The sequence below is a fragment of the Chamaea fasciata genome, unplaced genomic scaffold, assembly GCF_029207755.1.
Source record: "Chamaea fasciata isolate MVZ Bird 193981 ecotype frontalis unplaced genomic scaffold, bChaFas1.0.hap1 SCAF_3, whole genome shotgun sequence".
Taxonomy (NCBI): domain Eukaryota; kingdom Metazoa; phylum Chordata; class Aves; order Passeriformes; family Sylviidae; genus Chamaea; species Chamaea fasciata.
The window spans coordinates 2,924,414-2,996,502 of NW_027094088.1; the positions used below are offsets into that span (position 1 = coordinate 2,924,414).

The 72,089-nt window shown below is 41.7% G+C and overlaps 1 long non-coding RNA gene across 1 annotated transcript; it reads left to right on the plus strand.

The window, feature by feature from the left end:
- Positions 1-3,617: 3,617 nt before the first annotated feature.
- LOC136286311 (uncharacterized) lies at positions 3,618-59,880 on the plus strand. Its single transcript, XR_010719833.1, has 3 exons — positions 3,618-3,719; positions 3,955-4,141; positions 59,078-59,880. It is a non-coding gene; the product is annotated as an uncharacterized lncRNA (long non-coding RNA).
- Positions 59,881-72,089: the final 12,209 nt, after the last annotated feature.

Below are 72,089 nucleotides of genomic sequence, written 5' to 3' on the forward strand. Positions count from 1 at the left end.
CACTTTTTTTTTTTTTTTTGCTGCAATTGGAAAACAAAAGCAGAAGGGGCTGGGAGAGACGGCAGCAGAGAGCGCTGAGGAAACTTCGCTGGCTGCAAACAGCGTTAACAATCAGTGCCAGAACTGAGGGAGGAGTAATAAGGTCATATATTCTGTGATGACAAGTGGGAGAGCTTCTACTTGAACTACCAGGACTCAGCTCAAGCAACTCCTGCCACTAGTCCAGCCCTGGCTATGACAAACCATCCTCAAAGGTAGCTTTTCAGGACAGCCTAATTTCTGAAGAAACACAGGAAAAAAAAAAAAAAAAAGAAAATTAGGTGGCACAAAATTAAGCTCTTTCTAAATTCCACAGAAGTGATTAACTGCTCTCCAAAGCCTCCACAAATTTCTGTGTTACTACAGTCTTGCAATTTACTCTGCTTTGGCTCATCCTCAGACAATTCTTTATCAGACTTTTCTGATATTTAAGTGCTGGATTAAATTTAAATTAGAAATGCATCTTAAAATGAAGACTTGAGCTTGGTTTATGGTGGCGTGAGGTGGTAGTATTGAGGTTATTTCTCTCTGGAAAAATCTCTATTGGCCCTTGTCAGTCCATAATGAAGATACTCATTTTATTACTCATTTGAGTCACTGATTGTGTCCAGTGGATACTGTCCTGCACTGATGTCTTTTGCTATCTCAGAGTTAAAAAAAAAAATAATCCAACTGTGGAGTTGAAACCACTTAAATATTTTATTACAGAAAATGTAGGCTCAGCTTGTAAGTTTAGCAGTCAAACTATATCTGTATCTGTGCACATATACATGCTCTTACAGACCCCAGGGTTTTATTTTATTCTAACTAATATAAGAGTAAATGGTTGGATTGCAGTGGAATCGTTAAGGGTGTATTTGAGCATCATTTTATATCAGGACCTAAACAAGTCTCCAGTAAAGCAGTTATTGTGGTTTCTTGCAGTTGGAAAGATCAGAGACTGCAGTAAAAAGAAATCCATAGAAATGGATGACCCTACCAGCAAAGAAATCCATAAGAACATCTTGAGTGCATTCGTTGCTGCACATTGACATCCAGAGGAGAAATGGGCTCAGAAATCCTCCTTTCATCGTCTCTACAGCAACCTTAGGCAGAGGCCCCTGAAAGTGATGTTGCTTAACCTGAAGTTTTGTCTTTCAGACGGATTTAAAGAATTTAAGTCACTGTCAACAGTTACTGCAGGGTAAGGCAGTAGAGATCCAAGATATTGGTAAAGCACCACCTTTCATCTGGAGCCTTCTCCACTCATGGCTGAGCTGGTGTAATTGAGTTTATGAGGAACCATCATCTGTTTCAGCCTAAAGTCAGCTGGGTTAATTTAAGGCAGGGCTGAGTAGCTGGCAGGGGAGAGAGCTCTTTAAACCTACCCCAGCCATCGCTGCCGCAGCCTGGCCTCCTGCCAGCACACAGTCTACAAGGAGTTGGAGTATATTTAGCTTCAGCTTATTCTCTGCCCCCTGGACTTAGATGCTGACCTGTGCCAGCTGTGACTCAAGTCTTCCTGGCCCCTTTTGCTGACATCCTCCAACCTGTCTGCTTGTTTAGATTCACTCTGTTTTGCTGCCCTGGTGCTCATCTTCGACCGTGAAAATTTGAGCGGGCAGCTGCCTTGCTCAGAGACCTTGGGCAAGTCTTCTAATCCCTCATTCTTACTCTGCAGACCTGCAAAATAAACGATTACTCCAAGAGTCCTGACTTTTTGGACTCTGATTTGGATGCTGTAAGATGCGATGCTGGATACTTGTGCACCACTCCGCTTTCTCTGTAGAAAAACTGAATGTATTTGATGCAGCATATATCACATTTTTGCAACATTCGCAGAGCAAATCAGTCAAGGACCACGTGTTTGTTTCTCCAAGAAGGGATACAGCCCTGCTGTCACTACAAAAAATTTTAGCTCTTACTGTATTCATGGAAAATTGCACCAGGTTATAGTTTTCTCCACCAAACAAGCACTCTTCTAATCTTGGGAGCTTCTTTTTCATCCAATCCAACTTTGACTTCAATTTTTCGTGGGCAAAAAAAATGTCAGGCAGCTTTATAGGATTTCCAGTTACAAATGATACAAGTCTTAGCACATCTCATAGGCAAGGGAATATGATGTACTTTATGATCTGATAAAAGTAAACCTGAGGGAGCTATTCCTAAAAACTGCCACTCAGGGTCAAGGATGAGATCACATCTGAGAAGGCAGCAGTGGCATCAAATACCTTTTGTAAAACAATGACATAAAGGGTTTTAGAAAGCTGGCCTGAACTCAGGGGTCTGGATTGGCTCCTAGTGATGTCAACTCTGTGCCTATAATGCCCAGAAAATGTCTCATTCTTCTTCTTTTCTAGGAATAATTACCCCTTAATGACAGCAACAAGTGAATTTAGGTCCCTTGGTGTCCCCTGTGAGCTGGTTCATGTGTGCTCCCCATAGTCACAATCAGTGGAACTGAGGACCAAAGCGTTTTTGTCAGGCAGGTTTTGCACCTTTGGACATCTCTCTCACCCCACCATAGCAGCATCAACACCTTTTTGGGTTCAGGTTCTTTACCTGCCTTTCTTGGGGCCACCAGAAGGTTCATTTTCAGTCTGGTCTCATATATTGATCCCATTCCCTAGAGCAGGATGCTCAGAGCTCCAAACAACCTGGCCTTGAACAGCTCCAGAGTTGGGGCATCCACAATTTCTCCTGGACATCTTTCTTAGAAGCCCACTAAAGGTGACAGGGAATTGTGTTAATGGCAGGTGGGAAACCTTTTTCATTCCTGGGGGTGTAATTAGGTATAACATTCACAAATAAAATGAGCAAACTCCCTGCCCCTTGTGCAGTGATGTATCACACTTGTGTCTTCTAAAAGTCCAGCCCAGTATCCCTTTACTGAAAAATCTTTGTGAAATAGAAGATTACAGCTACTGGGGATTTGGTCCTCTGTCTAAGAAAAGAATGAAATTGTTGGCACAAAATCACAAAGAGAGAACTAAATGGTTCAGAGAAGAGCTAAGGGGTGTTTAACAACGTAGGCAAAAAGTAGTCTAGAGCTCAGGAGCAGTGTATTTTCAGTTTGATCTGCATGTGACACAATCTGACCCTTTTGCTGATACACGCGTATTAAACAAATTCTCATACAAGCTGAAAACAGAGGAGGAGCATTTCTTAGAGCAGAGGGAAGGATATGAATGTGTAGGGGAAAAGTGGGGGGGAAGGGGAGTGTAGCCAAAAGGTTGGTTATCAACTTCGGTTTTACTTTCACATGTATTACCAAGGTCTCCTCATGCTCCCCAGCTGGTATTTTTGCAGGTGAAGCAAAATGACAGTAATTTACACCAGTTTGGACACTAATCTGGTCACAACCTTAATTTAAGAGAGCCATTTAGAGCTCTGCCCACTTGTTGCAATTGGAGAGTGTTAAACTTGTACCCAGGTGCAGTTTCCACCTGGCAGTGATCTCAGATCCTAGCAGGAGCACCCCACCCACAGTTCTCCCACCAATCTGAGCAGCCTCAGAGTAAATGCTGTTCACCTGGTAGGGTTGGGAAAGGAGGCAAACTAACAAAGAGCTGCTCCAGAGGAGCTGCTGAGAGGTGAGCTCCTGGTTGTCCTGTCTTTTTCTTCTGCTTGGCCTGGAAATTGTGCCTGAGTGGTTGCTGCCTCCTGTTGCTGGGAATGCCTCTCACTGACCCTGGGTTCAGGTTTGTTTGATATACTGGGATCTGTAAAACTGCAGTCTAACAATTTCCACCACTTGTTCTAATTTAGTGAGGGGTGAGAATTAACAGATGGTGTCATTATCAAAAGCTGTTCGAGTGTTGAAACAACACAAATTCTACAAATGCAGAAAAACAAATATAAACTGCTGTAATTTTTTCCAATATTGGTTGAATTATGATCACACTTTGCATTTATACAGGGCTTTTTAATCCACAGCTTTTGAAGGCCTTCCAGATTGTACCTAAAGCTCATCTCAGATCTGTGAGAGAGGAGAGCATAACATTACCTGCTCTGCTGAAGTTGGAGGTGTGGTGCCAAGTGTTAAAGGCTCACATTGGAAATCTGCACAGGGGCTCTGGCTTCTTCACCTGACTCTGCTGCTGCTCCAGCTGAATGCTCCTGGGTAAGTGGTTCAATTTCTCCACAGCTGAATTTCTGTTTCTAAGCAAGGAATGATAATGCTTTGCCTCCTTTGGGAAGGGTTTTGTTTCCAGCAGATGAAAAGTGCTGTGCTGCGAGGTGTGGGTGTTCTTGGTATCATCGTCGTCGCAACTATTCAAAAGCAGATGCTGGGAAAGCTTAATGTGAAATACATGCTGTAGGTTTCCAGAGGGACTGAGAATATCAGGGTTCTAACTGAAGCTCTTCTCAAAGCTTGATTTTTAAGAGCCCCATGGTGAACACTGTAAAACAAAAGTAAGAGTTTGCTGATTTGGTTGGGTTTTTTTTGTTGGTTTTTTTTTTTTTTTTTTCTCCTGCTCCTTTTTGTTATCCTTGGTAGTTATTACAACTTCCCAGGACCTTTCTGTTTCAGCTTTCTGCATATCCCATCTTCACAGTATACCAGTGTGTTGCCTTTGTCCTGACTGTTGTTCCTGCAGGTGTAAGTGAGGGATTCTGCAATTAAATTGGGCAAGCGATTGTAGTGAGGAAAAAAGTTTGAGGATTTGAGCTCACCCTCTTGAAGACTCTATTTTTGGACTTTGTGATGAGGCCATGATCCAGGAATAAAAAAAAAAAAACCCAGACGAAGTGAAGATGATCTCTTGTTGATGAGTTGGGTGTTAAGAGTGCGTAACAAGAGCAATGGATTTTATTTAAAAAAAAGATCAGCTGAATTTCAGGGTTGTGTGTTATGGAAGATATTTGTGCTGTTGACTGTATTTATATTTTGGTTGGCCCAAAGGATTCAGTGGTGCTTTGTGATAGATGCTTTGAGGATCTGAATTTCCTAATAAATGCGAGTGGGAAGGGAGGAAAGAAAGAAGGAAAAAAAAGAGGATGGGAAAAACCCCCAGAATTTTGGGAAAGGAAGGCCTCAGATTAATCAAGGGAAGTTCTAGCCCTTTTCCCAAAGGAATGGAGAACAAATCCACAACATAAATCTAGCAAAAGATGTAAAGAGTCCCTCCCAGTTCAATCCTCATGTGAATCCACTCATGTGAGGAAGGGAATCTTTAATTCCTCAACTTTGCTAATAATTCCTCTGCAGCATGAGGGAACGGAACAGAGGCACGTTTGTAAAATTGACCTTGGCAGGAGTAGGGCTGTGGGGTGGGAGGTGGTACCTTGGCATTAGACAGCTCTACGTCTTCAAAAACTCCTGCACATTACCTGCAGCTGTTCTAGCTGTGTGCAGGATGGGTTTTGAACGTACGCTTATTTTAAGGAGGCCCATTTCACACATTTCTTATAAACTGTTGCGCTCGAGTTGCTTTTGTGCTGAAAGGTGATTTCTCCTTCCAGAAGGTCCTGCTGGTGGCCTGAGGATGGGGTAGGAGTGGCAATGAGGTGACGGAACATTTCTAAATAAGGAACTGTCCTATCCTCGTTGAGTTCTTACATGAAAAAACCTGGTGGGGACTTAGTCCTGAGACCCAAAATTCTGTTGTCTCCCTTTACACGCCAGAATGTTATGAATGGTGCTTATTTATTTATTTATTTTGGTCTTGGTCAGACGAAAAGAAAGAAAGGACTGCTTGAGACTTATCTAGCTTTGACAGCATTTGAGGCTTTAATAAATGTGGGTTTCAGCTGCAGTTGATGGAGGTTACTGCAAACTGGCAAACCAGCCTGGAAAGCCAGCACAAGACAACCACAAATCTGGCAACCAATTACCGCTGCCAGATGCCTTTGCTGCTCCTTTAGCTTTCTATGCATTTGAGGCACTTAGGTTTTCTTTATTTCTTTTTTTCCCCTTTTTTAATTATTGTTTTTTTTTGAATTTTGAAAATTCTTTCAAAGTAGAATGCAAGGCAGAGTTTTGGGCTGTCTGGCCAAAGTTTAGCTGTCCTTTTGCATCGCTGCCAAACTTCCTGTTTTCAGCAAAAACAATTTATTATCTTGCTGGTTCTTTAGACCTGAAAGGATTTGCGAGTACAAATAAACTTGTAGTAGATTTTTTTTTCATGGCCTTTCAAAGAATAAACTCACTTGCTTCCTCTCAATTATGTGGTCTATGCTAGCAAAGAAAAGTATTTAACCTTTAGGCCGCTAGCAAGATTCAGAAAATGTTTTAATTATGCAGAACTTCTGCACTCTGAACTTTTAAAGTACACATAATTATTTTTTCATATGCTAGAAATCTTTGTTTTCATGTGGTTGGGCAACAGCATCACTTGGCCACATGCGTGTTAAGGGAGTTTGGAGTGAGTTAAAATTGCAAATCTTTGTTCTAAAAATTTCCTAAGCCTTTCCTAAAGGTTTATCCTTGGCAATCCATGGACATGTGGTAACAAAATGGAAAAAATCTATGAGAGGTAGGCAGTAATCCTCCCTCTTACTGACCAAATGAGATCTGGAGTAAGAAATTAGGCAGCAAAGCTATCCCTTGTCTTCATGGAGGGAAAGCAAGAAGTCACAAACCCAAGCTCTGCTGCAAAGGAATTGGAGAAGAATTTCCTCTCTAAAAATAAAATACATGTAAGTTATCCAGAAAGAAAAAAAAAATAAAACCAAAACAACAAACCAGCAATCTGCGTCATTCATCCCCAATGCCTCTGTAGTGTGAGGGAGTGGAACAAAAGCATGTTTATAAAATTGACGTGTAAAATTGTAAAACAACTCCTGCACATTACCTGCAACTGTTGGGAAGACGTTGGAGTCTATTTTTTGCGTTGTACTTCAAAGGTTTTGCAAATTCTTTGAAGGTGACTTAACAGCCATTAAATGATACTAAAGGCGGGGGAAAAAAATCGAAATCTTTCCAAAGAAGAAGTTTAAAGGATGTGTTTAATATTAGTGTTGGAAATGTGCTATAAATCCTCGTAGTTTATGTGTGTCACCATCTCTGTGATGGCATTTATCACAGCAGAGGGAGAAGGAGCAATTCGCAGAGGAAAGGATCTTTTAAGAGTTTTATGTGTTCCTCCCTATGTCACCAAAAGAAGGCAAAAAAAAAAAAGCCATTTGAGCGGAAGCCCTCTCAGCTGCACAGAAATCCTTGAACAGTTGTAATGTCCAGGCTGTATGACAGCAGGACACTCCTACTGTTTTCCTTAAGGAAAACTGTGCTTTTTGCCATTTTTTTTTGGCAATTTGCTGTCTTTCATAAGGTTGTTATAAAATAGCAAGAACCTCCCCATGCCAAGTAATAGGAGGAAGTGAAAAATATCATTTAATATGTGGAAAACACCCCCCCAAGTTCAAATAATGAAAGTAAAAATTCAAATGCTCTGAATGGGATGCTTCTGTTGATATTTTCTGTTCTAGTTCTATCAATTAATTCATGTAGGAAATTCTAAAAAGTGTCAGGAAGAGAAATGCACCTGTAATTTATTAGTTGGAAAGATGTTCCCCTAGAGTCAGTTTTAGGTTCTTGCCCCCTTAAAAACCCAAGAGAGGAATTTTGTCAAGAGCTCTGTATTCATCCTTTCAAAAGTGAAAGCGTTTAAAGGGGTGTTGCAAATAATTTCTGATTCCACTAGCTTCAAAGAGGTTAACTGCATTTGGTGTCCTTAGCTCTTAGCTTCATCTGTTAAATCAAGCTGCTTCTGAAATTTACAGCAGAATTGTTTTTCTCTGGGGAAATAATTACTATTCCTCTTACTGGTGTGTGTGTGTGTGCGCGCTGATGTTTGTCAGCAGAAATTTTGAGTCGATGAATTTAAAGGAAATTTTTCTCTCAGTAGCACTGAGCTGGTATCCTAACAAGAAGGGGAAGCTGATCTATCAATTCTTGACTATCAGGGTTGTGCCCTATTGATGGGAAATTCTGCTTTTGGTAGTTTTCCTGCAAGTGAAACCTGACTGACACTGACCTGTAAGGGGTTGTAAATGAGGTAGGGCTGGTTCATTCTGGTCTTCCTGTTCAGCTTGCCACAAGGTAGAGATGGGATTTTGGCTTTCAGGGCAGTCACTTGCTGGTCATTAAGCAAGGAGGAGGTGTTCAGTATATGCCAAGCCTGAAATAAAAATCTTCATTTTGGGTGTTCTGGATGAAACCGTTACTCAAGAGAAGGGATTAAATTAACGTGTGCACTTTGAAGAGGCTTTGACAGAGGGAAGTTCTGCCTGGCCTGAACCTGCACTGACCCTCAAGGGGAAGGATTTTGGTGAGATGCTGGAATTGATGCACATCCCATCACCTGCGGATTCTCATCTAATTGAGCCCCTGTCTTGGTACAGAGGTTGGGGATCAGAGAATTTCTCCAGGTTTGTAGGAATATAAGAGGTTTTTGTTTTATTTTGTTTTTTTCCAAAGTGGGAAAGGCACTTACTGGGGAATTTGGGGCATCGCCCAGAACCTCCAAAAGTAGAGCCGAGTGTTTCAGTGGATTCCATTTCTTTTTTTTGTGTTGTCATTAATGGATGCAAAGCTTCATGCCTGGCCATGTACAATACCTGCGGGCAGAGCTTTCTGCAACATACTCTGAAGGAAATGGTTTGCATGGTTTTCCATCATTTTTGATAATGCCACGTTCCTCTCCTCCTGAACCATGCAGCCTATTATGATTTTGGATGAGAAGAAACTTTATCCTGAATAGTTTGAAGTCTCTCAGTTCATATGTAGAAAGCCCTTTGGGAGACTTTGTTAGATCTTCACTAGGTAAGTTTATCAGTGAAATGAGAACCAGATGGATTTGAGTGATTTTTTTTCTGCTGCAATACTGCATCTTGCATTGCATGGAGCATGGGGAAAGGGTGGTGGTGGCTCATCAGCTCCTGGCTTCCCCGTCTGCTGCAAGAAGCAGAAGAATTAAGTTTTGTCAAATCCACTAGTGGCTACAACTGACAGAAGCTGGAGCTTCCAGGGCTTATAATAAATTGATGAGGAGCACAGATGGTGCCTTGCTGCCTTTTGGGATGCAGCACAGCCCTTGGACAGGTGCTGCCTGGTTAGTTTTCCCCTGGAGAAAGTGAGGACCAGGATGGTATCTCCGATAGCTTGGAGGCTGGCTTGGCTCTTTGCTCAAGTCAGTTTTAGATGCAGTAAAAGACTGTTTATGTTGAGCTCTTTCTCTTTTAACTCTGAACCAGTGTTTCCCAGTGAATCCAAGGAATTGCCTATAAAAGTTTCTACATCTGTTTCCTTCCCCAGGCTTGTCAGTTGTTACTTATATCCCAGTCGTGGCAGAGAGGAAATACTGCTTTTCTTTATTCAGTGTGTCTGGAACCCACCCTGAATTTAAAGCACCTCGCAAATTTTTAAAACAAGCCATTAACAAATACTAGATGCACATCTTCTGTACTTTGGTTCATCTTTTTTTTTAAATTTTTTTTTTTCCTCCCCTGGAACTGATTTTTAGTGAAAAGTCTTTTTTTCCTACAAAAAGCCAAACACCTTGGCACATCAGCAGAAACCTGCAGCTCCCTGAGAGTGCTCCATCCCAAGGTTACTGGAAGATACCTTGCAGTGGCCTGTGGATCTGTGAAAGAAGGTGGAGTACACTGTGTGATCTAAATTTTGGGAAACTAGAACTGGGAGAGCGTTTCAAAATCAATGGACCTTTAGGAGATCCTGGGTTTGTGTGTCTTTGCTATTTTAATATTTTGCGTGACGTGCTTTCCAGTCCAGCTATCTGCTTTAGACCACTCCATTTCAGCTGAAGCAATCCCAAAAAAATAGGGTCGGTAGGGTGGAGCAGTGCAGGGAGAAGGCTGGAACAGCGTATTGCTGTACTGGATGAAAAAAACGAGCCAAACACCCAATTCTGGTGATATTTTCCTTAAAACTGTATGGCACACCCATGTTTTGGAGCAGAGGCATGAAAGCTGGCAACAAACCGACTTTTGTTTCAAGGATCTGCCTTTTTGCAGTTTTTGTCAGAATCCACACAAATTTGGCAAAGCCGTCAAGCTTTTAACGATCTTGGCTCATGCACATTCAGCAGCCTCTGCCCAAAGAGAGCCGGGGAGCACTGCAGGCTGGAAGGTGAAGAGACACATTCCAGTTTCCTCAGGGCTTTTAGAGGATGGCAAGCCCTTGTGCTAGGAAGCCTACACACCTCCGTAGGCTTTATGTGGTTTATTTTGTTGGTTCGTTTTCGCCAGAGCAGCCTCGAAGGCTTTCCAGACCTGAATGCAGATGTGAGGAGTGGCGGGGAAAGGCGACCTGAGAGCAGAAGCCTGGAGTTTGTGTGGAAAGGTGGAGGGTTAGGAAGGTGGGAGAGGAGGGACAAAGAGTCAATGAGGACTAGGCAAAGGGCCAGGGGCTTGGGCTGTGGCCAGAAAGATGAGGGATGAGGTCAGGAGATGAGGCAGGGCTGTGAATTAAGGCATAAGGGTTTGAAGGGGTGAGAGCTGGCTGGGGAGGAGAACAGAGACCGGAGCTGGGTTGAACTAGGTGAGAATTCTCTTATTCTCTCACTATAAACTTCATCCGTGCTCATTCCAGGCTAAATGTGCTAAATAAAAATGACAAGGGCCAGGATAAAAGTCTGCCCCCCAAATTGAAACATCCCTGCCTTTGATCGTGTTCCTTTTCCTGTGTCAGCACCTAGTCTTCAGGAGCTAGAATTTAAGTTATTTGACCAGGTTTTCAGCTGGTGACACCTGGTTTGACTTTACCAATGGCTTCCTACAGATTTATATAGACAGCCTGGTCCCATAAGCATCTTCCCACCTCTGTTATTTCCTGACGTGGCTTATGCCTTTAAAGAAAATAAAGATGTGGTCTGGTACTCTCAGACCTGTCAGGAGGCTGAGTTTTCTTATTAGGAGCCAAGAGCAGACTCTGTCTCTTCCTCTGTAAATTATCTTCATCTTACTGGGTTTTAAAATGCATCACTTGAAAGTCTAAAATATTTGACAGTCTGCAAATGTATTCAAAATACTGCAGCGTTTAGCAATGGTCAAATATCTAGCTATACTTTATGTACTGTCACATATATTTAATATACGTGCAAAAATGTCACCAGACAGAATAGTTATGGGGAAAATATTGTAATAAATGTAAAAATTGTCATCCACTGATGAAAATGACCCTAATTTATTTGGACCGCCGACGTGCGTATATATCTTTACTCTGACATTTTCTTCTATAGTTTTAATAAATAACTTAGTTTTAGTACTTGTTTTCATCGTGTGTAATGTCCTGGGATGAGGTGGAAGTCGGAATGCAGAGGGAATCAAGTGGAAATTACTAGGTGGTGCCTTTTGTTTTCCAAGAGTAGTGAAGCAAAGTTTGAATGTGTTTTAATATTCTTGAATATTTAAATGCCCTGGGGCATCTTGTGTTTAGGAGGAAAAATTTTTTTATTAGTTTCTTTGTGTATTTTCTGGGTTATTTTCTTCCCTGTTTTGTATAAACTTCAAAGGTAATTTTTTTGCTTGTGACTTTCTATGAAATCCTGGAAAATGTCCATAAGGTCAAATGGGTTGTTTTCATGTGGTGTTAGGATGTTCATTCTCTCATTGTTTTTGAAGTAAATGAGGCTATGTTAACATAAAACCATGTAACAAGTTGGTTGTATTAACTAGCTGGTAGACTGGAGGAGGGGAGAGATTTTAATTTTTTTTTTTTTTCTTATTGATTTCTCTAGTCCCCATTTGACTGCAGATTGCTGCGATGTTATCTGGGGACAAAAATCCATCAAACTTCCAAATATTCTCACAGCTGCTGTGGAGCTCACATGGGAATTCAGTGAACTTCTTTTCAGGCTCTGGGTATTAAAATCCAAGATACCAGTGAATCTTTCTGAATGGGAGTGAGACTTGTAATATTAGCAGCAAAGTAACAGCCTTATTTTCTTCCGGTAATTTCTGATCATTTCTCAGCCCACCAGATTTAACCACTGTACTAATGTGCTCTACAATGTTCTGCACCAAATATTAATATCAGCGTTATTACAGTGTCAGCACTTCTCTGGTGTTAGCAGATATATTGTTTTCATTATATAAATCTGGTCCCCACACTCCCTGCCTTCCAGTTTAATTAATCCTCTGTCACACCAACGCTGCCAAGAAACCTGTGGCTATTTATAGAAAGGCATCATATTTTAATATGCAAAAGATAAATATGACTTGGAATGTTACAAACTGTGCTACAAGTGGGATTTGAAAGTAAAAAATTAATTTTACTCAAGAATGGAAGCTATAGACTTTCACCTTGTGAAAAATGTTAACTCTGATTAAGCAGATAGCAGGTCAGCTTTAATTTTGAGTTTTTTGACCTTGAGATCTCTTAGACTAGTCTCCATGTGTGCTGATGGGCCACACTCAAACAGGGAAAAATAACTTCCAGTTATTATTTTTTTGGTGCTCTGTACAACAAGAGCACAAACCATAGGGATCAGGTGATAAAACTTCTCTGTAGGGAAATTTTTTTGGGGGGGAAAGAGTTTTTGTTTGCTATGTAGAAAACTGGATGGATAAGTCTTCACTGGTGAGTCACCAGCATTTTCCAAGACCTGCCATATGGCAGGGAGGGATATACTCCCACACCTCTCCTCAAAAGTGCCCAAAGATTCATGATTCTGGCTGTTTGCATCAACCCCCTGCATATAAATGTCTCAATAGGGAAAGAGAGGCTTCAAAGAAAACGCAGAGATTAACCTCAAAATATTGGGCAGAAATGTTACGAGTTTGGAAACTTGCATTCGTGCCAAAACAGTAACTTTCTGGTGGTATTGCTTCAGGCCATAACTTTGCTGGCTAAAGGCACCTGGGCTTGTATTGGATGTATCTTTGTTCCTTCTTCACATCCCCAAATCCAAGCCGTGACATTCTCCTAAAAAAAAAAGCTGTTTTGGCTCTTCCCCAGCTTATTGTGTTTAGCTTTATCTTGAGTGATTCTATTCTTTACAGTTTCTGCGGCTTGAGTGCAGAAATTACTTACTGCCCCTTATTTCCTGCAAACTTTTTTTTTTTTTTTTTTTTTTTCTGGGATTGATTGTATGTTTGCCAACTGCAATGTCTCTGGCACCAGGTGGATATAAATGGTAGAGTTAACAGTACCAGGAAGCAGTGTTTTCGTAGTCTGGAGTTTGAATTCCTTTAGAGTTCTTTGGGGAAGCAGATTCGAGAACTGATGTGGTCACTTGGCTACTGTGCCTTTAAGAACTGAGAAATTTGGATGCTTCGTGCAGATGATACAGTCTTGGACTTAGCTTGTCCTGTAGTCTTACTCTACAGAGGCCACAGGGGCTCTTAAAACAAGCTGAATTTTCCCTACTTACATTTACATTCTGAAAACTTTCACAAACTTTGGGTTTAAAACCAACGTTTGTGTATTACATATGCAAAATAACAATCAGCTATTTTCTTAATCACAAATATATGCCAGTAATTCTGTTGAAAAAAAGTGCTTGTGGCACACGCTCCGTTTTTCTATTTAATATCCCAGCTGTTTTACTAGTCCACATTTTTCTTCAAAATACTGAAAGTGAGAAAACCATGTTTCTACATAAAAGTGCTTGAAACTATTTTTGATTTAACTCAAAGGCATTCAGGAGCAAGCAAATGCTGTCAAGTGTCTTCAGCCAGTAGATTTCAATTTGTGTTTAATACTTGCATAACTTAAACATTGGCCAAGAGAATTTTAAGCATTTTTTTCCCTTTAATTTGACTCTAAAAAAAAAAAAGTAAAAAAGACTCCTCCTGGACTGAGATCTTGTATCTCAAGTTTCAGACCGAAGTAAACTTTTACAGCCGAGTTGTAAAATAGCAGTTTATGAGACAAACCCTGCCAAAACTTTAACTATAACTGTGCCAATGTGCCATTATAATAATCCAACAATAATCATGGTCCATTATATTAAATCACTCGCACAGACAAAGACTGCTAACCTTTCCAAGTGGGGGAAAAAAAAAAATGTTCCTTTCAGATCGGGGATAAATTCCAACTGAGAAGACCAAATGCTGCAGCCTTTAAGTAGTGAATACATTTACTTCTCCCCAGGGCTCAAATAACCCAACATTTGGTAAATGTTTAACAAGGACGAATTCTCCCTCCCATTTGCCCTTTTCTCATATACACTAGATTAACAAATTTAGTTTAACAAGACGATCTGTGTTACCCCCTGGTCTCCCCCAATTAGATCCTTCCTCCTGTTGTTGGCTCATCATCCCAGCCCATTTGTTTGATAAGAGGACCCAAGGTAATTAGCTGCGTGGCAGAAAGTGTCTTACACAAGTCTCCCCCCAACATAAGAAGGTGCTTTTGCTGTTCCTCTTTCACTTTTTTTTATGTTTGGTTGGGTTTTTTTTGGTTTTTTTTGTGGTGTTTTTTTTTTTTTTTTTTTTTTGTTTAAATGGGGATCTCCTATTTGCCGCATTTTGCAGAGGAGATTAAGGCAGCATGGCATGTAACTCTTGACTCTGGTTATGCCCCCCCTGCAGCATGTCAGGAGCTAAATCAAAGCCTCTGCAGGAATTCGCAAATCCAGCTTAGAAATCTCATATTTAGTCCCGGATAAATGGACCTTGTTGAGGACACAATAACTGTAGGTGCTCTGACAGGTTCAGGGGGCAGCGATAGGCTGTGCCTGCCGTGTCTTTGTGCAATTCCTCCGTTAGCCTTCTCTGTTTTCAGCTGGGTTTTGTCACATTCAGATGCACTGTTGTTTCATGTTGTATCTGTCAAGCTGGATGGATGGCAAAACTGTGTGAGTGGGCTCAGACTGACAAGCAGGTTTCAGATTTGGTGAAAGCTTTCCTGATTTTTTTTTTTGTTGTTTGTTTTTGTTTGGTTTTTCTTTCCCTTCGATTTGAAAAGTGTTTGTGAAAGGAATTTGGGGCTCTCCTGTTTTCTTGGGAATGTAGTAGCAACTTCAAAGCTACCACCTTTATCATTCTCAAACTTAATGCCTGCAAGGGCTGGGAGGAGAGCAGAGTTAGGCTGGGAAGGACCTGAAGCCCACGTCGGGGACCTAAAGCACACTGAGCAGCTGCATTTAATTCCAGAACTAGAGCTTCTACCTATGCAGGGGTGGTGACAGCTGGGAAAAATCTCTAATGCTTTTAACAGCCATCAGTGTCGCTGATGAATAAAGCACCTTCCCATGCCTTAATCGAAGGAAGGGCTTTGCTTCTGTCACTGAAACCCGCGCAGAGGGTTCTCCTGTGTGCCATTATTGCCACTGCGGTGTTTTGAGGTCTTCCCTCCCATCCAGAAGGGAAGGCCTGGCTGAAAGCTGGGCAGTGTTGTTGGTGTGTGCTGGAGGAGGAGACCCAAGGCAGGAGCAGCGTGACCCTGCATTCCTCTGTGACCCCCTGAGTTTTGTCACCTGGCTGGCACTGAGGGCTCCGCTGGGCCTGGTAGTGCTCAGTGGCTTAAATATCCCTGTCAAAAGGATGAGCTCAGGATTGTGGTGATAACAAGGACTACGGTGGTCTGCTTTAGGGTGGGGGTGAGCCTGTTTTTGGGTTGGTGGGCTCCCAGCTAAGCACAAAGCTATCACAATTCCAGGTGGCTTTTTCCTGGTTTCTGACAGACTGACCTTCAGGAAACATTCATTTTGGGGCTTGCTCTTGTCATTCCTGTCTCTGCCACCTCAAATTAGATGATGGCAATGTCAGGCTTTAGTCAGCCTGGCCATGGAACCTGACAGTGAATATAATTTTATTTTTGTGTGATATCCATCACCAGGGACTCAATGATGAGTTGCTTGCTATAGCAGGTGGGAATTGCACCATCTTCTTCGTGGGAGAGGTCTCATATCCTAGGAAAGCACAGCCATGTGTTTCCTTCAGCTTCGCATAGAGAATGGTTTGGGACTTACCCTCAGATAAAGCAAGAACTTTGTCTGTGTCCGTTTATCATTTTGGTTGTGATTGCCAAGGTGAAAGGTTTGGGGAAACTCCTCTGTGGGAAGGAATTTACCCACAGGCTCTGGAGATACATTTGCTTCAGAGGAGTTTTTTTGCACGAAAGGGTCTCCAAGGGAAGGTGTGTTTTATTTGCAACTGCATCCTTTAATTGCTGGCAGTGGAAAAAATTCTCACTTGTTTGTGTTTTTATTAATCAAGCTAAATAGAATAACACAACCTAGGTGCAAGAAGGCACCAGAGGACTCATTTGGATAAATAGGACACCTAATTTTCATGTTATTCACACAGTCATTCTGCTGTTCTGAGGCACAAGGAGGAAAGAAAGAAAAAAAAAAACCTCACTCAAGTGCTTCAGTAACACCAAGAAAAATTGTCAGTGGGAGGACTATGTATTAAAACTGTGTCACGAGATAATCGCTCCTTGCTGATATACAAACTCTACAGCAGAAGCCTGTCCTTGTCACAAAGATGCAATTACCGATGTCTCAGTGGTTTGAACAAAAGGTAAATACCCATATGATGGAGAGAAGAGCCAAAAGTTCCATCCACTCCTTAACCCTCTCCTAATGTATGTGTGTGTAATACTTCCCATTTTTCTCCACTGTCTTTCCCAAGAAGGGGAAAAAAAAAAAGTATTTTAAGTGCCTGCGAAAAGAATAACCTCTATATAGAAGACATTCATTCATTTAAGGAATTACTGAAATAAAAAAAAAAAAAATTATGTTTTCTGGGTTTGACAGATCCTTTTCACTTTGGGGGCTCATACATAGCAATGAAGTCAGATCCCCAAATTACTAACTGTACAAGCTCAGGCATTTCAAGGCACTGATGTGATCTCTTTACTGAAATCAGCTTTACCAATACCTGTCCGCTCAACAGCTTTGCTGTCTGGTTGAGATGCTCTTTTAATACAGGTTCAGCCAGTATTTGGTTCTGCAAAATGCCAAGAACAAGTCTGAAAATTCTCAAATTCCACTAAGGTTTGCAAGCAACACAAGAGGTACTCTAGACCTCGTAAAATATTCTTATGGATGTTTAGATGGACTTTAATCTTAACAAGGTCGGGGGGTTATTTTCTAGGCCTGAGAGTTTGCTGCAGCTCAGGAACATGGGGAAGGTTGAAAGCAGCCTTGCAGCAAAGGACCTACTTGGTTAGGATGGGACGATTAGTTGACAAAGCCCTTCTTTATTCCCTGTTTGGCCCACTGTTTTTTAGCTCTTTTGAAAGTCAATTACCCCAGTTTCTGTTCTGATAACATCTAGTGATAGAGCTAATGAGTGTCTTTGGAGCAGCTGATGTGTTACTGGCTGTTTGAACAGCAGGTTGAGTTCTGGCTGAGCTGGGACCCCTTCAGATGTGCTTGAAGTCACAATGTGTTCAAACAAGCTGTCTGGAGCTGTCTGCTTCTCCTGAAACTCCCTGAGCCGAGCCCTAACCCCAGACTAAGTGGTGATCTGGTTTAGTGGTGTAAGATTGAGGAGACACTAAAGGAGTCTGTCATTGATCCTTGCATCTGGAGCTACAGTCCCTGTGGAGGTAGGGAAGGGTCAAAGAGATGTGAAGCCCTCACAGTTTCTCCAGAGCACATAATTTCGTTGTTTCCCCTAAAAATGAGCTGTGCTCTGGTGATGATGTTCCATGGTTCTGGGAGCAACCGTGTGTTTTGCGCCACCAGGTCACAGGAAAACTTGTGCCATAAGGTTGATCTTGTGCCCAGGGAAGGTGCTAGAACCTGTGATCCTCCAGGAAGACTGACAGGAAGTTTTCTGAGTCTATTCAGAGGTTGTTTAAATGCTCTCCCATAAAACTGCGTTTTGTCTGAGAAAATGGTGTGAAAGATCTGGAGGGAAATGCAGAATTTCCACTCTCTCTCCGTGTCCTATATGAAATGGCAGCTTTCCAGTGTCACTTGTAAACGACCTTTTCCTTGATGTGCAACTAGATGCCAGAGAATTTGGAAGAAGCTTTTGCATTGCACTGTAGGCCATAAAAAAAAATCTCCTTAAAATCTCCTTTTTTGGTTGCAAGAGAGCAGCTGTCTAGTTCAGTGGGTAAGGCTGGCCCATCTTTGCCTGTTTTTATGAGTCTCTTTTTAGGTAGAAATTCAAAAATACCTTCCCCTTAACTACCAAAAGGTCAGTGGAAAGTGCTGCTTTACCAGTTACACAAAACACTTTTGGGGGTGGGGAAGAATCAGAAATGAGTTGTCCTCTGCTTTTTTCATGGCAAACTTATGTTCCAGACCAACAACTTTCTCTCTGCTCTGCTGTGAAAATGCCATTAAACTAGTTTTAGTCTCTCCTTTTTTGCTATGTGATTTTGAAGCAAACCCATATTTTAGGCAGGCTTTACTGCTAGCACCACATCCTGCTGAAGCCTTGTAGACCTCATCAGCTAGTCCCCAGCCATCCAAAGGCTTGGGAAGCCTGGGAACAGGGATGGAGCTCCCTGTTCCTCAGAGCGCTTTTGCACAACTCTATTTTTGGCTCTTCTCTTGCTCAAATGAAACTGTCTGATTAAGTAACACATAGGAAATAGATTTCAGTCCAAGTCTGAATCATCAAGCTATTAATTTTTTAAAAAGTGGTGGGGCTTTTTTCTTTCCTCAAAATCCATGCTCGCTCCTTTCCGTGTTAGTTTTCCCCCAAGAGGGACACTGAGGAAGTTTGTTTGGATTAGGTGTGAACTTGCAGTGTTTGAGCTGTGTAGACACCCTTGTGCAAAATGAAAGCTGCCTGAAGTTGGCTTGGCTTTGAAAATGGGTTTAGTCCACCCTAGGTCTCAGTAAGAATTTTCTTGCTGAGATATAATTAGCTAATTAGCTGATTTGACTAATCCTTCTTTAAAATTAATTTGGATTGCTTTTCTTGGCTGTCCCCAGAGAGACAGAAGTGCTTAGCTCTCCTAGTAACTAATGCCATCACATTCTGGGATGGACACAGCGCTTCTGCAGCATCCCAAGTTTTGAGCCCACTGGGATGGGGAGCAAAGAATTTGTATAATCTAATCTAAACTTGCCACCCATTCAGCCTGTGCAGTTCACTTCCAAAGTTATTACGGGAGCTGGGACTTGTATTTCAGGTACATCTGACCTTTTTCTTGAGCAATCAAGGCTCTAATTTCAAGAGAAGCCGTGAGGTGGAAGGTCTTTGAGTCCTTCTCAAATTGCCAGGCTTAGTTGCTGGGTGCAAATTTAGATTCTCTGACCATGCAGTCCAAATCAGAATATTTCAATTAATAAATAAATTTGCTGTAGCATCAGTGAGGACATTAGATGTCAATCTAGACCAGTGGAGTAAGAAACATCTAGACAGAATGGACCTTGCCTGCTTGTGTAAGGTCTGATGAATTGGTAGCTTTTGATTCCATTCCTGAACCATTATATTTTTTGAGTTTTGGTTGGTCCTTTTTGGTTGGGTTTTTTTCTGGAATGCACTGAAAACGAGCTGGAAAAGGGTAGATGAAATACATGTACCTGAATGGAGAAAGGAAAAGAGACTAAACCAGATGAGGTTCCTCTGAGTTAATTGTATCCCGAGTATTGTTATCAGCATTCCCCTATCCAATTGGAAGAATGTGATGTGTAATATTCCACAGCTATCCGTCCTGCTTCCAGCTCTGTTCAGTGTTCTCATTAATGACTTGCACAGTGCAGTACAGAATATGCTTATGAAATTTGCAGACAACACCAACTTATAAAGGCCTGCAAATGTGCTAGGGGACAGGATTAGGAATTTAGAAAGGCATATAGAAATTAAGGAACTGTTAAAAAAAAAAAAAAGCAAACAACAGCAAGAAAGAAGGTCTAAAATTCAACTGGGGATGAAGCTCACGAGTAATTGCATGAGCATGGGATGGATAATGTGCAGGTGACAACGTTTTAGAAAAGTTTTGGTGAATTATAGTTAGATCACAAGATGAATGCAAATTTAACCCCAAACCCAGGCACATCGCAGTATTCCAGAGAAAGGCAGACCTTGTAATTGGAACTTAGTAGGCATTTACCTCTCAAGACACTGTTATGTCACTTGGCACTGATGAGGTGTCGCCTGGGTTTGCTACTATTCTTCAAAGTCGGAAAGATTTTCAATAAACACTGGGAATATTTATTGGCCTGGGGGAAATGGCTCAGGAGGAGAAATTGGAAAAACTGCAGTTTTCTTGTCTTCTAAGGGACACTGAAGTTAGGCATAAATACTCTCTAAGTACATTAAAGACTTGAAAAAAAAATTCAGGTTGTTACCTCTTTTACAAGTTTGCGTTGGGGCCAAAATCACAGCAGGAGAGTTCCAGATTAGATGCTAGGAAAATTCCCCCAGAAATAATGGTAGCATTGGGTTAGGGCAGATTGCCTGGTGGGGCCATGTAGTTTCTTTTATTGGTGGTCAGTAGAAACAGCTAAGAAAAGAGCAGTGGAATTAACACAGTGACCCCTGTCTTGTGGGATGACTGAGGATTTCTTGGGGTCTGTTTTGGTCTGGGCATTTGAGAGCAATCAGTACAATACTACTGGATTAGTATCCAGGAGCAGCGGTTACTCAACTGGATATTTATACTATGATTTTAATCTTTGCAGGTAATTAGTTTAATTATTTCTAGACTCTCTATGAGTAGCTCGGTCAGGATCAGGACCTTCTGAGAGCAGCTCGGTTGTGTACACAGGGATAACTGCTTTTCAAACGCATGGCTTTTTTTTTTATGAAGCTTTATTCCCAAGCACACTGCAACATCCAAAGAGGATCCTGGACTAGAATTTGGCAATATTTTCACTGTTAAATATAGGAAATAAAATATATTAATTAAATTATGATTTTTTTTTTCTGTATTAAACACATCTAGAGCAATATGACTAGCTCCTTGTTCTCTTATCACATCCCTTCTACAGCTGTTACCTGTGCATAAAACTACAAGGGAAGGGTAGGCAGGTAGGATGGAGGGACCCCAAAATCATCTTTTTCCCCTGTGATGTGAAGATAGAATCCTGAAGATAGAATCCTCTCCATCAGGACACATCTGGAAAAGGCATTGCAGTGTTTTGAGAGAGAAGGCTGGGAGAGGGGTCACAGTTATAAGGCAAATGCCAAATTACATCCTTTAATTTATTACATTAAAGCATTTGAAAACTTGTAAGTTTCCCCAATTTTAATCATCTTTGGAAATACTGTTTTCTCTACATACTCAAGCATTTTCTTGGCTTTTATGCCTTCAGAGTGGACAGGCAGTTTACTGCTTGGGACAGCAGTTACGAAGAGGAGACAATTTTTCCTCATTTTGGAATAGTGAGTGAGTTTGGAGCAGTCATTTGAATGGTTCATGATGTGTGCATGCACCTCTGTGTCTAAATAATCACAGTAATTTCCTTTATTCAATTCTTCAAAGTCCCAGATGAAATCTGGATTTCACTACAGTTAAATGCATGTAATTCAAGATACAAAAAAGGGAAAGAAGCATTTACTGTACAGATGGGGAACTGAATCACACAGAACTAAGAGACTGTCCAAAAATAATACAGAAAAATCCGAGGCAGAGCATGGATCCAAGCCTGAACTTTGTGATATCTCACTCAAATCCCTAATTACAAGGCTGTTTTTAAATTTCCAAGTTGTTCTCTTCTGCATAACAAGTGTCATCACTTAGGCCTTTAACCATTTTGCTTTTAAATTAAACCTCTCTTCGCTCTGCTGGAACACAGAGCTGGAACCACTGGTGTGACTAACTGGAAAATGATGATTTCACACCAGAGCTGGGGAGATGTGGCCAAATGGATGGGAACCAGTCTTGCATCAGGCTCGACCCGTGAGGTGTCACGTCAAGAAGTGCCACATTGCTGCCTCCCTGCACCTTTGTGATGTATCTGACACTTGTCACCTCAGCCCTTGGTGTGACTCTGGCCAGGATCCTTGGCTTGGGACACGGCGGCCAGCTGTGCTCTTTGGGAAGTGCCATCGTGGGAAGCTGGAGCTGCAGCCAGTGTGGGATATCGGCACTGCTGCTGACATTCTTGGGTCCCTCCTCTTTGCTGCTCTCCCCCTTTTTTTTTTTTTTTTCCCAGCTCTCACTTCCCCCAGATAATTTAAACTCCGGAGATCTGATGAAAATTTCTACTCAGCAATTTTTTTTTCTCCCCTTCCCCCACCATGCTTTTAATTATAGGAGCTTGTTCAGGGAGAAAAATGTGCTATCTCAGAGACACATGTGGGTGTGAAAGAGTGAGCTTAGTGAGGCCTTTCTTCAGGTTAAGAAAACAGCAAACTCGTTCTGTGACATTCTCTCATCCTCCGGTGACCTGTGCGAGGCACAGGGAGTGTTGTACATACACCTGAAGCTAAAACAAAGCTGGAAAACATCTAAAACGCTGCAGTTGTTGGGTGGGGTTGGAGTGAATTGAGCAGGTGCATACCAAAGCAAAATTATCTTGGGTTGTGTTCCTGTCCTGTTTCATAATCGTTCAGCGGGTTCGGGGGATAGAAAACTTCCTAGAAAAAGGGAAAGAAGGGTGGGGAATGGCAGTTCAGAAGTCAGAGGCTTTCCTGGAATCAGCCCAGTAGTTGCTCCTGGCTGCCTGATTGCCAGGTTTTGGCAGAGATTTAGAAGCTGGGTATCTGTTGACTGTCAGGCCAGCGCTGTCAGTCACCTACGTTCAGGTTAATGCTTCAGGGAGCTGGCCAAACTCCAGGGGATAACTCGCCTAAATAAAGATATCATTGCTCTTTTCTTGGAACTGGATGTTCTTCCCTCCTCCCTCGGTCTTTTGCTCCTTCTTTGTGCTGCTGTTGGAAAAATGAGATGGCTTTGCACAACTTGGGGGATGTTCAGTTACAGATGGAAATTTCACATCCCTGCAGGGAAGAAAAAAAAAAAAAAAAGGGCCTAAATCTAGAAACTTTAAAATTAAGACTGACCCAGATTAATATGTGTGTGTTTTTTTCAGAACAGGATGAACTGAACAGATAGGCTGAAAAATGCAGTGAGTAATATGTGCAAACTCAAGCCTTTGGTATGCAGCTTAATCTGGCACAGCACCCAACTTGCCTGACTAATCTGCTTTATGTCAGCATGACAAGGTTTGTTGGAAGTGATGATATCTTTTAGTAGACAAAGTAATTTAGTTGCCTATCTATTAGTAGCATTAGACAAGGTTTCAGGCGCGTAAGCCCTTCTGCAGACCACCTGAAAGCTTAAAAGGAGGCGTCACCTTTGCTTTTAGCTGACCTGTGGAAACAGTTGGGAGCTTAAAGCTTGCCTGCTCTCTCAATCTTTTCTGCTTAGTCTTATGAAGGATTTATTCTAACTTGTCTACATGACGCCTAGGGACTACCTTACCCACCCAAGAGTATAATAATTTCTTTCTTTCAAATGTTACTCTGTGTTAACAGGAAAAAACTCAGAGCAGCTGTGCTTGGGGTGGGGGTTAGGTTTTGGGGTACTCAGATTTTCTTTGCTGGTCATCTGCTCTGTGCTGTGCTTATTCTGTGTTGTCTTGAAATCAGAGCCTCTTGTGATGTCTGAATTTGTGTATCCGAAGGAGATGTTTAAAGCCAGTGACCACTATTGAAAAGCACAGATTTTGAGGTTAATTGTGATAAGATAAAGGACAATAAATTAGTCAAGTCGCTCTTCCTCTATGCTGTTTGCCTTCAGCAAAGAAGAGGAAGAAGAAATGAAGTTACTTAGACACTTGCCTGTGTTGTAGATTAGAAGTGATAAAGTCAAATGGCTACCAAATGCTTTGCAAAAATATCAAAATCTAGCAGGCGAGTAAAGGAATCCGAATACTCAAACTGAAGCCGAAAAAGAAAATAATGAAAACCATCCTCTCCCGTGAATAGTTTTGGTCCTCATTATAGATTAGTAGTTTTGTGAGATGATGTAGAAATGTTCCGTATTATCACAGCTTTATTGCCTACCTCTGTACATCTGTTCCAAAATTCATTTCAAAATGGCCAGACATTTCAATAATCCGGCGTGGCTTGGAATTTTCATATTGTTTCTGCTGCGTTAAAATCTGGATGGAAAGCTGGTACTTTTAAATTTACAATTGCACAGACCGTACAACATCTGGGTAGCTTTGCTCTATTGCTTTCCCTGTTCCTTTAAATTTAGACTGAAGTTATGATGTGCATGAAAGGCTAAAGACCTTGTGTGTGGCAGGTGTTATTTCAAGCTGACAAAAATTCAGTAATATGTTCATTTTGCTTTGATACGGCCTTTTCAACAAAAATGCATGAAACTCTGATTCAAAGCTTGGCAATGTAGTTTTATTTTGAAAACAGGCAAATGGGGAATCTTCTGGACTAGGAGAAATGAACAATCAACTTATATGCGTGCATGTGTTTGTGTTTATTTAAAAATATAGTAATGATATTTTTCCCTAAGAAGTTACTTATTATTATTCCCTACAATTAAAGCTTCTCTATTCTGTTGAGATGCACTTTCTGTAGGATCAGTAAAATGATTCAGGCTCTTGTTTTCCAAGAATGATAACAGTGAGGCAAATTGCAAACTTCTTATATGTATTATATATAATGCATCACGCACATATTGTACATATAGATTCCTTTGAAATGTCTGGATTAATTACTCATCATTGGCAGTCCAACAGCCATAATTAAAGTGATCTGTACAGAGGAATCTTTGGCAGAGTGAAACCTCCTGGTTCTAGTGGTCCATGCTGAGCTTTGCTGCTTTACATGAATGAAGACATAACTGATAAGTGTCTGTTCTGCCCCAATACACCCGTGGCATCCTAAATATAGTCTGTGCAAGAAGACCTCTCTAGCCTTCAGGGCTGGTGCTTGTATTTCTATTTAGAGACAAACAAACAAACAAATTCCAAACCAACAATGACCCCACGCCCTCCCAACCTTCCCAAAATCGTAATTCATAAATATGGGAAAGGATGCGAACTCTATGTGCATCATCCCCATGTCTGATTGAACCAAAATCTTTGGGGAGGTTTTTAAATGCTGCACACCTGAATCTTCTGGATGAGTCCACGGGGTTTTCTCTATTGTTGCTTGTGTTTAGCAAGAGGAAAAAAGAATTTTAGGGAAAACTGTGCATGTAACTAAATCCCAGCTTAATGGTTTCACTCCTTAATCCTTTGGAGTCCCTGTAACCCCCTCTGAGAGACATATGGGAGGGTGCCTGTGGCTGGAACGTTGGTTAAAAGCCCCATCCCAGTTGTGTTTGGCGTTACTCTTGAGGTGGGTAGAGTGCTATTTTGCCAGAACAGGTCTGATCAAACTGCATTTTCAACCTGACCTTCTCCTCACCTCTAATAACTTCTTGGTTGCTTGGTCAGAGAGAGATTTATGAGCAAGGACAAAGTGTGATGTGTGTCTGTCCCAGCAGCCAGGGAAACCAGAAAACTTATTAAGAGGGGAGGGAGGGGGAAAGAAGAGAGAGAATGAGAAGGGAGAAGAGGCTGAATGTGAGTCTGGGTTTCAGACAGAAGCACCTCAGCTTCTGGTCTACTGTAATTACCCAGCCACTGAAGAAATAAAACGTTGAAAAATCAATTTTATAAAAAAATCAATGTTTTAAGCAATCTGAAAAGCTCTCGTAATTTTAAATCCCTCTACAATGTACACGTCCAGAGTCCTGATCACCTTCAAAGTATAAGTGCTCCAGAAACTTTAAATTGTTCTGCACAGAAAAGGCTCTGAACCCCCATTTCACTCCCAAATGGAAGCAGTCCTGAAAATGTGAGGCATACCAATAATTTTTGAATAAACCTCTCTGCCAACCCTGCCCGTGCTTCCATGAAGTTCATACCTCTCAGAGTTTGTGTTTTATTTATATTGAAAAAAATCCTGCTTATAATCTGTAAAAATGATTTTGGTCTACTATAACAAAAGATTCTTTTTTAAAGTTTAAAATATGAAGGGTTTTCTCCGGTTTTTAGTTACTGAAATTGTGAATATTTTCCCATCAAGAGTTTTTCTATTTGTTCCTGTATTTAGTCCAGGCAAAAAGTACAAATTGATGAGTATAGCTGTTATCATTTCCTAACTTACAGCTCTGTGCAGAAAGTGATTTTACATTGAATTGCAATTTCATTCACAAAGGGCTTTAGACCTTATATAATTAAAATACCTCAATCCTCTTCAAATTAGAAAAGCAAATTGTTACATATCATAAGTAGGTGCTTTTCACTCTAATGACAGTCACTTAGATGATTTATGACATACATTATTTTATATCAAAGTACAATGAAATAGGCATTACCAAAGGTAATCTCAGTAATGTCTGAAAAGGGATCTCAAACCTCAGTGCAACAATGAATGCAGTATTTAAAATGCAAAACCCAAAGACGTTATTATGGCTTTGATTTCTTATGCCACAGCTTCTCCTGATCTGTTATATTAGTACAGCAATACAAAGGGTGTTTTGGATGTATTTTGCTAAGATAACAGACGGGGAAAAATGAAATATAAAGTCAGGTTTTATGCAGGAATTGTTATCAAAGGGATGATAAAGTAAAACTGCATAATCGCAAGGAAAAACAATTGATGATGTACAAACTGAAATATATTGAGCTCGTGGAATATGCTCATTTTCAGCTTTTAAGCCCTTGCATTATTAAAACACATAATAAAATAAAATGCTCGGATAATGTATAAACAAATCAGAATAAAGTAGCTCCTTGGATATGATTATTTTCATATTTCCGTATTCTGCAGGAAGATTATCCTCTCTCTCCTCCCCCACTCGTGCTGCAATGACCCATTCCAGAGTCAATGGTGAGAATCCCAGTGTCCTCAGTGTCCTTTGTGGCAGGCAAATGCTGCCCTGCAACGCTGCATCAGAGCGGGGACAAATGGCTGTAAACGAGAACAAATGGCTGTAGGTTTGCCACGAATACCTTCATGCTGGAGATGAGGAAAAAAGTGCCTAACCATCTGAAGTGTGAGACTAGAGAGAACTTCCTTCAGGAATAACTGGATTTTTATTTTTTTTTTGAATTAACAGATTAGGAAGCTGCATTGATTTTAAGTGGGAAATTGAGACCTGAGGTGGTTGCCTGTGGTGTTTTAGGGCTGCTTGTGGGATCCAGGCTGCAGCAGCAGCCTTGCAAAGATTTTCCTGTGCTGGTTGCTGAACGGGTGGACTTGTCTGAAGAAAGGAGGTCCGGGTGTGTGAGGGTCCAAAAGTCATAAAGGCTGATGGAAAGGGTGTCTGAGTAAGCAAATAAATGCCAGAGCTGCTTGGTTTGGGGTGAGTAATTGCCAGGGTTTCAACAGTTCTGGTGTATGGGCATCACGAGGACAGAGGAGTGAGCACCAGGGAACCCACAAGAATGACTAAAGGGTTGGGAAACCTGATTTGCTGTGAAAAGTAAGGAATGCCCAGCCTTGCCAGCTTGAGGATTATGGGAGACTCCATCACCTGCTGGGACAGCACTCAGGGGGAGCACAAAGCCCTTGTTAAATCTGCCAGATCCCAGGGCAGCCCTCAGAAGGGATTCTGAGAGACTTCCCAGCCTGTCATCCCATTGTCCCCCTCTCTGTCCCCCAAACAAATTCTGCTGGAGCTGGACCCACTCAGCCTCAAAACATAGCGGGATGGAGATCATGAACTTCCCAGGGGCTGAGAGGGAAAGGCGATGTGTTGTTCCTCATGAAAGACGTTCGAAAGGGGATGTCAAGTTTTCTGAGAGAGATCTTTCCCAGGAACCAGCCCTCAGAAAGGCTGTGGCTGTGCCAGCTGAGCATGTTTGTCCCTGATGGCTGCATAATCGATGGTGCTGTGGTCTGGTGCTCACCGACTGAGCCCCAGCCTGAACGTGCTCAGCAGTTTGCCTCTCATTTGCGTCAGCATCTAAATAAAGATGAATGCCATTTTTTTTTTCTCCCCTCTCTCTTCTCAAGATGGGCTGTTAATTTTATAACAGAAGAGCAATCTAATGACTTATATAATTAGGAGCATGTTTTTAAAAATTTCAGAGGACTTTTTTTTTTCCCTTTTCACTGTTCAGCAGCCATAATTAGGGAGAAAACTGTAAAGGTTCTTAACACCGAGGTAAATTCAGGGTTAGAGCATGGTACTAATTACGCCAGGGCTGTGGGTTTGATCCCTGTACAGACCATTCACTTAAGAGGTGGACTTGATGATCCTTGTGGGTCCCTCCCGAGTCAGAATAATCTGTAAAATGGCAGCAGCCAGATTTCAAAAGCACCCTGAACAGCAAGAGTTCCCCTTATTCAGAAAATCTGGTCACAGTTTTACATGCCAAAATGGAACCTTGGGTGTTCAAAAACATAATAAATTCACATTTCATTTTTGAATAGAATTCCTTTCCAGTGCCTGTGCATAAAGTGCTACTTGGAATAAACACTATTGGCAGGAAAAAAAACCAAAACCAACATCTATCTTGAGGATAATTTCATATTTAGCCCTGACAAGCTGTGGTCAGTCTGTCCTGGCTCATTGTGCCACCACAGTCACAGCTGAGAAAGTGGAGATAGTCATCTACAGGGTTTCAGTCTGGCTCATGTTCCCTGCTGCTTCACAGCTGGAGTATCCAAAGCTCTTCCCATTCCCCTGATTTTCCCACCCAGATGAAGGGCTTGAGCATACCAGGCTTGCAAAATCTCTTCTGGTCAGTGCTGGAAGAGGGTGAAGGGTGTGAAGGCAGAAGCTACAGTGCTGCTTCTTGGTGGGTGCAGAAATATTTCCATGTGTCTCAGAAGCATTTTCCTACTTTCAGTGGTTGATATTTTGATCTGCCCGACTTGATCATTATTTTCTGCTTAGTGAATGAGATAATAATAGGAAGGAATTCTTCCCTGTGAGGGTGGTGAGGCCCTGGCACAGGTTGCCCAGAAAAGCTGTGGATGCCACATCCCTGGAAGTGTTCAAGGAAAGGCTGGATGAGGCTCTGAGCAGCCTGGTCTAGCAGAAAGTGTCCTTGCCCATGGCAGGGGGTTGAAACAAGATGATTTCTAAGGTCACTTTCAACTCAAGACCCTATGATTTTGTGAAAAATTCAGCTTGATAGACATTTGTGCTTCTAGATGAAGTGTTTTACTCTGGGGACAGTTAGGAAGAAAAGTGGAAGGGATCTTTCCTGGATAACGGCAAATGGGCACGATGGGCATGGTTAAGGATTCAAGCTTGACCAGTCTCCATGTGCATTCTTTGGTGGATCCAAAGCTGGATTCCTCCCTGTAACTCTTTTTGTCCTGCTATGAGCTCCCCTGGTGTGGCAGGTGGGATTTTGAATGGTCAATGGTTACATGAGCAAACCAATAAATATAATCATGGCCTTGTGCTTCAAAAGAGATTTTTTTCCCTACCCTGCCATTGCCTGAAAAGCTTCAGTGACTGAAATATGTGCAAAGCTCAGAGCTCCTGAGTAGACATGCTCCTCTGGGATCTCCTGATGATGATGGTGTAGAAAAGAGCCAGGAAAAGAAACTCTTGGGATGGGGCAGGGAGGAGGATGCGATGTGAAGGTGGGTAACCATTTAGCTTGTAGAACTGATGAGAACACCTTGGAGGGCAAGAAGATGGACTTTTTAATAATAATGGTGAAGCAGTTTGACATGGACAAACTGGATTTTGGGATGAGGGGGCTGCTATCATTTAAAAAAAAAATTAAAAAGATTCTGTTAAGTGTGATTTTCCTTTTGCTTTCTGTGGAGCCATTACCTGTCGGTTGCTGGTTTCCATGTTTAAAATTATTTTCTCACTTGAGACTTGGAGATTCAGTTCCATTGCTATTAGTTCTGTAGAAATTCCTGCTGGAGAAACTGTGGAAAGGTCATGGTGGTGTTTTTAAGGTATGATGGAGGATAGCAGGTGTGGGAAATGCATAGAGCAACAAGCTCCATAATGAGGGTTTCTCTTCTGTTTTACCAAAGAGGAGAAAATATAGCAATGAGCTCTTGGGGTTGGGATAACATTGTGGGATTGAGGTTGAAGGAGGTGCTTTTCTTGGTTTTGTGGGGAAGCTGAAGTCAACACTTACCTAATTCATCTATTTCTGTGGGGAGGAGGATGCTCATGTGCCAGATGGTGTGTCCAGAGGTTCAGAACTGCCTGTCCTCACACAGGCACTTTGTTAGGTGTATGCTCTGCCTGGATGCTTCTGGGGAATTTCCTGTTATTCCAGCATGGACTTACATGACTTTTTGTCAAGGTGTGTTTGGTGAGAACTCTTTGCCATTGGATTGATCCAGGAGCAGGACATTCCTCTATGCTTGGTGGAAGTCACCTATTTAGGACTTTTAATTCATCAGTACTGCCTTTCTTGGGTCTTATTTTTTGTTGTTTTTCATGAACTCTTCTGCCCTATTTTTAATATCCTCATCCTCCAAAAAGGTAGAGTACAATAAGCCCGGCAAATTGCTTCGAGCAGTGAAGTTTTGTGTTTGTAACGTGAGACATCCTAAATGCCCACGTGGATTTGCGGGGCGCTGCCCTTCATTGCATCCAGCTTTTGTGCAAAAAAAAAAAAAGAAAGCCTGCTGTTATTCCAAAGCCTGCTGCTTCTGGGCTGCCCCATATGCCGTAGAGGGGAGAGGTGGGTCATGGGGGATCTTTCCTGGTCTCTCTGCTCCAGGATTTCTGGACAGTCATGGAATCTCAGTCACTGTTCAGTGGCCTGCATTGTCCCTGAAATTTGGGGAGCGGTTTTTTACCTGCTCCAAGGGCACTGGGCTACACCCCCCTGGCCTGTCACACCCACAGGACCAAGGAGGCAGAGTGGGTCTCCATGGAGTGGGATCCCTTCATGGATTGGGGAGGGTTCCACTGATTTCTGTCTTAGTACAGCACTATTCCTCTCACTTTGCTTGGGTGCCATGCTGCGAGTGATTTTGAGAAGAAATAAGACATGTCCTTGCTCCAACAGGATATAAAAATGACTTTATATTAGGCAGTCTATATTTTATTGAAGTTTGCTTCGTATTAGTGTCATAGAAGGCCTTGATTTCAATATAACAATATGGAAGTGCACGTGTAATTTGTCCTCTGATCACATTAATGCTAAGCCTCTGTACACGGTAGTAATGTTAAACTAATGTGACAGAATAATACAAGTATAAAGTGATGTAAAACCATTAATATTATAGAAAGTTATTCATTTTATACAAAGGATTCTGAGGAGTAATTTGAATAAAAATTCCTTGTCTCTCCCTCTGATCTAGTTGAGCTACTTTGATCAAAAGATAAGCCTGATCAACAAACCTACTATTAGCTAATTTCCATACAATGACTTCTTGTTCTTACTCCTGCTCGTGCACGGCTCAAACCCAGCTCTCTGCTCTCGGGAGCAATGCTCTCCACAGCATCTGATCTCGAGGAGCTGAGAGAGGAGATGTGAGATCAGAGGTGAAGCAATTTATTGGTAACCTGGTCCACTTGGGCACGCACGTTTCCCCAGCCAAGTTTAAAGGGCACGTAAGGCTTTAGTGAATTGAGCCGTAAATGTTTAATTGTGTGAGTTGCTCCTTGAATACAATAGCGGGGCAAGTTGCAACCACTAGCAAAAAAATTGACTGTGTGCTGAGTGTAAAAGCAACCTTCTTTCACAGCAGATTTCAGTTTTGCTCAGAGAGCTGTGCAGCGTTTATTTTAACTCCCTGCAAACTTTAGGTCTCTGATTGAACAAAGTAGGGGCTGGATGATATCAAGACGTGCTTTTCCCCTCGTTTAATCAGATCATTGAGGACAGCCGACAAGAATAAATAGTATGTGAAAAGCCAGATTTCCAGTGAAATTAAATGAAAAGTTATAAGGCTGTGGTTTTAGGGACGGCCTGTCTTTTGTGGTTTTTGGTTGAGCGTGTTTGTCAGATTTTTGTAAGAACATTATTGCTTTAAGAAAAAAATTTAAAGCCTGAGAAATTACTCTCAGTCTAACGAGTTCTTTTCCACTGACTACAGACATCATTAGGGGATGGCTATAGCCCGAGGCTGTGCATGAACTTTTTCTTCTAACTGTACACTTTATGTATAATTTAGCTTTCTTGCCTAAATTATTCAAGCAAATAGTGAGTGAAAATAATGGAGTTCACTGAAACCTTCCACAGTATTAAAATAAAACAGTTTTTTACGTTGATTTGAATTTTTAAGCTTTTTAATCACGGATTTCAAATGGAATACGCATTGTCTTCAGCTCTTCTCTACTTGTCCCTCTGTGCCTTTTTTCACTAAAAGGAAAGAAGAAAGGAAAGGAACTTCAGCAAATACCCCATTAATTAATAAATGTTACTTATGACTACTAGAAGTAGAAGTAATAGTAATTAAGAAAAACCTATAGATACGGAAAATATATTCAGCAAGTGTTGAACTACAGACTGTTATCTCTTTCACCCCTGATAAGGTCAGTGTTTAAATACTGTTGAGTTGCTTTAAGCTGCAGAATACTGTTAGGGAGCTCTGTGTAATAAGGCTAAACTCTAAAAGCCAACACAAAGGCTATGATTATTTCAGATAGTATTCTTCTAGCTCGATATCAGTCTTCAAAAATATTTTCCTTTGGAACAAAAGGGGTTGATCCTATACAAGGAGATTGGTACAATTTCAGAAAACCCTGCAGATTTCTTCCAGGTGAAGAATCAACACTTTAAATATTTACTATTGTAGCCAGTCTTCTGCGGTCTTGTGCCTCAAATTCCTTTTATAGGGTACTGCTGATGCTGTTACTAATGTGGTAAGAATTACATCTGAATCTGAATGGATTCACTGACTGTATGCCATCATGAAAACATATCCCGTGAAAGTTAAGGGATCTTAGTAATATCTGCAAGCAGACTCTACCATTCCCTAGCTTTGGGTACTTTGTGCTTTCAGTGGGTGTCAGAAGTAGCATGATGATGATTTTCCATATCTGATGGGAAAGGAGCCATGTCTAGGCACCTGCTCTGGTTCAATCCCATTGCAGACCAGCCACTAGTGAGGAATCTCTGTGGGATTCAGACCATGCTCTCAACGAGAAGCATGACGTGAGGCAGAGATGTGAATATAGCTTTAACTGATTTCCCCCACACATACACAATAAGTAATGTCTGTGGTTTGTCAGTGGGCTTTGGGTTAATCCCAAGCAGTCAAATGTCTGACATCTCTGAGTTCCTGATGCAGCTGCTGTCACCCAGCTCTGCTCTTGTGCAGTGTGGCAGCTCCTGGATCCAAAGTACTTTGTTATTCAGACTGCAGAAATACCAGGCCCCTTGCTTCAGGAGCTTTCCCCCCAGTCTGAGGTTGTATTTCCACACGGGGAAACAAGGTCAGATTGTTTGAAAACGAAATAAAACCAACAGTGTGTCTCTGGTGGCATTTTTAAATTTATGATTCTATGACAAAGAAATACCCCAGGAGTGACCATCTTCCGTGCTCAGTCACAACCCTTCTCAAAAATCACAAAGGAAACCAACAGACAAGAGTAAAGACGAGTTTGATGAACCTTTTTGTGGATTTTGCAATTCTGCAAAATTTTTTTGGAAATCACTGGCATAGCACAGGTAGCAGCAGGCAAAGATATCTGGAAACCAATAATAATAATCACAGAATCAATCAGGTTGGGAAAGACCTTTGAGGTCATGGAGTCCAACCAGTGACAGGACACTGTGCTGTCAGTCAGACCATGGCACTGAGTGCCACATCCAGTCTTTCCTTAAATACCTCCAGGGATAGTGACTCCTCCACCTTCCTGGGCAGCCCATCCCCATGTCAAACCACCCTTCCTGTGAAGAAATTCCTCACAATGACCAACCTAAACCTCTCCTGGTCCGTGTCCTCTTCTCCTAAATGGGATTTGTTCTGTGTAAACCACTTTGAAAAGATATGCGCTCTAGATTAATTATTGCTGTGTTTTTTTTTTTCCCTTTTATGACTTTCTTTATAGGAGACAATTGTTTTCTGATCAGAGCAGACATTTTTTACATTTTCTGTTTATTAAAACCTGCTGCCCTGATTATAAGGGTGTTTTGTGTCACTGTTGGCCTCATTGGTTGCCTCAATTGCTTGCAGTAACTTCTGTGTGTATATGCATCAGGGGGCGGTTGCATAAATTAATTAAGCCAAATAGTTAAAATTTAATTCTATACAATTCATAGGATGTACAATCCGTGCTTTTGCTAAGGAACTTTCTGAAGTGAAGACTGGTGATTTTCTGTAGTGATGGCTATTGACTGTAAACTTAGGAAAGGAGCAGGTAGAGACACATAACGTGGAGGATCTTCGCATGTTTGCATTTTGGTCTGATTCTGTGAGGTGTTTGGTGTTGCACAAGAAATTTATATTCACGTTTTATGCACAGTGCATCAGTCTTTACCCCTCTTGTTAATACTAGTGATATGTGATCCTGATGTAATTATTCCATGGGAAATACATTTTTACTCGTCTACTTTTTTTTTTTTTTTTGGCTGCTCTTGAGTCTTCAGTACTTGGGGAATAAATATCAGGTAGAGAAAAGAAGAATTACAGAACTGGGAAGCACTTGAAGCAGAGCTGCTCAGTTAATTGCCCTGTAAGGTCTAGACTGTGAAATCCTTTGACAGTACAACATCCTTTTCCCAGTGAATTCATGTTCACCAAAGCCCAGCTAAGCATCACATGAGAAAATTCTTATTTTAGGGTTGTTGGACATTTCCTACAACCACAAGACCAGCACAGAACTGCTCAATTCCCTGTTTGTGTCAGGAGATTAAAACACTTGGTGAAACCGAAATGATTTCTCATTACATCTTGCAGAATAGCTGCTTCCTTTCCTTTTTTCTCCTTATGCACTTCAATTTTCCTCTTTTTTTTTTTTTTTTTTAATTTTTTTTTAATCTGTTTGGCAAGAGGCTTTGGGCTGGTATTTCATGGCAATCTATCATTTGACCGCCCAGTGCACTGAACATTCCTGATTCATGCTTGTTCTCACCCTGTAGTGGAATCTGTGACTCCTTCATCTGTATGTTTTTTTTTTTTTTTTGAACAAAATTTCCATCCTTTTAAGTTGTGTGGTTGATTTTAAGAAGTTTGTGTCCCTGGAAAGGATCTCTGGCCCTTTATAGGCTGTGGTTTTTCTCTGTGCTCTCTATGTTACTAGCCAGCTTGCCTAAAATTTAATCTACCACCCATCACAATTTCCCCATGGATATTTTGTGTCTGTGTGTGCATTGAAGGGAATTTCCAGACTTCAGGCAGAACCTAGGAGAGGGAAAAGCAGCTCTGCCGAAGTGTCCCACGGACATGATGAAATACACTCACTGTTTCATCCAGCAAATGGGATTTTTATGTCAGACTCAGCCCTTGACACTTCTGCCCAGGGGGTGGATTAATGGCTGAGCTGATGGGGGCCACGGCCCCGTTCCCCCAAACCCTGTGGAACCCTGGCTTCTCCTGTCACCGCAGAAACCTCCAGGGTGGCTGGCAGCCAGAGGGTGTGCCATGAAGATGCATTGCTGGGGAAGAGCTCAAGGAGCTCCCTGGGAGTCTCAGAGGGGGCTCAATAAATGCAGCATCCTCAGAGATGGTGCAGTTGCTCCCACACCTGCCCCCTGCCCCATTTCCCAACCCACATCTTGGGAAAGCCTTTCCCCTTCTCATATACCTTTGGGAGACTTTGCTGCTTTATGGAGCAAGGTACAGAATAGGAGAAAAAAAAAAAATCTCAGTTTTACTCCTGACTTTCTGCATTAAACCAAAGGAAACATTGGTTTCCCGTTGGAAACATTGACTGGTTCATCAGTTTCCCTCATCCTGAGTGGTTTTGCTGGAAGTTCCCTGGTTTCTCCACCTAATTCAATCTTATTGCAGAGGTCCCCACTTCTTCTTGCATCTCTATCTTGTATTCATCCAAAATTTACCTATTCCACCTTTTTTTTTTATTCTTCAGTTTGAATATCTGGGCCAGTAAGAATACCTTGGCTTGCCTCACTTAATGGTCCAATTTTTTTTTCTTTATTAACAATCAGACTTAACTGAACTGCTTTCAAACACTGAGGGCTAATTAGTTACATTTCTGTTTCTCTGAAAAGACTTAAAAATTTCATTCCCAACTTGCCAGAAGAGAAACAAAATTTAGACTAGATTATTTTAAATAAAAAAGGGAAAAAGAAAGTTTGGCTGCAGCTTACAGCACTTGTCTCAGACTTGTTGAAGGGAACTGAATACACATGAATGACCTCCTCCATAAACACATCTCTCCCTTACTCCATGAATGTTTCATTAGGGGTGAAAATGGGACAGCCCCAGCAACAGAAATTTATGGCAACCCTGCCTAAAGCTCGATGGGTTGAGATATTTTCACAAGAATGTGGGAGACACTGGGATCAAAACTCTGTTCTAGCAGAGTAATGGCAGGGTTTAAATGTGTGGTTTGGTCCTGGGTGAGTAGCTTAAATCCCCGGGCTGTTTCATTTAGAGAGAGAAGCCAACATTGATCCTTTCTGTGGAGATGTCCCGCTTGGGGGCTGGAGACTGTAGGGAACATGCTATGCTCCATGAAACTGTTGTAATTGTGCTTTTAAATCCATTTGTGCAAATCTGCAAAGAAGTAGCAAATAAAAATGGAATTCATGGGGAGAAAAATCTGTCTTTACTTGGTTTCATATGAAATGTTACTTGGACCTTGGATTATGGAAAGGTTAAGCATCGTCACTCTACTCATTGAACTATAGAATAAACCAGCAGCAGTGGTGTGAAAAATCCAACCCTCTAGGTTGTTTGATTTTTCTTACGAGTGTCTGCAGCAAAATAGGTTTTTTTTTCAGGTCTAACGGCATTTTCAAGCTAAATAAATTTATGTGTATTTGGTTTTGCAAGAAACAAACACTTAAATCTAGGTCAGGTTGGTAGAGAATTTTTCCCTTCTTTTCCCCTCCAAATTCTCATTTTTCAGGAGTATACTGATGAGTCTCTCATTCTCTTAAAACGTTGCCCTCAAAACTGTACTTTCTTTTCTTTGTAAAGACCTTCATGATAATTACTTGTGAGAGCTGCAATATCAAAATATGTTTTATTGTGGTGCACTTACTTCAGGATAGTGTGTTCCATGTTCTGCCAGTCCTTATGTTCTTCTGCAGGTGCCTGTAAGTACTCAGGAAATGTAGAAACTCAAACCAGTCTTTTCAATTTAGTGTTGTAAAAAAAAGAGAAAGTTTTAGCTTTGCTACATTTCATTTTTATAATTCATTTTATTGAGTAGAATTCTGAGGGGGGTGAAACGATGGGTGGGTAAAGGAGACAGTAAAAAAGAGAGGAAGAGTGGCCTTGTTTGGACCCACTGCTCCATGATGAAATCAGAAATGAAGGTTCATAGCCCATAATATTTTCAGGTGCTTTTATAAAGGGCTCTTTTATTTTCTTCCCCTACCCTTTTAATTTTTAAAACACCAGCTCTGTTTATATGGTGGAGTTAGAGGCTACATCTTCTCATGCAGCCCCTGCACGGTGTCAGTAGGCACTGCGCAAATGACAAAACCCTGTTTTTTTCTAAGTTTGTTTTTTTTTTTTTGTTTTGTTTTGGTTTGGTTTGGTTTTTTTAGGTTGGAATTTAAGGGTTCTTTAAGGACTGTGAATTTAAGGGATTTAAGGGTTGTTTTGGGACAGTGAAAGCAGCTCCTTTGGGAAGCCCACATGGTCATTGCCCTGTTGCCAGGACTGCCCAGAGCTACTGATCAGGACAGTGGGAGAAGAGAAAAATCCTACAGACACCTCTTCCACACTGGCTGGAGACTCTTGTCTTCAACCTGATGTTCTCTGAGACCGTTTTTCCCCCTTTCAGAGCAGTGACAGTCCTTATTAGCCATCATTTTTTTTTTTTCCAAGTGAGATACACAACAGATGGTTACACTGGTGAGATATGTGTTTTTCTCACAAGAAAAAAAAAAAAAGGCCAACTTTGCAGCTCTGTTTTGCATTAACCACAGAGGTGTAAAATGCTGCCAAATTTGAGAGCATTTTTATTTATCTCTGGCTCGGCTTCATATGATTGCAAATGACTAGGCAAGGTGTGGAGAGTGAAAAGTCAGGCCCAGACTCACAAGGGAAAGGGGAACTGGCTGAAAGATCTCTTGGATTGAAATTCACTCCTGAAGGGGGAAAAAATAAGAGGAGGAAAAATGTTTCTTCTCTTTTCCTCTTGCTGCCCTCTCTCTCCTCGTCCATTTTTCATTCTGTTAGCGCGCAATTTATAAATACATTTACAGTCTGGCTACTGAACCCCTTCTTCATCTAGACATTATTTCTCCATGCCATCCAGGGAGAACTACCTGCTTCTTTTTTGCCCAACAGAGATTATTTGGCAGGGGTTCTGCTATTCTTCCTTGCCCTGTCAGAGATCTCATATCTGGTGCTGTTTGCTGTTTTTACGACTCCCGCGTATTTTGCTGCAAACATTCCTATCGTGGGCATCACGACCCCAATACAGTGGGCACAGCCTGGAAAAACAACAAAAGATGATTCCTGCCCTGAATATCTTTCATTCAGCCGGGCCTGTTTCCCAACCTGTATCAGCAGAGGGAAAATGGGACAAAAGAAAACTCCGCTGCGGGGGCCTTGAGGTTTTCACGAGTTGACGTTTTTCGGGTTGGCAGCCTGCCTGGCTTCACCATGAGGCTCTTCAAGAGGTGGCATTTCAATGCCATGCATCCAAGAGGGATGGGGAAGGCGGGCAGCAGAGCTGATGGCCCACCCTGGGTCAAATCCTGAGCCAGGAGAACCTCTGGAGACACAGGCGCAGCTACCGCCAGTTATTCCTTTTATTCTTTCCCTCCCGCTTGGTCATTATGCTTCAGCTTTGAAACTGAGCTTTGTTTCAGCCTGGTAGCCCGTGGCAGTGGACTGGAGAGAGGAGACTTTTACTGAGCTACCAAAGGCATTGTGTGCACGGGAAGAAAATGTGTGAAGAATTGAAATTATATGGTTGTACTGGGAGTTTGTTGTGGTGGTAACACTGGCTCGCGTCTTCTGGTAGCTGACGGAGCATGGTGGGACGATCTGAAGATGAAATGAGTTTGATATGCCGGCACATGACATTTAAAGAGAATGGTGGAATTATATTTTCTTATTTTTCCTTTGTGCAGGGAGAATATGAGGCTTGGCTCTCTGTACAAAGTGTGTGATTGTGGGGTACATCCTGTCTGGTCCTTGCCTTCAAAATAGAAGCCCCACTGTCCACTCCTGCCTCTTTCCCTTTTGTCTTGCTGCTGCAGACAGGACCCAAAGCACATGGTGGAATCCCAGGTCTGGATCCTGAGTTTCCCTTGGCCAGAGCTCACGGGCAGCACTTCCAGGGGCCTCCACAGCAGGGCATCCCCCTGTGATGTTCTTGGAGACAAATGGCAGCGAGGTGTAGAAAGGCAGAAAAGGAATATTTCGGAGATGTAACTCCCAGCAAGAGGTGGGATGGTTTAACTAAGCTTTGGCGATATTGGTGATAGTCAAGAAAAATGGTTTTATTGGCAAAGTGGGAAAGGATAAGGGAAAGCTGAAGTCTGAGGGCAGAAATATCTATTTTCAACATATCTGGAATCCTAGGGAGGGCAAAGTAGGTCATTTGTCCCATGGAAATGATTGTGAGCAGATTGATATCTGGGTTTTTGCTAGCTAAAAATTGTTTAAATGTCATCAGCCCACATAAGCTACACATTATATATTTTTTTTACCTGCCCCCTAATCAGCTGTCCAGGAAGTGCTTTCCATGTGCACTGTGTGAGCTGAAATGGCACATGACTAATGCCACAGGTGACACCTCCAATCTCTCTGTTCAGGAAGGTGCATGACAGTGAAACCACATCACAGGTGCCTGCACACTGGCAGGAAGCACAAAAGGAGTGTTACCATTGTCGGGACAAAGTGATTAAAAGAAAAACAACGTGAGAGGAATTATTCCTGCAAGTGTCTTTTTCAGTAGTCGTCCATTCCTAATAATTCCTGTGATTTTTGAGAGAGTCATCCTGAGCCCTAACTCCTTCCATTGAACATGGAAATAATTAGGGGTGTAGATATCCTTAATTTGCTTTAGTGTAAATTAAAGCTGGATGCCAGCTTAATTTATGTGCTTTCTCTAAATGCCTCTACAGATTTTTTTTTTTTTTTAATTTTTTTTAAAGATCAAAAACAAAGCATCCACCACATATGATAAGAATGTTGCTGGTTTGAGCTGATTGCACTTTTTCTGTGTATGATGAAGAGCTTACTACTTGTGAGCAGGGAGAGGATTTAATGAATCACAAAAGTACATAATTTATTGTAGAATATATTCCACACATATTTCAGAGCAAATTCCATGGAAAATGTATGTGAGTCGTATTTCTATGAATCAGACTCTCAGAATCCTTCCTTAGAAACAGCTTGTCCTACATTTTTATAAAGGAGCTGCAGCATTTATAGTGCACCACTGAATTAACATTTTGTGGTTAAAAAACGCGGCCCAAGAAATTAAAATGATATTTGAAACATAAATCCTGCGTGCTAACAACGATCGTTATAAAAGCCAGCCAGGATCAACAGACAGAGCTTGTTTTCTGCAAGGCTCTTTCTGGAGACCAGCTCTCAAGAAAACATCTGTGCAAATGCAAGGGGAGAAGGAAAAAAAAAATTAAATAAAAATAAAAAGAGCCTCCACAGGAATAGAAGCCATCAGTGGTTAGGTGTGTTATAAATACATTATTACTTCATTGTAATGGCATACAGGCTTTGGCCAGACTGGGGGTGACCTCACTGGCTGTCAGACCTCAAGTTACTCCCGGGGAAGGAGCCGGAGGGATGGGGTTTGGGATTCCCTCCCTGCTCATGCTGATGGGGAGTGAGCAAACCCAGACAATGTGCAGGGACTCCACGGTGGCTGCACATGCAGGAGCTGTTGGGTTGGCTTTGTGTCAGGCCTGGCAATGAGGGGCTTTGAGAGCTTTTGTTATCCTGCCTCCAAAATAAACGTGCAGAAATCTCTCGTTACTTACTCAGAGGTTCTCACTGATGTCTTGACCACCTCAACTCGATTAGGTGCTTTTATGAGTCCATCTTTGCAAAGCAGAATCCTGTTCTTACCGCTGGATGCTGACTAACGATTTGAGGGACTCAGCTTCAGGCATAATCTTTTGCTGAAATGCCAGCGCACCTGTCCTCTTTAAAATCAACACATTTATATAGTCTTGAACACCCTAAATATTAGCTGCTGCAGAAATTTCTGGTCAATTATTTCTTTTCAGTCTTATCAAAACATGTTTTGAGTCCCAAGAAAAAGCTCAGTCTCCTCCTGGAAGACTTTTGGCAAGAGGAGAGAAAATCTTTCTGCTACAGAACACAGAATAAACTGCAACAAGATAAAGCTTGATTGGAGTATAGTCCAGATTTATTTCTTCTGTTACTTCTTAGCAGACAGTTATAGAAAAATTCGTGTGACTGTATACAAGCACAGATTTGTAGACAACCTCTGGTTTTCAACCAAAACTGGCAAGACTAACGGCAGAAATGGTTTAATATATCAAGACTGTGGCACTCGGAAACACCCTGTGCTGGCTGCACAGCACTTCCAGTGAACCAAGACCCTTCAAAAGCCTTGAGAACATCACCCAATTAAAAGCAATTATCTTCATTAAGGCCTTTCCTATCTTAGCTCCTTAAATTCATAAGGCCACAGGGTCTAAATCCAAGCTGCACGCAGAATCTTTTGGGACAAGAGGCCAGTCAAATTCAGGTACTTCATACATCTGCAGCCGTTTGAGGTTCCTGCTCCACCTCAACTGTGTGACTCAGACCTTTGGAGATGAGCCTGTTTTAGCAAGGGATAATATAAGACAGGATATCGAGGAATATAGGGATAGGATATTATAAGAATTATTATACTTAGAAAATAAGCTGCAGGAAATCATGGCAAACTTCCAAGGTTGGTTGGTAGGTTTGTTGGTTGGTTTTTTGTTGGTTTTTTTTTTTTTCCCCCATCAAATAAAATCCTCTCTTCATAAAGAAGGCTCAAAGCTGATGCTGATCTGAGTTTAAATCTACACTTTCCCAACAGAGACCAGTAACCTCCACTCAAGTTGTCAACTTGTTCATTTAGGTAAAGAGGGGGAGAATTGTCCCCTTCCCTTCTGTGCACTTTTCCTCTTCAGCAGTGGAGGGAAGGAAAGAGAATTTCTGCTGCTCTTTTCTCTCCATTCTCAGTGTTGCACAGCCCATGGAATGAGTGGGATCCAAAGATGGTTTGGGGACCAAGGACAGTACATTTGAGCTTGGTACAGCCTGCTCCGCAAGCTGTGATGCTGAGCAAGTCTTGTAAGCAGCGTGGATCCATCTCAGGGTTGTGGCTCCGTCCCTGCAAACACTTCACATCACATCAAGCACATTGTACAAGCATTTGTTTGCCAGTTCAGAGGCTCTAACAATATGTCTTTATCCCAGAGATTTTTTTTTTTCCGCCGCTCAGTAAAGCTATTGCAATAGAATATGAAGGAAAAAAAGGAAACACAGGGCATTTTCAAGATTCTGTTGCCTTTTTTATGTGCCCCCCAACTCCATCATGTAGGTATTGCTATCAGTGCAGTCAGTCTAATTTTGCTATCCACATCACAACCAAATAAAAAAAAAGTAGGATTTTATATTAGCACGTTTTGGACAGGATTTTGCTGTCATAAATAGTCTCAGCAGGAGTTTTAGCCAGGGCTTGACCTGAAATATTATGCTTGAAATGTCTGCTTCTGGTTTCCTTACATGGCACATTGGTCCCAGCTTTTGTGGATCTGACAGATCAGCTGATAACAACTACGTATTCCCTGCTCTGTATTCTGCTTTTAAACTTGCTCACCACTAACTTTAAGCACAAGCCAAAAAGTTCAACAGCATCAGTGGGACAGCGCAGGTAACATCTGTGAGCAATTATATGTGGGCTGAAAAACACCCCAAACACTGGTGCTTTACGTGGAACTCAGTTAACTTTATTACTGACTGTATGTAAATCTGGGTAATATTATGCAAAACCCCCCTATATTTAAAGAAAAAACCCAAAGGAGTATCCTTCCTTGATTTATTACTATCTAAAATCTTTAACACCGGTCACGGGAGGATTATTTTGTTTTCTCTCCTTTCTGGTGCCATGTCCTTTCCCTCCTCCTGCAAAAAAAGAGGAGAACCAGTCACCCAGCTCTGTCTGCCCAGCCACTCAGGATTGTGCCACTCACCACTAAATGCTTTGGGAACATCTGGTAGATGTACCCACTCTGTCTGTCTGGTTTAATCTCTCACCAGACATTTCAGATCTGCTTTTTGAAAGCACCCTGTAAAAGATTTGCATAATTAAAAAGTAGAGTGGGAACTTCCAAAGGGACGGATGCCTACCTCTCTTGCCTCCTGCTTGGCAGCAGCATCAGCTGGCAAAGGGTTTAAGTGGAGTCTCAAAGTCCTTTTTAAACATCCTGCTTGATGTTGCTGTCGTAGTTTGGGGTGGAATTGTCCTCTGGATATCTGCAGGAGCTTTGCTTTTAACCTCAGTTATAGCCTAAGAGCTGGGATTTTTTCCAAGGTGTTTCACACTTTCTTTTGAGGTTGGAGCCAAAGTTTAGATGTTTCAATACCCAGCATACAGGGCCCCCCAAACCCCTTCCCTGGAGCTGGCCTGCAGACCACTAATTCAAGAGGAGACGTGGCCTAAGTAATCCATGTTAATGATGTGCCTATTTAAACCGTGTTGCCTGATAGGAGATGTCTGGTATCTATTAACCCGAGAACCAATTACACCCAGAAGATGTGAAAAAGGTTACTCTTCAGGAACACAGACCTTAAAAGATGCACAGAAAACGAACGTGTTGGTGTCATTTTCTTCACCTCTGTTTTCCAAAGGGGGGTGGGAAAACGAAACGTGCTTGGCAAATCTTAGGCGCTGGACATTAAAGAGTGGCTACTGTAAACAAGATGATAGAAGCTGTGTCATCCCTTCCCATCTCCTCAATGTGCAGCCCTTTATTTTCCCCTCCTGGAAAAAAGAGGTCTCTTGTTCTTGGTGTGAAGAATGGCCTGGTTTTGAAAAAAAAACCAAAAAAAACCAAAAACAAAACCAAAAACCAAGGAGGCAGATCCCCAGGAAGTTGGAGAGTGGAGTAGTCCTGGAGACTTCCCTGAAGCAAGTTCAACCCATCTCAGCAGAAGCTACACCCAGTTATCTACACCAGGGAGCCAGTGGGTGGGGAAGGTGAAAAAAGGGGGGAGTGTTACTGCTGAGCCTTTTACACTGGTTTTGTTTATGTGGAAAATTTGTTATTCCTCTTCTGGCTAAACTAATCTGACTAGGGGAGATGGCCTTGAGCACACACAAAGCTCCTGCGGCCAGCAGTGAGCTGTAATCAGAGGAAGGCTGTGTAGTGTTGTGGTCAGAGATCCAAATATTCCCTTTCCTTGGAATGCAGCTTTCCTTGTTTCCTTTGAGAGCAATGCCTGCTCCAGGCCCCCTCCCCTCTCTTCTGGCACTGCAGAGATAAAGCACTTGGTGGGTGTTGTAGAAGAAACCAAGAAGAAATCTGCTTCACGGGGCTGAGGTCAATTATTTTTTGTTAAAGAAGGGGGAATTTGGAAGAGATACAATATTATTTCTAGTTTGGCTGCATTTAAACTCTCAGCTTCTTCACAGATTGTTACCTGGTCTGTGTTAGCAGGTTGCCAAGGGCTTCAGAGTGGTGATGTTGACACACACCTTCTGAGAAACTAAACCCAATTTCATTGAAATTTCCCATTTTTGCATGACTTCAGGCATAACATTTCGTGATCAGCATTCATTTTCTTGGTATGATGAAACTTCAGGTATGCTAAAATAATGCTGAATCCTGCAATAATAAAAATGGTTTGGATCGTTGGGAAGGAGAAAGAGGCTGATGTCTGGGGGAGATGTTTTCTCAAGTAAGAATTGTCTCAATGGCAATGAAAAGAGTTGAATTGAGCTCCCCCTTCCTTTTTTTTTTTTTTTTTTTTTTTTTCTTCCATCACTAGGGGCATATTTCATGAAGTCCCCATTGAGGTTAGATACGCTGAGCCCATTTGCATACTTGGAAGAGGTCCCCTTTTAGAGGAGAGCAGTGAATACCTCTTGCATTTCATATTTCGGTTCTAAATATAAAATGCAGTCTAGGAGGATTTTGTCTGTGAAACTACCCTAACTGCTTGCTTTCTCACTAGCTAGACTTCTTAATGGTGTGATTTCCTATGCTGGGGAAGTTCTGATTATAACACGGGCACAAATGTGCGTGTTGTGCACCCTTGTTAATTGAAAGCCTGAATGTTTAATGCGCTGAGGGTGCACATCTATTTACTGAGAGCACAAGGAAGGCTACGAACCCTGAGCACAAATATCCCATAGATGTGCTGGCCAAGACCTGCATTTGCACTGTTTTGGGTAAGGACAAGAACTTCTGGGCTACCAGGACAATTTGGCATATTGGCCTGGCGCAGAGCAATGTGTGATTAAAAAACAATTCCGCAGTGTGGATCCGTTTGAATACCAAGTTATTTTATAAAGCCTTCACTGTGTGTTTTGAATGCACATTTGCTGTTATGAATAACAGGAATTGTTTGGCTTGGCCTGCCTTTGTGCCGGTGCCAGCTGGCACGGAGCAGAGCTGTGACACATGACACTACAGCTGTGTCCACATGTTTCTGCCTTGCAGTATCCACTTATATAATTTACTTTTTTGATCCGCAGTCGAACTGTTCGAGTGAGTATAATTTCCTTTTTTGATCCAGACTCGAACTGTTTAAGTGAACTCATGGAGTTACACATACCAGCCACTTCTGTGAGAATACTTGTTTTGTCATTGTCAGGAAAGTATATTCATTATAACTCATTTGTGGCAACACGGCAACTTTGTTAAACCCAGTCCAGTAAAAAATACTTCCCTAATTGAACTTGAGTATTTATTCCACTTGATACACATAATTGCAAGACAATAGCTCCATATTTAATCAAATGAGCCGTTAAAAGAGTAACTAATGATGACCTTACTGTAACTGATAGACCAGACCACGCTTATGTTTTCCTGTACATCATTGGGATGTTCTTATTTGCTGTCACAGTTGGATTTGCAATTGGGAAACAGTAACCTGCTACATCGAACTCAGTAATTTTTTGGTTGGTTATTTTTTTCAGGCTGTTACAGGAATACTTCTCATGTGATACTGTATTTAAGATCGATAAACTTGAAATATAGAGCTGAAATTGAACTTAACCTAAAGGGAATGTAGTGTGCTGAAACTCTTTTTGAAGAAAGCACTCTAGCTCAATTCCAGTTATCCAAAATCAAGGCAGTAAACAGAAAGAAAAAAAAAGAAAAAAAGATGTACAACAAGTTTTTTCAGCCTGCTGGTAAAGCAGAAATAACATGGCAGTAAAACAGACAACATTTCCGTGTAAGCCTATTTTATTTTATTTACCTCTTCAATCAGGGTGAAACAGGAGAGGACATGGATTTAGCTCTTTCCCCTCTGAATTTAGGAAACAGTACCCAGGCGTTTTACTCCCAGCTCACACTGAACCCTGCTGCAGTTTGTGCTGCCTGGCCTTAATTCAGTGCAGCTTTGCAAATGTCAGGTCTCCTGCAGACCAAAGTGGCCGTGCATTATCTGCCGTATGGTCCTGCTGGAGCAGGGAGCTGTTACAGAGCCAGGGTCACAAGTTCATGCAGCAGGAATGATTCACGTCGCCTGGAGGAGGGAGCCCAAATTCAGCTCCTGAGACCTGAGAGGGGAGTGGGGGCTGATGCTGCTGGGTGCCCGTTGTCCCAGGTTGTCCCTTGGCTGGCTCTTGTGGAAGGGACAGAGAAGGTGTGGAGGGGGCAGCATCACATCTGGTGTCCTGTGGTGCCTTAAGTTTGAGCTTTCAAGTTTTTCAGATTCTGTGCTGCCTAGGGATGTAGTTCTGAGCCTCACATTAAGTCCTAGTAAGCTCTTTTCACACAGCAGGGACACAAAACAAATCCTGTTCCTGCTGAAGACCAAGGACAACTTTCAGCCCCAAAAGCACAAACAAGGGTGGGCTGGAGGGAGGAACAAGAAGGATGGGACCTCACAACCTGAAGCTGGAATTGGACAATTAAACCCCAATATGCAAAAGGACCAAAACTTATAAATATGTAAGACTTTGTGACCAGTTGTCCATTTTGTGACCTTTTTGTGTCCACCTTGGTTGTAGCCCTGGTCAGGCCCTGTCCTGCCCAAGGTGTATCCTGAAGACCTTTCAATCAATCCCTGCTTTATTCTCCACCTCTGTCCAGTCTCTGTTCCAGGTCAGCCTTCCCAAGGCATCACCTGTGTGCTTGTGGTGACCTGAGCTGTGACACAGATATATAGATATACTTATTTCCCTTTTTTTTTTTCAATATATACACAAAAATATATAGATATATATATACACACACACCTATAAATGCATGGGAAAAGCTGACCTGAGTTTGAACACAGAGCACTGTGGTGAGAACTGAGACATGCATGACAACTGAATATTAAATTCTGTTAGCACTCAGAGTTATTCAGCAGCAAAGAGCTTTAAAGAAACCAAAGTAATTCAGGTTTAACAACCAAAAAAAAAAAAAAAGAGAGAGAGAATGTATAGAACTTTAAAAATCTGAGTATTTTCTCAAGACACTCAGTAGACATTATGTTCTTGGTCAATAACATTGCCTTTATAATCATATTGACAACGTGCGCAGAAACGTATGTGGCATGGCAAATTGCGATTTAATGTCAAACGACAATAAAACAGTCAGAGATCATTCAACTGAAACAAAATATCACTTTAATTAAGCACTGCACAGGATAGCTGTAACAAATACGTTATTAACGCATAAAGTACTCCGTTTCAGGTAAGGCTCAAGCTATGAGAAAGCAAATTCAGAGCCGGGGCTGACAAGTGTGTATTTCACTCATCCCATTGTGCCGAGGCAGGCAGCGTGTGTAATCAGATCCAGTTGCCCCTGAAGCCAAAAGGGAGCCTTTCCATTTTAATGACTCATGAGCTACCACACGTGCTGGATTTGGGGCAAGACTTGGAGGAATGTGTTCTTAGGCTTCATGGCACAGTTGCGTCTTGGGTTTGGTCTCTTTTTTTGCAGAGAGGTGAACCCCCCGAAAATTTGGTCTTTTTAATTTCTGGGGCTTCTTCTCCTGACTCTCTGAATTTCTAGTGCCCACAGCATAAGCCTGAAAATCTCATGGACAGGCTTTCCCAGGTGGGATTTTGGAGCCCAGATTGGGGAGTAGAACCCAAGGCCGTGTTTGTTTGTGAATTAGACACCATCAGGGTACGTGTAATATAGCCACCTGAGAGAGGGAAGATAGTGAAATCCAGGAAGCAAGCATCTGTATAAGTGCAGGAAGGCATTGACAATTTTTTTGCAAACCCTTAAAACATTTTTCTGGTCTTTAAGATGATTCTTGTTTAGTTTTCTCGTTTCCTTCTGTTTTCCTAAATAGAAACTGGTAGTTTCTGAATCGGACTGATACAACCAGGCTGAAATACAGTAAAAGAACTACCTGCTCTTGTACTTTTATCAAGACTTTTTCCAGTCAGTTTCATCAGGCAGACTTCGACTGGTGTTTAGTTTCTTTAGGATGGATATTTGCATGGAGTTTAATTTTTTTTTTCTAAAATCCATGTTTGACTGGGGTGTGGGATAAATGACTGGTTTCAAGGCTTGGTAAGAGCCAGAGGAAAAATCCACACTCTGTATCTTGTTCTTCAAGTTTTAAGTTAGGGAGGAACAAGTAAGCTCTATCTACGGGCCGTGAGAAACAATCCCAAAGTAATTAAGGTAATTAAGCACTTCTAGGTATTGGACAACTCCCTTATATTCATTTCTATGCAAAGAAAAGTTGAAAGGTGGCTTGAGAACTCCACAAAGACCATGAAACTCACAGAGTGCCCAGCTCAGTGGAATGTCTTTCTTTTTCTTGACACGGAGTTCAGCCTTTAAAGCAATTAACGTGAGAGTTACACTGGGTGAAACACAGACTAAAAAAGTTGATGTACATCTGTGCCGTTTGCGAAGGGTTTTATCACAGCCCAGCTAAAAAAAATGCCACTGCTCGTGTTTTGAATCAAGTCCTCGAGGTGTTCAGTCATTCCAGCCTCGAGCCGTGCCGCTCCTACCTGAAAGCTGTCACTCTAAATAGGTTTTCCTGTGGAAACAGTGTTGATGCATCTAATAAATAACAAGGTGTCACCTGGAACTGTGGCATCTTCTCTGATGAAGTGCATCAAAGGCAGTGAGCGTTATTGTTTTCAACGTCCGTTGCATCACCAGGCAAAAATTTTCAAGTGATGAAAGTGGTGAATGATAATTCTTTTTTTTTTTTTTTTTTTTTTTTCTGCAGCACTTTTAGATTCAGAGGGAAAATGTGTCATTTGGCTGGATGTGTATGGAATATTGATGAAATGTTTTGTAGTCTCTTGTCAGTTTCGGGACTCTTTGTGAAGTGGGAGAGTTCTTCATCACCCTTGCTCTCTGGATTGGTCCTCTCAGACCATGGGTAGGCTGGCATAGCAACAGGAATTTTATGTCAAATTTGAGAATTATAAGGGAGTTGGTGTGGTAATCACTCCACGATGAGGAAAGCAGGGATGAACTGTGGGAGAAAAATAGTTGAGGAGGGGGACATTTTCTTTTTTTGTCTTGTAGAATATTCGATTTGTTTGATGCAAGATGTGTGTTTTCTCCTTGTTTTTCTTCTTATGTTAGAGTTTAGTAAAAAAAAAAAAAGACATTTTAGACATTTCTACATCTTGTGAAAATTCTTCTTCAACTTTTTCCTAATTGACTCATTGTCTTCACCCTTGGAAGCATCCCCTTTATCCATTGACAACATCTGATTAAGTAATTTTGTTCTTCTTAAAGAAATCAGGGATACTGATTTTTTTTTTTTTTTAAATTCACTTCTGTCCCCTTAACAGGAACTTAAATCTGCAGATTGAGCCTGCCTATCTAATTTGCTGCTGAAAATTTTAACTACCATTCCCTTTTTAATCAAAGTCATCATGTGCTACTAGAGGCTCAAACTCTTCAGTCACCTGTTCTTACTATAAAGTAGCATGAATTAGAAGGATTTGAGGAATATTTGGGGAACCATAACTTGTAGTCATCTGACTTCATATATGCCAGATATGATCTATTAGTTTGGAAGGTGGTAACTGGGTGAAAAAAATCCGCATTGTGGACCACGGGTGTTTGGTTATTGGGTTTAAAAAAAAAATTAGGTGTCCCCTGTTAATTGGACAATTTGAGCTTAAAAGACTTAGTAGAGGAGACAGAGAAGGAGCCATTTTTCACCTTGTTAGCTAGAACTCACAACTTGTGAGGCTGTACTATAGATAACAATTAATAAGCATCTGTGTCCAAATAGGAAAACTGCATCTCCGAAGTATTTAATCCTGGCTCTAACAGGAAGGGACCACAGTGGGATGTCTGAATCAACTCCCTGCTCAAGCAGGGTCACCCCAGAGCACATGGCAAAAGAGGGTGTCCAGATGCTTCTGGAATATCTCCAGCGGTGGAGACTCCACGCCTCTGGGTGATCTGTTCCAGTGCTCAGTCTCTGCACAGTAAAAAATCCTTCCTCGTGTTCAGGTGGAACTTCCTGTGCATCAGTTTCTGCCCATTGCTCTTGTCCCATTGCTTGGCACCATCAACTGTTGATGTCTCTGTGAAATGGGGACATTTTCTTTCTTCTCTTCAGCCCAAGTATCCAGTAAAGAGTTTGCATAAATGTGTGTGTGTTTCTGGTGTGATGGCAACATGACCCACAGGGATGGCCTTAGAGTCAGACAACTTCAGAATGTCAAATACGAGTTACCTCCAGTGTAGCTGGAGTTTGGAAGATGCTCCAGATTAGCTTTAGGAGAGACAAAGTTGTCTGGCGTGAACAACTAGTGGAAGTTCTTCTTTTAAAATCTAGGACGTAGGATTGAAAAGGGAAAAATTAGTCACTGATGTTTAGTGTCCCCTCCCAGGGCCAAGGCATTAGACTTGAAATTAAAGCAGCCTTGTGGGACAAGGGAATTTAGTGAAATGCTGGACAGGGAAGAAATGTGATGTTTTACCTTTGCTGTCTGAGAATCCTGGTACTAAAACAGTGGCTTAAGGCTTTGGGACACGACATGACAGTATTTGTAAAATGATTAATGTCTACAAAATTAGCATAAAGAACAGCAGGCCCTCTTCCTCTCTTCTTGTTTGTGTGTGTGTATGTAGCCCTGCCTTTTAAACTGGTAGTATTTACTAAAAAATCTAACATTACAAAAAAAAAGGAAAAAACTAAATTTGATCTATTCCCTCCCCCAGACCCATTTACCACCCAAACAGAAGCTTTTGAGAGAAGCTTTTCAATCAGAGGTTTTGGGGAATATTTGGTGGCGCTTTGAGCAATCTCTCTGGACAGATTTGTTTGAAGGTATTGCAATTGATAGTTTAGGTGAGTGCTAACTAACTGTGGCTTTCCCTTTTTCTAAACAACCACGATATGATGTGTTTTCCAATTACACTTCTAGTTGCAGTGGTTACCATTTTAGAAGAACCATCTGCCAACTGTTACCATACTGTGGTATCTGAGGTCCCACACTTATTTCCTATTCTGAGGGCAGAGCAGACTGCACTATCTCTTGCAGAACTTTGAGGCAAAAGTTGATTAATGTTGACTTTTTAATGGTAACCACTGTGATTTTTTTTTTATTCCTGTAATTCATGGTATTATGCATAATAATAATATGAATATCACTGAATTATTTATAAACTTATGTTGGTAAATAATAATGAGGTAATAACAGTGAATTATTTCTATATTTACACCAGTAAATAATGAGGAAGAGAAATCATTTAGCGCGGGCTCAGTCTCTCACTAGCCCACACCAATTAAAACGTGTTTGCAAATGTATTTTCATGCCAAAAGAACAGAGCTGCCTTGGGGAGGTTTTAGATTCCAGAAAACATTTAGAGGTCACGATATTCAAGCGAAGCCCCAGTACGATGGAGCAGCAGCCGTTGCTGCCACCATCTTTGGGTTTATAAATGGAAGTGGAAGAGAGGAACTGCATTTACTGATGCTTTGCCTTGCTGAGGCTCCTGCCAGGATATGCACTTTGGGTTTCCATTTTTCGAGGATGTTCAGGTGTGAGAGTGCAGAAAATAGCTGCAGGAAACCCCTGAAGGTGACTGAGATGAGAGACCTCCTCTACTCGTTGCTGCAAAAAGAAAATTGAAAGGTGGCTTGACGTGAAGAAACTCTCAGGGGAAGAAAGTACCAAGCGATACAGTATTGTTTAATTTGGTGGATAAATGATGCAAAACAAAACCCGTATCAGGAAGCTGAAATGAGACAGATGTAAATTGGGAATGTAGGTGCTCCTGGAATAAATAACTGCCCAAATGAACTGCTAGTAGGAGAGGTAGATTTTTGTGCTTTCAAATTAAGACAGAAGGCTGTTTACTAGAAAACAGTTTCCTATAATAGAAGCACAGTGGGAAAAAAAAAACACCCCAAAACCTTAAACTCACCTGCTTGGAGTTTTCCACACAGAAAAAGAGTCAGCTACGCATGCTTAAATTAGCAGTGAGTAAACTCTGTTTTTCTGCATCAATCTGTAGCTGAGCATGTGATTTTGGCTGAAGGCAATTAGCAGAGTTTACTACAAGGGTAACTTCATCCGTGGCATTCCACAGCCCGTGATAAACAGTTCAGCCAGGACAAAACTGTGTCTCCCCCCCAAACTCAAACTGCACGGAGCTGTTGCGTGCAAGCTGTGTGTGTTGTGGGAGGTGTGGAACGTGGGACGGAGACGAGGAGGGTCTGGGATCCATTTCCAGCCCTGCAACCAACTGGCTGTCTTCAGGCTATCCTTCAGCTGTCAGATCCCTGCTTTCCCACTTATGAAACTGGCATAACAGTATTTACCTTGTTCAGGAAACACGTCGTGATCTCCAGCTAAAAAAACGTTAAGGGCTATTACTGTTTATTGTTGTGTTGCCTTTTTTTTTTTTTTTTTTTTTTTTTTTTTTTTTTTTTTTATTTGTTCGTATTTACTTCTGCAAATACTCCTGGCCTCTGTTCTGAAAGATGTCACGGGTTGCTGGATGGGAGCTGATTTTCTTGGTCTCTAGTTCAAAAGAGGGGAGGGCCCCCTTTTGGGCTGGAGAAGAGGGTGAAAAATGTGACTTTTTTAATGGTCATGTCCTGCCGTGAATCTCTTGGATATGAGGGGGAAGTCAAAATTGTGAAACGGGCGTCTCCTGGAAAGGAGAAACATTGAGGAGCTGCTTCTTTTGCTTTTATAACTCAGTTCTGAGGGAAATTTTTCCCTTTAAAGCTGTTGTGTTGCTTAAAATATGAATGAGATGTCTTCCTGTAGCTGTGTGAGATGCATTAGAGAGGAATGTCTGCAGGAGAGGGTGGGAAGAAAGGGGTGATTGTTTGTCCACCTGCCTGATTCAAGGTGATCAAGTTGAAACATACCTTCCCTCCGTGGGTGGCCTTTTTCCAAAGGCCTTTCAATGACTCAGGGGCACAAGCCCCACTGATTTCCAGTCTTGTGCAAAATGCTGCTGCAGGAGCCTGGTTCTCATCTTCCTCCTGAGCCTCCTGTGTTCAGGCAGCTGGGGACCCAGCAGAAATGACATCAGGAGGGACATCTTCTGTGCCACATGTCCCAGCACGTCAGCTTGAAACACTTCACTGTGATGAAGAATAATGCCAAAAAAAAAACCAACCCAACAAAAAAACCAAACCCAACTAGTTTGTGAGCAGCTGCCATGCCTGAAAAAGCAGATGAAGCTGTCATCTAAAAACTGTCGACGGCGTTTTGAACTTTTGTTATCGGAGCAAGGATATTTTTGAAGAAAGAAAAATGGAGAAAAAAAAAAAGGCATAAAATGGAGTTAGTCCTTTTGAAGAAACATTGGGGAAGCCAAGCTCCAGCTTCCAGAAAATTTTTCCCCCCCACAGCTATCATTAGCCAAGTCGTAATCTGTGTGAAAAGTTAAATGGTAGCAGAGCTGTTGAGCGTGGCTAGAACCTTTGGAGAAGGAAAAGCAAATTCCCCATGGGATTCCATACCTGCAGAGCTCACGGCCTTTTATCTTTCATTAGCAGATATTGTGTGTTATTGGACAGCACCTTGTGCAGTTACTTGCAGGAACGTTTAATCAAATAATCTATTCTTCTCCCAGGCGGCTCGGCCCGCTGCAGTTTTATAGTTACCTACTTCAGCTGGAACAGTTCCTTTCAGCTGTAAAAGCAAATAGGCAACATGGAAAAAAAGCCTCGTTTTATCAAAACAGACAGAACTATTCCAGCTGCTGATATTGAGGTAAAAATAGCAAGGTTAAATGTTAAACAACCTCCGAGTGGACTTTTATAACTACAAAGAAAGCCAGACCAGTCGCTCTGAACGCGCTTTTCATTAAAAAAAAAACCAAAACCTTCTTGTTTTACTTCTCAAAAGAAAATTTATTTTCCCCCGTTGCTGATGATTAATCACAGTGGAAAGTAGTTCCCTTGATAACAAATATATCAGTAACGTGTGGTGCTTCCTGCTCCAGCATCTTGTAACTCACAAAAAAGTTTCCATGGCCAGATTTGAATACTCAGAGTGCTAATAATGTCTGCTAGTCAGCCTTCCTACTGCTCAGAAAATTTCACTCCTGTGGCTTTTTGGCTTGTTTTGAGAAATCACTGTAGAGGTTAGTGAACTTTTCGATGTGTTGGTATTTAAACTGTGGTCAGACAGTGAAGGAGGAAAAAAAAAAAAGAAAAAGAAAAAGAAGAGAAGGAAAAAAAATAAGAAAGAGAAGAAAAATGCTCGTTAAAAGAAATTCCCTCTTAATAATTGTTTATGTGACCACTTGCATGGGAATCGAACTGATTGTGAAACCTCCGCGTTCAAATGGAATTCCTCTGACTCTTAACGTATCTTGAAAAATATAGTGCATTAAATGAAAAGATGCTTAAAACAATGCCGGGGTTTTGTTCCAGAGAAACATTTGGGCACTTTCACTGGGAAAGGAGGTTAAAAGGTTGTCAATGCTTTCTCCAGGGGCTCTGTCTGACAGTGAACATGTGTTTCCTCCCTTTAATCGGCTCGCCAGTAGCCAGAAAGCTGCTTGTTTTCTGCAGAGGTTGTCAAAAATGATTTCAGTCTGGAGACGATGAATGATAAAAGAGGTTTTCAAACACAGTTTTGCACTGTAGCATTTGCAGTCCCAGAGAGGATGGATTGTATTACAATCTCAGTGCAAAGGGCCATGTTCCCGTAGCAGGAAAACAGGGCCTCGTTCAACCTGTTTGATGCTCCCACTTACCTTTCAAACTTGAAAAACCAAAGCTGGACCTCAGCTAAAGAAAAAAAAAAAAAAAAAAAAAGGAAAAAATATCATCCCAAGAGTGTGTTCCTTCTCTCTGGTAAATTAAGTGGTTTACATTTAGTAAAATTTCAGGGTTTCTCATGCTGTTCCTGAGTGTCACGTTTCCTTCAGGAGTTTATGGAGTGCTGCTTCTTTTCCTGGATATTTTATACAGGCCAGAGAGTTGTTCTTCCGAAGTTAGCAATAAAGCTTTCTCCAATAACACTGAGCCTATAGTCCAAAGATTTGGTGCCATAAAATACCAGCTTACCTTAGTTTCTGCTGAAATCACCCTTTCAGATAGAACTCAGCATCTTCATGAGATAAATACCTGTGTGCATGCAGAAACCCATTTCTTTATTTTTGGGCTAGACTTTGAAAACTGGGTAAGTAATGCCAGCCAAAAAGGTTTCACCTGGAGGGATTGCTGCCAAATGCAGAATCCAACAGGGGATTTATGAGGCTGGCTGGGTTCTGGTATCATTTCCACTGAGGGTATTGTTAACTCTCCAGAAATCCCATGCATCAGATATTATTTTTAAAAACACAAGTGCAATAACATCAGCAGTAAGCCTTGTCTGTGACAGATGATTTTATCCCTGAACCCCTGCAGCCTGTACCCACTGCCCGTGTGATGATTAGTTACCTTGTCTCCCAAGCACATTGATTAACATAAGGCTGGAAGTTTTGCCATTTTAAAAGCTGCTGCTTTTTACCAGAAATTCTTTCTTCCCAAGCTCCAGATCAGTTCAGTGTTTAGTCCCACAGCATCAGCAAACGGGTCTTTTCCAGCCTTTTCACTTCCAAGTCCCATCTGATCTCTATCACCTTTCTCTTTACATGAATTCTGCCACAAAATCCCACTTTTTTCCAACTTTCCCATCAACTGCATCCATCCTTTTTTTTTTTTTTTTCTGTTTTAATACTGATAGTTTTATCTACATTCTTCCTCAGTTTCTTCACCACCCTCAGCCAGAAGAATGTGCAGAAAGGAGCACCTGCAAGTGCTGTTCATCCCCCAGTTCCACAGCACTGTGTTTTTAGGAGGGAATGGCTCAGGAGTCATCCTTTCCAGCTTGGGTTCACCTCGTGTGGCTGGCAGCCGGTGAGAGGATGTCCCCTCTCCACACTGGTGCTGGCTGCTGCTGGATTCATCTTTCCTTTGCCAAAATTTGGGTGGAAAAAGAGCTGGGAGAGCAGTGGGAACCACTTTCAGGGTATAACTGAGCTCAACAAGTGCCTCCCCCAGTAAAGCACCGTGCAATGAGGGTCAGATGGACCGAAAAAAACCAAATTTTAGACATATTGTATGCGTTTGGTTGCTCGATGGCAACCAAAGTAGCTTTCCTACCAAGAGTAGGAAAACATGGCACTTCCCATGTTTTCCTACTCTTTTTCTTTCCCTTGGCTTTTTAACTGACAGAAAGGAGCATGGCAGAGCTCCTATCGCCGATTTCAGTAATTCTCCTTTCAGTCTTACTGGGCTGCTCCCAACAGGAACTTCCTGTTTACTTTCTACATTAAAAAGGATGTATATAAACAGGAGAGTCACAGAAATTGCTAAATACTAGACACAGAAGGTTTTTATTATCCTCTTTTGAGTCTTGTACACAGGGAAGTCTTCATTCTTTCTTTTTTTCTTTTTCCTTCTTTTTCTGAGCACAGCTAAATTCCAAAATATTTCTCGGGTGGCAGCTTGTATTCCAGTCTTCATTATTTTTGACAATATTTTAAGTAGTTTGAGTTGCATATTTTTTGCCAAGAAAGGCAGGCTGTCAGACAGCAACTGTGCTGTGTAGAACCGAAAAATTGAGTGTGCACTCGAGGTGTACTTGGGAAACTTGAAAATTAGAAAAAGTTTTTTGTTTTTGGTTGGTCGGTTGGTTGGTTGGTTGGTTTTTTTCATCTGAAGGTGATTACCATTCAAGCAGCTCAATGTCGTCACTGAGAGGTTTTGCTGCATGTACAGTCAGCTTGGAAATCTCCATTGGTGGCAAAAAGATGTGTAACAGGTGCATAGAGAATTTGCTGATGTGCTCTGAAGGACCTGTGCAGAACAAGAGATAGTGCATGTGTCTGGAAAGTCCCCAACTGTCCCAACAGCATCTATGTCACGTCACTCTCAACTAGTTCTTGGGCAGCCCTTTGAATATTTAAAACTCTGTCTCAAAGCAAAGCTTCATTGGCCTTCCCGAAACTTTTCACCTGCTAACTAAAATACCAGGGAGAGGCAGGGCAAAGGCAACACATCCCACCAGGGGAAGGTTCAGCTCCTCCTCTCCCTGATGCCGAAATATTTGGTTAAAGCCATAGATTTGGCTAAGTGGGTTCAATCAACTGTTTTCACTCTATTATGGTTCATAATCCCTATTCAAGATGAAGTGCACTGCAGCCTAATGAATGTGGTAATGGAATCCTTGTGTATGTTTTTCCACAGCGGGGTGCAGATTAGCATAAGTGTCATATTCTGTTGGCATGCCTGCTATTATATCTGAGGCGTTGCACACACTGGGAATTTTTCAGCTGGATAATAATAAGATGAATATGGTATGCACATGCACATAGAGCACGCGGGCTTTAGAAAGTGATTTATAATAAATCTCACCTGGAGGAGCATTATGATAGATTAACTTTGTGTTTTGGCTCAAAAACACCATGTTTTAGCCAAGCGAATGGTAACACGAGTACAAAAGAATTAGATTAAATTTCATGCACAGTTTTAAAGACTGTTGTCATTTAGGGCAGCGGAGTGCTAAGAGTGCTGTGTAGGTCCTAGGGTTTTGTATATTTGTACGTTCAAGTTCAGAAGCCTGGTTCAGATGTCCTTCCCCCTTGCTCAAAGCTGATTGTTACAGCTCCAAGATCTGCCACATGGGTTGAGAAAAGCTTCTGGATCGTAGAAGATCACCATGTATGTCCCTCCTCAGGCTGTTGCTGTCAGCCTGTGAAAGATGAAAAAAAAAAAAACAAAACCCAGCTATCTTTATTTCATTAGCGCTTCGGTTTTACCTGCTGAACCGGCTCCTTTTCTCACAGACTGAACCCACTAGGACACAGCAGTTTGTGCTCCAACAAAATTCCTTTACAAAACACTAATGTGGAGTGCCCTGCGGCGGTGTGTGCCTATAGTCTGTGTTTGACCTCTGAAATTAATTTTGCTCCGAATTGTGGGATGCAGCTTTAATTACTTAAGGCATTTTCGTTTTCCTCTGGTTAAAGAAACTCTTGGTGAATTCTCCTTGCACATCACCTAGGAGAGACAGCACAACTCGTGATTAGTCCCAGAATTTATTACTTGATTATTGAAAGTGCAGGTCTGAGGAATTCATACCACTTAAGGAATGGTTTAGTGTGACTAATCAAAGAGGTTTTCCTGGCACACAGGAGGTATCAATATATATAGACTGGTGTAGAAAGGCATATCTTTATGCTTTTAAGCATGGTGGCATGGTAACAGCTTAAACATATTAATCAGCCCAAGGTAAGTGCTGCTTCTGTATCATATTTTAATCTGATTCTTTCTACGGTGCTGGAGAAATTATGTCTGTGGCTACACTAACATACAGAAAAGAAGTTGCTTGCCAAGTGGGTGAGACAATCAGAGCAGTCATTCAGCCCTCAGAAATAACCACAAATTTCATTTACCTTCCTTATCAGTACATTTCTGCGCAATCACAAGTCAGACTATTTGAACTTTGCTGAGAAGTGGTGAGCCGTCAAAGGGGACCAATGTTTGTTTGTTTGGTATTTAGTCTGGAGGACCTTTGCTTTTGAAAATGTTCTGTTAGCATGGGTCAGTAATCTGATATTTTGTTCCTGACTAGGACTTCAGACGGCTGGGCTAATACCTGCGATACAACTGAGCTCCAAGTGTTGGCCTCTGTTGTACTCCAAAGCCTGAACAACCTTTCCAAAACTCCAAGAAATCCATGTCAGGCCCCCGTGCAAGAATCAGTTTTCTGGCTGCTTCACAAAGCTCATTCTAAGCATAAATAAATAAGCAAATAAATACATTCCGCTGCTGATTAAGAGGACGTAAATTGGAGTTTCCAGTGAAGTTCAAGCACCCTTTGCAATGGCATCACCCTTTTCCTTGAGCGTGGTCTGAAAGGCTGGGTGGCAAATGTATTTAAGACTCTGAGGAAAAGGGCTGTTAAGTCGACCTTGGTAACTTAACTGAAACAGTATACGTGTAAATCCATCGCAAATCCCTGGCCTTTTACAACTCGTGTCCCAATGGAAATCAGATCACAGAACTGTTTACAAGAGACTACGAGTCATTTGGATAAAAAGCCATGACAGCAGGCTCCATTTTATTTGAAATTTTAGTAACCCAAGCCTGAAAAAATATTCTAAAAGCAAAATAATAAGGATTAGGCAGCTATTATGGGTTGATTGTACTTAAGATATTTTGAATTTGGTAGGGAAGAACAGTTTCACTTTAAAGGTCAATGCTCTGCCTTTTTACAATCAATTGTAATCTTCAGTTTAAAGATTGCACTCCTGTTACAAAAAAAAAAAGGTGCATATATATCTTTTACCCTGAGCTTTCGATGTCCTGAATAGTAATTTTTAAAACCACTAGAAGTAGCATCATAAAAGTATTTTACAACTTTATTTAATGTATGAGCTAATCCCCAGCTAATGGTCAATTTTTGCCATTTTTTCTTTTCTAAGTGGGGAGGAGAGGGGAGGGTGGGGAACTTGCTTCTGTTCAGCCCAATGCCCCATCAGTGCAGGAGCCAAAGGGAATCACTTCAAGATGTAATGCTCTGAGTAACCTTCTTGGTATCACAAATATGATGTTTTCATCAGCTCTTCAATCAGTCTTCTCTACACAATATTTTATGAGTATATGTTTGCAAATAGTTGCATTTGAACTCATGTAAGTTTGGGTGGTGGGGATTTTCCTTCTCCCCTAAAGTCACTCTGAAAAATTTAGTGCAAACAGATGTGGGTGTCCTGTTGACTTGGAGAATTAACGTTTTTTCTTGAGGAAATCATTATTTTACAATTAATACTTGCATGAAGGAGGGAAGCCTGACTCTGTGCCCACTGTCATAGGAAAGTTCTTGCACTGGACTGAGTCAAATGGCTTTTGACTCATAGTTGTGACTGCCTTGTCCCCGTATTGTCCCCATCCCTCATGCCACCCACCAGCTGTCCCCATCAGCTCTCATATGGGCATGGTAACCTTGACCAGTTTGTCTGCCTGGAGGTTCAAGTTCATTTCTCATCCCTTTTGTAGGTTTTTGGTGTCTGCCCTGGGCACATGGGGTTTCTGAGGTGTTTTGTCTTTGAGAAAGTAGAAATAATTCTACATAATTCTACTATGGTTCCCAGGGAACCATAAATTGCTAATGTTTGTAATGTCCATAGAAATCCTTGCAGGGAGAAGGAGGCTGTGTAACTGACTTTGTGATTTGGAAAAGAGGTAAAAAGAAAACCTTTTGGGCAGGAGATAAATGACATTTACTGCTATCTGTGGTGGTGAAATTATAGTGAGGACACCTGCACCCCACCACTACCTCCAGTGAGCACCACAAAGAACCCAAACCTGTAATATTTATATTCTAGTTTGATGCTTTTATTTTGTTATGTATTTTCAGCGCAGTGAGGAAGCTTCAAACACGGTGGAGGTACAGAGAAATGTTTGCTCTTCTCATGCAAAAAAGGGCTGAAAAGTCATTTTTGTAAGTGGTCATTGCTTAGTACGTTGCACTTGAAGGGCAGAAGCAAACTGAGAGAGTGGGGAAATCGATGTCCACTGGTGCTGTCTCATGATGGCAATTCCAGCTGAGATTTTCCAGAGGGGGAGCAGAGCCATAAGCTGAGCACATGCACTCACAAACACGGGCAGAAATGTGTCTACACAAATGCATAGCTTTTAATGGCTGAGCCAGCAGTACATGAGCTGATATCAGTGGTGCTGACAGGTGTATGTGCAGGGCAGAAGGGGTCTGTTTGCTGAAGAGTGCTGCTCCAAACACTGTTATTCTCCCTTTGTTGCTCACTCCAGTTTGCAAAACCATGATTTTGGTGAAAATCCTTTGAGGTCCATCCCGTGGAGAGCAGCTGCTGTTTCTCTCCTTGCTCAGGGTTGTCTTCCACTGCTCAACTAAAAGTAGCTCAAGCCTAAAGGCACTTGCTACTTATAGAAAAACCAGGATCTCCCAGGTAGGTGCAGAATGAGAACCACGTTGTGCTATATATCAACTCCCCCTTTTACAGCCAATTTGCAACCTGCAGATCTGTGTGGTGAACAAACCTCACCTGTATTGATGGCTGATGGGAAAAGCATCATAAATGCCACCAAAATCATGTCAAAGTGTTGTGTCAGGGAAATCACTCAGTTTCTGCTCCATATGTTCTCCCAGCCGAGACCACTATAGTTGTTACAGTTACAATTATTTGGCAAAAGATGGCCCCTTGCTACAAGCAGGGAAGCATGGGTCAATCCTAATTAGACCCCCATCCTGGGGACCAAACACTAGAATTGGATCTGATTAGCACAGTGAGGAGACCTGGGATCAAACCTGTGGTGTTTTTGCAAGAGAAGATTTTGCTCTTTGTGTTGATGGTTCCATTCGCTGCTTGGTGGGAGCGAGCTGTAAAATCTCAAAAGAGTTTCTTTACTTCTTGCTTGTTGGACACATCACTACTGCAGTAAAAGTTCCCTGGGAACAATCCATACCTGTGTCCTCACCCAGCTTCTTGTCTCTGGCCTCACTGGGAACTAAATGCTGTTCTTGGAGGGAATGAAGGAAAGAACTGATGCCTGATGGTATGAGATGCTCCATGGAAATAGCCCAAGATATAGGTGAAGTCAGCTTCTCAAACGGCTACACTTTGCTACTGATTAGCACACAGGGCAGCAAAATCCCTGAATGTATAGAGCAAGACAGCCAATTGCTGAGGATCTGCCACCTTTCCTGCGCACACACTGTGGAAGGGTTTCCCTGGGATTAGCTCTCATCTGGTTCCCATGGGCTGAGCGCCTGGTGCAGTGCCTGGAACGCATTAAATGTACATCTTCCAGCTTTCGTTTCATCTGAATGGATCTCTGCTCTGCACACACCACGAAAACAGCTCACGGGTTTGAATCAAAGTGCTGTGGTCGTGCACATGCCTAATTCCAACTAAAATGAGAGGGCAGATGCATCCTTCCATCCGTCCAGTACTGAGTGATTGGCATTAGGCAGATCCTTATTACCTGCAGGAACCTGCATATCCCCACCCAGCCCCACCCCCCCCACCAGCTCAGGAATATTCTTTTCCTCAGCTGCTAAGCCTAAGAGTCCGTAATTCCTCTTTTCCCACAATAATTTGCACATAAACAGCCAGCAGTTACAATGTGGCCTTGTTTCGTACCATCAGCTAAATAATAGTGACGCACTCCCCACTGTCATTGGGTTTTGCTAATTTTAGCACAGATTGTAGTTCCTTATGTTTCTTTGGGAGAGCTGTAAAACCTTCTCCCAGCTTTATGTTTTATCCCTCTTCGAAGCCCAAACAAATTAGCAAAGTCGAGAACTTTATTTTCAGAGTTCATTAAGCCCTTAACAGTAAATCCTTTTCTCACGTTCCAGATGTTGTGGTTTCCTTGACCTCAGTTTATATTTCCTTCTGATGTGAACAAGCCAATGTCTTGTTCCGGCCTTACCAATTTCTTTGGAGAACTGAGCAGAGGGCGATGCGTGTAGCCGCCTGAGAGGTTTTCAGAGAGACAGAATGAAAAAAAATCTTGCTGTGGTACCAGCCTGAGCCCAAGGCTTCGTCTGTAGCCACCAGACATTGCCTCCCTGACCTCTGCAGAGCTATTTTTACATATTGAATGCATTTTTACTGATATATTTTTCATCCCTTTCCTTCTCACTTGAGTACTTTACATTTCAGAGGTAGTGTTCACCTGCGTCTGGGTATGTAGAAAGCGTGTCCCTTGAATAAATTAAATGTTTTGGTTTTGGCAACACATTGAGATCTGCACAAATCCTTAGTTTCTCTTTTGATTCTGCAGAGGGTTTTGGGCACGCTGAAATTTCAATTATGTCAATGAAATGTCAATTATGCATCACAGGCATTAATTGAACACCCAAATATATCTTTTCTCTCCCAGCCACTGGTGAATCGTTTAAAATGCAGTTTGTGCCCTTTTCATCCATCCTCTTCAAATGTTGCATTTTTGAGGACAAGCACCTGCAAGCCTTTTAGGAGGTGTTACTCCTGCTGTTACTGACGTTTTAATAAATGCAGAAATAAATGCTCCCCACCAAATTGTCTAACGTCAACACTTACCTCATTGAAAGGAGTGAGTCAGTTTGAGCAGAATTTATAACATGTGCTGCACCTATGGCTGCCCTGACGTGAGGCTCATCCAGTTCTGTACCCATTTTTTCTGTTTTCTTTGAAACCATAGTAACTATCGGGCCGCCCTCATAAATATTGCGATGAATATTTGTCTTGGTGCACTTGCATGGGGAAACATATGAAAAAATGGATCAGAGGCAGCAATTCATAAAGAAGAAGGGGAGGTGGGAGAAAAAAAACAAAAACCTTCCTCATGGAGTATGAGCCTGCCTTCCACACGAGTGTAGGTGCTCACTCTTGCCAACAAACATTTTGTGGTGGGGAAAGACAAGTGAAGTAACAGAGGGTAATGCCCAGAACCAAGCAAGCCACTGGTGATTTGGTGATTTCTTGCTTAAGAGAGCACCTCGAGGCATCACCAAATGTGACTGACAAGGTGCTGCTTTGGTTTGTGCAGAGAAGCATTTCTAGGAAGAGAGGGAACCTTGCTTGGCATTTCAGCCAGCTGCTGGGAGGTTGAGCATCTGTTAGCTGAAATAAGTGGGGGAAACATGGAGGGGACGAGGAGGAGATGTTTAAATGTAGATGAAGCTTTCTAAAGGGCTCCTCAAAGGACAGCCAGTGCTTTTTTTTTTTTTTTTTTAGGTTTTAGCATCATTTATTTGGCCTTGGATCTTTCAGTCTGGCCCAGAGAACAATATTCTTCCTCTGGGGACTGTAGGAAAGCTGAAGATATTTACACATTGAAACTCCTGTGTTTGCAGGGGTAGTGGGGTAGCATTTCAGTTTTTATTTTTACAGAATTACGTATTCTTATGGTTCTCATAAACGTAAATCCCCCACCTTTATTTTTAAATTATCCTTTTATTTTACCAGTCCAATGTATTGGCCCACTGGGATATTGTGCTTTTCTTGAGAGCAGCCTCATGTAAAGAACATACCCAGACAGGACAGTCGTGGAGACAGGTTATAAACTCTGTTTCAGTTTGGTGCAATCAGGTAATTCTTTGACTAGAAAGAAGTGAATGACAGAAGAAATTTCAAAGATGTGAGGTTTTTCTGCATAGCTGATACTTAAGCCCCGTAGCTGGGATTTCCAAGTTTAAGAAGACACCAAAAATTTGGCCAGAAACGTCTTGAAAACAGGTCAGCTTTCTACTACTACCTGTCGATAGGGAAACCACAAAGGATTTTTCTCTCTTTGGTTGCTTTGTTTAGGGACTTTTTGGGGTTGGGAATTTTTTGTTTGGTTTGGTTTGTTTTTGTTGTTATATTTTGGTTTGTTTGGTTGGTGTTGGTGTTTTTTGTTTTTTTTTTTTTAAGGGGGCAAAGAACATAGAGGTGGGGTCATGTCACCCCATGCTTCTGTTCTCTGTGTCTGAGAAAACCAAGATTCATGGATTTTTGCCAGGTTTAATTCAGGGCTGCATCACCTTCTCAGTTTCACCACTGGAAAGCCAGAATAATTTTGTTATTTCTTTACTTAATAGACATGAGTCTGGTCCCCTGTACACCAAGTCAGGCAGAAACCTTGTGCTGCTGATACAGTCCCAGGGTAAAGTGTGTGTAAGGTATATTATGCATCAGGGCCTAAAATCAGGAGTCACGGTATAATGATAAAAACTATGGGGGGTTTTTTTTATTTGTCTTCTCATTTCTGACTCTCTGGATTATGATTTGAGGTTTCCATCCAAACCCAAAAGCACTGAAATTTATGGGGCATGAGGGTAGCTTGGGATTGGAGAGGACTTGCTTCTGGCAACTTTTAAGGAGTTACAGAAGAGCCCTGAACGGTCCTATTCATTGAAAAGACGCTGCCAGGATATGAACAAGTCAAAACTCCTGAGAACAAATTATGGTGTCGGGTCTGGAAAACCCAGATCACTGCATTGTACTTTTCCACTTTTACCCTTCTGCAGGCACAGACACCTGTTTTGTGAGAAATGTAGGTTTTTCCCAAAAAAAGCCCCGAGGTGCACCTGTGCATTAGGGTGAGGTCATGGCTGGGGTGAGACAGCTGCAGGTTTCAGCTGAGACAAGGAGCGGCAAAGAAATGTGTGTATGTTTTCAGGACCCACCCAGAAATGCTGAGGGGGCAAGGTTAAGAGTGGGATGGCAATTTGGGGTGGGAGGTGGGAGAGTTGGTGTGAGAGCCTGAGGCCGTTTCCCTCCTCCCAGGAATTTCTCAGTGTTGGAACCTTGCAGCTGGAAAAAGATCTGGCTTTGACTGACACTTTCAGGTTTCTCTTGCATTAGAAGTTCTGCTGGATGATCAGGCATTTCAGATATTGGAGACAAAGTGGGGTAGAGCTGGAGATAAAGCTGACAACTAAGTTTTGGTGGCTCTTTTTCCCAATAGGTATGTTCCATGTTTGAAGGTTTTGTTATCAAATACGTTTGGGGGAGCTTTTTTTTTTTTCCCTGCTTGCAGAGAAAAAAAAATATGTGTTTGCCTTAGAATATATTAGTTGTTATTTCAGTTTTTAAATTTTTTTTAAAATTTTTAGTGATCACATTTCACTGAAAAAATTGCAAACATGCAGTTTGGCTGTCCTTGGCAGCAGGGCGAGTGATTCACAGGACTTTAGGAGGTCTGGGTGCTCTTGCAATAATGTTCTTTCCATGTCCTGGTTGGTGCACTGCTGCCTTCCCAGGAGCTTTCCACAGGTCACTGTGTTGTGTGGCATCACCTTTGAGAAGGTGCACATGGGACAGAATGAAAGCAAGGGCAACTGGAGGCATTTCAGGGCACGTTTCATCTGGCAATTTCCCAGTTCAGGGAAGGAGACGGGGAGAAATGAAGGAAATTCAAAACATTTGGATCTACACTGCATTGGACAAGGAGGGCAGAGTGTGTGTGGAAGTTGCTGTTGGGCATTAAAAAAGCAGGGTGTCTTCAGGAAGAATATATGGGATATACAGGATTTCCTAGGCCTCCAGAGCTTTGAGGTTGGGAATGGACTGAGCCTTAGGTGGTTTAATGAGTGTGCAGAGTGAAAGAGAGGAGGAATCATGCAAGAGAAAAGGGGCAGGATGTGGCGAAGAGGTTTTCCTCCTCTTGGCTCTTCCATGTGATTCCCAGGAAAGCACATCATGCACAGTAGAAAGATAGAGACCAAAGAAGTATATTTTAAAAGACTAATCCTGGCATCAGGAGGGGATGCTAAAAATAAACAGGACTATTTTCTTGTGAATTAGAATATTTCTGACTGGATGAAACGTTTCACAAGAGGAGGATCCCAGACTTCTCTTTCTTATCGACATTTAACTGGACAACACGGGTCTGCAAACAAATCCAATTCTTCTTTTGATATCCCTGGATCCTTGTTCTTTTTCCCTCCCCCCATTGTCTTCAGAGTCAGCTTCAGTTCTTGCCTGTAAGTTCACTGACCCCCTTGGAGCCTAAAGAGCTCCCCACCCACTCACCCTAGGTGATAAATCCTTTCTTTAGGTGTGGAGCTTATGACTTTCAGCTCACACCACTGGATCAACAGCATCTGGAGCCCTGGAACATTTTAAAGAGTTATCCAAGTGTTCATCACTAAAGAAAAAAACCGCAAAGTTGCTCTTGGCGCTTTCTGCTGAAAGGGGGAAGGCATTATCAGGATTTAAGGGGTAGTTTTGCTCGTAGGCTGTGGAGATACAATAAACAACTTTTTTGTGAAGGCAGAGTCCACTTTGTGGTGCTTGTAGCATCCAGTGACATGCCTGAGAACGAGTTCTGTGGCCTCAACTGGAGGGAGCAGGCAGTGTTCATGGAGTGTCAGATAATCTGCTGTGACACATGATCCAAAAACATAAGGCTGACGAATATTCCTGGCACTGTGTGCCGGTGCTGGGAGCAGATTATGCGTTTTTAAATGTTTGATGTTCTCTCAACAGTTAAAAGCCATTTTGGGGCAACAGATAGCTCTGAAGATACTTTAAATAATAATTTTTTTACCACTGGGTCTTATCAGTGCTTCATTTTAAGAGGCAACTTCACAGAAGGCAGAGGGCTCTCTAAGGACCTGGTTCTGATCTCACTTACCCCTATTTATATCCGGAGTAACTCGGCTGAAACAAATGGAATTTACTCCTGCATTAAGCAAGTGTAACCGAGAGCAGAATATAACAGGCTCCCTCTGTTTGGTGTTTTCTGTACCTCTCTCCTGCAAACTCTTTTCTCAGGTTAGGATGTTTCTGTGGCAAGGGGAAGCCAGAGCATCTGGGGTTTAGAGCACGGATAGGCACAACTTCCATGGAAAATCTGGCAGCTGGGTTAAGGAAGAGCACTCATCCAAAAAAAAAGCCACGAGTCTGTGGGCTCCAATGGGGGGAATACCCCCTGCATAAAACGAGCAGTCCTACCAAAATCCATGGGGACTTAAGGTTTGCACTTACAGCAGTTTATAGAACCAAAACTCATATGCACGAAGCAAAAACTAAACCTGTTATTATTTTTATAATATGTATAGTGAAACCAACATGCACCATGGTAGGAAACACTGATTCTAATTACCCAGAAACATCCAGCCCTGGCTTTGTATTTACTGTCTTTCCATACCAGGGTCTTTCAGAACTAGAGTCTGTATGGATAAATTAAAAAAAAAAAAAAATCTCTGTTGTAATTATTGTTGTTGTTGTTATTATGTAAGTGAAACCCAGTTACACAGTAGTAGGAAATACTGATTCTAATGACCCATAGCCAGACAGAGCTGGGTTTGTATTTGTTCTTTCCAGTCCTGTGCATGTACTACAAGCTATGTGGCTCTGCAGAGCTCTCTCCATCCCAGCATTTTCCCCTCTCAGGCAATTGCATTTCCCACTAAATACTATGCTCTGCTTTTCCTGCCCTGCTGGCAGTGCAAATGTGCCAATCTCATTCTCGAGCCATGGTTCCTGTTGTGGGATCAAATGTTAGGATTTTAAAAGCTAAAGTTTGATGTGGATGAACAACTGCCTATAAAACGCATTAAGCTCTTACCCTGTAATGTATTTAATTTCACACTGACTGATGGTATTGCCCCTGAATGGATTACGGCAGGGGGCTGCCATTGTCCTACTAAACCACACTGGTTAAATAATACCTCGGAGTCTAAAGCTGCTCTGGGAGCATTTCATATTGGCTAACATGTGAAATGAATACCTAGCTTTTTCTGCGAGCACTTTGGGTTGGTTTAGGAAAAAAAATTAAATTTAAAAAAAGAAAAAAAAATAAGCAAAAACGACGACATGTTGAGTTGGTTTACGGTGCAGGAAAATTTTGCACGGTTGCGGGATGGTTCTCCCTCTGTGAAACACAGACCAGCAGCCATAAAGGGCCCTGGTTCAGAGAAGGGCAGGTGCTTGCCTTGGCTCAGAGGGCTGGGAAGGCTCCTGGAGCAAAGCAGGAGCACATTACTTCTCAGGAGAGGTCCCCCTAAGCTCATTCCTCATGGGTGTTTGGTGCTTGCAGTGTATTTATTGAAGCAGTGTCTCATTGACACTAATGCCCAAAGGGTCAGAGGCTGGAGTGCTGCTGAGGGCTCAAATATGTTAATGTCTCAGTGTGGTAGTTGAGGGGTATCAGCTTTGTTACTGGGATTTTCTTTAATTATTTGTTTTTAGCTTCAAGAGATTTTTCCCTGCTAAACACTTCCTGCTTAGTCTGCATTCTCTGCCCCTTATGCTGAGATTAATCAAAAGTTCCTTCAAGGGAGTTGCACCTTCTGTGTGCAAAGTCAGGCTCCTGGACTCTGCCAATCACTGATGCATGTCCTGCCCTGAATCATGTCTTTTTGGGAAAGCCTGTGGTTAACTCTGTGAGCAAATGCCTGCCTGTTTCACCTTGCTCCCCATTATGCAAGACAAATACTCAAATCAAGGAGTATTTCTCAAGTCTACGCAACTGCAGGCAAATTCCGTGCTAAGTAATTTTAAAACTATGTGCTTTATCTGCATAAGTATATTTATGCCTACATGTATAAATGTGGGGGTGTATAAAATATATAGAGAAAGAGAGAGGTCTGGAACATCCACAAGTATCACTCATGAATGTGTGGCTAGGGATGAGATTATCTGCAGTGTGCTGAGGCACGAGCCCTTAGCAACTTTGCTTATTGCATTGATTAAGAAAAATTAAAAGATCCTTTCTTTAAAAAGAGAAAGAACTGTGATAAGAAAAGGATAAGGAGGTACTAAAGCCCCACTAGTCTTTTTTTTTTTTTTTTTTTTTTTTTTTTTTTTTTTTTTTTTTTTTCCCTCCCCAGACTTCAGCAGAGCCAGGAAAGAATGCTGGAAGTCATCAGAGGCATGGCTGGGATAGAGAGTGTTAATTCTTCCATATCTAAGCCTCTTTGTCGAAATTCCCTTTGTCTCTTGCCCCAGGTCATTAAACACTAATCCCATCACTCTTCCTAATCCGCTGCAGTGAAGCCAGAGTTCAGTTTCCGAAACTGTCTTTGTTGCTTTCCTAATAGACAGCTCTCTCTGGATTTTGGTTGGTTCGGTCACATTTAGGGCTTCCCAGCACAGTTCTTTAATGAAGTGCCATTAATGAAACTTTTCCTCCTTCATGCAGTGTGCGCGGGCATCAATTGGTTTAGCACTAAGTAGGGTAAGGTGCCCAGTCATCTCGGCAGCCTTTGCAAAATATGACTGTCAAAGGCAAAACCTAGGAAACAGGACCATTGAAGAATATGGCCAGTGAAGTACTCGTTTAATTACTAAGGATTTACAAAAGAAAATCTGTTCTTTGTGGCTTACAAAAGACAACAAGCTCAGAAGAGATAGTAAAGGGTTTGGAACCCATTCTCTTTTCTCCCTCCCCCTCTTCCCAACAAATCCTGGAAGAGGAAATGTGGCTGAGCAAAGGCATCAAAGCCTATTGTGAACTCTTTCCAACCTGCTGCAGGAACACTAACTTTCTAAGTGGGAGGTGTTCCACTTGCTGCCAAAATTAACTTTGAGACCTCTCCTGCCAGGAGATGTGACCACACCACCCAAATCAATTCTGTGGCAGAAAATCGAGCATCGGTCCATTCCTCTGCACTGAGAATAAAAGCTGTTTCATGACAAAAATGTTTCTGATAGTGGGAGATGGTTTGTGGAGTTGTGTTTGGCATGAGATTCATCTGGTGTAGTGGATATCTTGAAGGGATATTTCTGAGGCAGAGGAGAGCAAAACTTTGCAACTTTCTTATGGCAGTGATGCTGAAACCCTCTGTACTCAGTTCATTTGCCACAAGCATAAGGAGGGAAGCGAGGTGCTGGAAACTCCTGAGAAAAGTTGTTTACATCTAGGACGGGCCCACCTCTAGTTTTAAACTGTTGCCAAAATGATAGATTCTTTACGTAGTTTAAAGTATAACCATTGCATCTTTGGAAGGCTTTATTCTGGAGCCAGGTGCAGGAGTTCCTGAGTTAATTGGAGCATCTTTCCACTAAGTCTTGAGATGTGAATTTGGAACAACTTCCATGTTCTCAGTGGGATGGAAAGGTAAAAAAAAAAGTAAAGACTGAGAGGATGGGAAAGCTATTGAAGCTGGCAAATCTACTGGCTGTACATACAGAGTCTCTTTGGTAGGTGTTAACATTTTTTCCTGTGATATGAACTGTCTAATTACCAGCAAAGTTGTGATATGAAGTAAACCACATCTTATTGTACAGCACGCCTTCCATGCGTTCTGTTTTACAATGTTCATGCGACATATAAATGAGATCCAGGTTTGATTATTAACCAATTTAATTGCTCTGTCAAAGTTGATAATATAGTGGCCTGGAACAGAGTGCTCCAAGGGAGGGTATTCCTTTAAAGGCTCTTTAAACAACTGGTGGGTCTGTGTTTGTTTTGTCTACATCCTGTTTTTCTCTCTTACTTTCTTGGTTTTTTTACATTATCTATCTATCTATCTATCTATCTATCTATCTATCTATCTATCTATCGATATCTCGGTTTGGGGGTTGTTTGCTTTTTCATTTATGTTCTTGCATTTTTGGATTTTATTCTGTTTTGTTGCCAAAATGTTCTGGCAGGTGGCACCCTAACTTGATGTTCTTCAAACATTTTGGTGCAATTATGTTGCCTCTGGTTGTAAGCCAGCTCGATAACTTGCTTTACTAAAAAAAAAAATAAAAAAAAAAAATCTCAGATCCCCTGGGACAATAAATCAGATCCATTTACAAAGTGAATAAATCACAACAAAATGATTCATTTGCAAATGAAACCACAGCATTCTCTGGAGATAAAGAAAAACAACTGCATTTTGCCACTTCATCACGGTTTCTAACCCCATCCCCCCCCTCAAATTCCAATGTGCATCTACTGTTGGCAATAAAAGTTACACTTGCATGTTGTTAAAATTCGTTCATATGCTTCAGCAATTCTACTTTCCCTGTAATTGACTTGCCAAGTCTCTTACTTCAGGGAATTGGAACAGCTTTCACATGTGATGAGGAAAAATTTCCTGTACAAGTCACTTCAAAAAACAATAATAATAATAAAAAAATCCAGAACATATCCTGGTGTTGTTTATGACCAGCGCTGGAGCAGCACACCCCACAGCAGCA